We start from the raw sequence: 72,089 nt of genomic DNA on the forward strand, positions 1-72,089 counted from the left end.
TGAAAACAGACTTTGCAGCCAGAATAGTCATTTACCACCACATTAGTAATGTATAGAGTGTATTTATTATTCATTTAATGTTAGCTTTATTGAAAGAAAATGTGAATTTCTTTGAAAAATAAGGAACTTTCTAAGTGACCCCAAACTATTGAGTGGTAGTGTGTATATTTAGGAGTTTTTGATGCAGTATCGAATCATAACTGAAATATGTGAATATTATGTTGTATTTAAACCAAATGCAGTTGTTCTCTAAGGCATATACCAATTGCAAAGAATTTGTGAGGGTGAAAAAGAGGTCAGTAAAACCTGTAATAAATATCGGAATAGAGAATTTTAGCACTGAGTTTGAACTATGATCATTTTATGAGCTACTGCCAGTAGTTTGAAATCAAATATATTGATTTTTATTGTCCTTGTTTTAGTTGATTGATGCTCAAGAATGTCTGATTTTTTACCTTGTATTATTCATTTAATTTGAAACTATTGTATAATATATAGTATATATCATATACATAAATAGAATACACTGCTAAATGGAATACATAATGAAAGTGACAGGGACCCTCATATAGACCAAAGGTACTCCTTACACTAAATGAGAGAGAGTAGCAGGTAAACATGACTCTTAAAAAATAAGCCTATACAGTCATGGACAAAAGTTTTGAGAATGATACAAATGTAAGTTTTCACAAAGTCTACTGCATCAGGTTTCATAATGTCAATTTTCATATACTCCAGAATGTTATAACGAGTGATCAGCTTAACAGAAAGTAATTGTAAAGTCAATATTGCCTAGAAAATGAAAATTTTCCCCCAAAACTCATTTCAACATCATTGCAGGTCTGCCTTAAAAGGAGCAGCTAACATCATTTCAGTGATTGCTCCATTAACATGGGTGTGGGTGTTGATGAGGACATGGCTGGAGATCAATCTGTCATGATTAAGTAAGAATCACACCACAGGATACTTTGAAAGGAGGCTGGTGCTTGGCATCATTGTTTCTCTTCGGTTAACCAGCGTTATCTCTAAAGAAAAATGTGCAGTCATCATTGCACGGCACAAAACTGGCCTAACAGGGAAGAGTATCGCAGCTAGAAAGATTGTACCTCAGTCAACAATCTATCGCATCATCAAGGGATTCAAGGAAAGAGGATCCATTGTTGCCAAAAAGGCTCCAGGGCACCCAAGAAGGACCAGCAAGCGCCAGGACCATCTCTTAAAAGTGTTTCAGCTACGGGATCGGGCTACCAGCAGTGCAGAGCTTGCTCAGGAATGACAGCAGGCAGGTGTGAGTGCATCTGCACGCAATGTGAGGCGGAGACTCATGCAGTCATGAGTAAGAGCACTTGAATGTGCTAGAAATGCGTTGACAAGCTTGACCATTCCACCTGTATTTTACCTATTGGATGCCATGATGGATTAAATAAAGGCGGTTTTACCCTAAAAAAAAGCTGGATCCTAAAGTTTTCTTGTGGATATATTGCCCTGCAGCGGGGTGGATCCGTGCTAACTGGAGGGGACCTGCCACGATCTTGGTGAGCTGGAGACCTTTTTTCATATACTCTTTGGGCAAGGCCTGGTGTCAAGGAGGGCAGCAAAGAAGCCACTTCTCTCCAGAAAAAACATCAGGGACATACTGATATACTGCAACAGGTACAGGGAGTGGACTGCTGAGAACTGGGGTAAAGTCATTTTCTCTGATGAATCCACCTTTCTGATTGTTTGGAACATCTGGAAAACAGCTTGTTTAGAGAAGACAAGGCGAGCGATACCACCAGTCTTGTCTCAACTGATACCACTCAGCTGTGCCAACTGTAAAGCATCCTGCAACCATTCATGTGTGGGGTTGCTTCTCAGCCAAGGGATTCGGCTCTCTCACAGTCTTGCCTGAAATCACATCCATGAATAAAGAATGGTACCAGAATTTCCACCAAGAGCAACTTCTCCCAAACGTCCAAGAGGAGTTTGGTGATCAACAATGCCTTTTCCAGCATGATGGAGCACCTTGCCATAAAGCAAAGGTGATAACTAAATGGCTCAGGGAACAAAACATAGAGATTTTGGGTCCAAGTCCTGGAAACTCCCCAGATCTTAATCCCATTGAAAACTTGTGGTCAATCATCAAGAGACGGATGGAAAAACAAAAAACAACAAATTGTTACAAAATGCAAGCATTGATCATTGGTCCAGAAGTTGATTGAGAGCATGCCAGGGAGAATTGCAGAGGTCCTGAAGAAGAAGGGTCAACACTGCAAATATTGCCTTGGTGCATTAACTCATTCTAACTGTCAATAAAACTTTTGTTACTCATAATATGATTGCACTTGTATTTCTGTATGTGATAAAACATCTGACAAACCAGAGGGCAACAGATCATGTGAAAATATAATATTTGTGTCATTCTCAAAACTGTGAAAAACTATTTTATGAACAGTCACATTTAGTAAGATTGCTCCCTTTAGCCCTGCACAATAATAACACTTTAACACTGTAGATTTCAAAGAGTAGTATGGTAAAGCAATCTGTAATATGGGACTATTTAGGAATTTAATAGGAGCTGGACAGACGATAGGTAGATTAATTGTGGAAGATAAATATGAAAGATGGTATAGATTTATAGATTTATAGATAGGATGCATAAATATAAAGTAGATTATATATAGTAGATTATATATATATATAGACAGCTAGATGATAGATCTAGCTATCTATCTCTCTAACTAGATGGGAGCTAGATATGATAGATGATGGATTGATAGATAGACAAAAGATGGTATCTTTATGTAAAATTCTACTCATCTAGCAAATTGGCGCCTTTCTACATATATCACTCATTACAATTTAGAAACCCCAAAAACAGATAACCCAAGATTACTTCATAATAAAACCAGTAGTTTTATCCCTTTATGAACTTAAGTTCTTTTAAGGCTACAAGTAGAGACTTAATTCAAAGATTTAAATACATGGATTTTAAATATTTAATACATGGATGTGCAGTGCAGACATAAATTTTATTGGCAGATAAAAAATAGAAAATTGTTACAATGAAATATACAATACAAAATGCGAACAGTTATAAAATAAAAAGGATAAGAATAAATAAACCTTACTACTGAGACTTATGCGTCTGTGAGGTTCGGCAGAAATTAGCATAGCCTGTCCAAATGATATGGATCTCCCAAAGACCGACTATGAGCATATGCAAAGCCCAATAATTTATGCTCTGTGGGCTTTTTTGTTTTTTCGTCGTCTGGCTTGTGACATCACTGAGAGGGGGATGTTCACATGGTAATGTGGCCTGTCTTTCCCCTCAGTGGGGTACATTTTGTAAGTAAATTGTTATTATTATAATTATAAGTCTTCACAGAAAATTGTTACAATGGTACAGTTGTTTGTAATTCTCTATTACCGAATACTATGGGCGAAGTTGTGATTTAGTGAGGTTCCAAGATGGGATTTTCAAGAAAGGAACAGAAATCTACCCTCCTTCTAGCTGGTTCCATGCTATTTCTAAACCCAAGTTTTCCTTTTAGATACTAATGAACCTTCCTTCCTTCATGGGTGGAAAATGTGTTTGTTTTACCAGTGAGTGAAATGCTACACTATATAGCCAAATCATAGACTAATACCTTTAAATTCTAATTACCCCTGGAGTTTTGGCACAGGGAAGAGGTTTTACGACAGGTCTATTCATCTCTTGCTTGGCACTCAAGTGTAGTTAGAATTTGTACACTTGTGAATTGCAAACTACCACAATAACATATGGCCATATTTTTTTTAATATTACCACAGCCTTGCTTTCTCATTTGGTTTTATTTTTACTTACTCTCCTTCACCATGGTCAACTGGTAGGATTTGTAGTATGATTTGGTTATATCAATAGTCTTCTGGGTTTGCTACTTTATCTGAGGTCCCCGACCTGGTTGTCTGCCGCCAAGTTCACATGTGTTTCTTTACACATACTCCACTGGTGCAACTTGAGCGGACCCGAACTTCCTATTCAGGTTCTGGGTGCAGGTGCACACTGCACAACCTGGACATATTGATGTGAAACAGACAATCTGGCATATAAATGCACCTAGCAACTACCTATGGCTTTGATTGGCCAGGGGTGTCCCAAATGTGAAAAGAATTTGGTGCAGATTACTGGCAAAAACGAAACCAACCAACATATGGTGCAAAGTGCAATTTATCAGAACTTCCTATAGCACTGCATATAAATAGCTTGAAACATTACTTTGGTTAATCATCCTTGCCAGAGAAAACAAACTGAACATAGTTTTTCTGTTTAGTTGTCACAAAACATGAGTTACAGTTCTGAATAGATCTATGAGATGGTATATTTATCGATTTACATAAGGTATTGGCTCTATATGCAGAGATTAAACTAGATGGTAGCTTTTGAGGTAAAACCGTGACATGGCATAAATTAAATGCAATCTTAAAATAGTATTAATAATTATTTTTTTGTAGAAGCCAAATAATTTTAAGACTTTAAAGGGGTATTCCCATCTGGACATTTACATTTAATTTAATTAATTTGCCATATGTAAACATTTCTTCAATTGGATGTTATTAACCCCTTAACGCTCTGCGTCGTAGCTCTACGGCGCAGAGGTATAAGGGATGTATGAAGAGGGCTCTCGGGCTGAGTCCTCTTCATACAAAGGTGGGGGTTTTTGCAAAATGCATAAAACCCCCACCGCTAATAACCGCGGTCGGTGCTAGCACCGATTGCGGCTATTAACCCCCCCGTTGCCGCCGGCAAAGTCGCCGGCGGCATTTAAAAGACGGCGGAGCGCGGGCGCCACCATCTTTTTTTCGATCGCCGCGCCCCCCGAACGTCATCGGGGGGCGGCGATCGGTTGCCATGGTAGCCTCGTGTCTTCTTTTGACACGAGGCTATCTGGCAGCTGCAGATTCGTTACAATGAGCCAGTGGCTCATTGTAATGAATGTGCTGCAAAAATGCCATATATTGCAATACAGAAGTATTGCAGTATATGGTAGCAGCGATCTGACCATCTAGGGTTAATGTTCGCTAGATGGTCTAAAAGATAGTGAAAAAAAAAAAAAAAGGTTTAAAAAATAAAAAAAATGAATAAAATATTAAAAGTTCAAATCACCCCCCTTTCCCTAGAACGGATATAAAACATAATAAACAGTAAAAATCACAAACATATTAGGTATCGCCGCGTCCCAAAATGCCCGATCTATCAAAATATAAAAACGGTTACAGGCGGCGGTGACCTCAGAGGCGGGAAATGGCGCCCAAATGTCCGAAATGTGACTTTTACACCTTTTTACATAACATAAAAAATGAAATAAAAAATGATCAAAATGTCGCACAGACCTCAAAATGGTAGCAATGAAAACGGCGCCTCATTTTGCAAAAAATGACCCCTCACACATCTGCGTGCGCAAAAGTATGAAAAAGTCATTCGCGTCAGAAGATGGCAAAAAATTTTTTTCTTTTTTGTACACATTAGTTTAATTTTTGAAAATGTATTAAAACACAATAAAACCTATATAAATTTGGTATCACCGCGATCGCACCGAACCAAAGAATAAAGTAGGCATGTTATTTGGAGCGAAGAGTGAAAGTCGTAAAAACTGAGCCCACAAGAACGTGATGCACGTGCGGTAAAATTTGTTACGCACAAAATAAGCCCACACACAGGTCTGTACACGGAAAAATGAAAAAGTTATGGATTTTTGAAGTTGGAGAGCGAGAAATGAGCCGAAAAACCCTCCGTCCTTAAGGGGTTAAAAAAAAATGTTCCTGCGTGAAGATAATTTCTTATAAATGTTGCCATGTTGTCCCTTAGAAACGAGATGGCTTCCTCGGATCCGACCACCTCACATTTTGGCAGCAGTGGCCAGACACGCGCTATTGAGTTATGCCTGACCATCTTGCTTCACGAATCATTACCACAGGATGGCTGCGGGACATACAGAAACTCCCGGACATTTCATATACAAAATTGTTTTGTTTCTTTGTGCAATCCCTCCAGCAGAGGTGGCCGTATAGAGGGACACAGTCTGGTTTCTAAGGGACCATATGACTACATTTATGAGAAATTATCTTCACAATTTTTTAATGACATCTGATTGAAGAAAGGTTTAAAAATGACACTTTAATGAATCTGGATGTAAATGGCCAGACGAGAATACCCCTTTAAGGTTTAACAGTTATGGCATTTAATTGATTCTTATTAGTAAAAAAAGAAAAATAACATAATAATGATACCTTATTTGCATCTAATTATATACAATTTTAAGAGATTTAATTTAGTTGTTTATTTATGTAGTTAATGGTGCAAATTATATACATGATGAGAAAATCCTCCTTGAACAGAAAAGCGACTCACTGGAGCATCCTCACCAACAAAGAAAGTAGGTTTATTATCTAGGATTGCTATCTCTGTGATTGAGATCAAACAGTGTTCATCTGTATCATCTGTAATTCCTTCTGACAATATTGTACTATTACTTTAATATCTTTCTTCTGATTTTGAAGATGAAAAGCAATGTCCTTTGTAGACTCTCACATAAAACATTCTCATGGGCTACAGTAACAGGCTGCTATCTTATCCTCTATCACAAACATGCAATTTTAAATTTTTTTTGTGTCCTAAAAATATTATAAAAACATTATGAAGTTGCTAGGGAAATGTTTGTATACAAAGTAAAATCGGAATGTATCAATAAAATAGGAAAGCAACATGTAAAGCTTTATCCAAGTTGTTGTTGTTTTGGATATATAAGATAATAAATAATGCTCCTATTTTCCAGGGCACAGCTTTTATCTTACTGCTTATTTGGATTTTCTCGAGTTAACTAAAAATGATAAAAAAAAGTTCTAACACCCTATGGTCAAAATGTAATAAAACTGGTTCACTGTGCAGTATTTTTCTTTGCACTTGTTTTATACAAGTTGCAAGACATTACTTACCATATATACTTGAGTATAAGCCGACTCGAGTATATGCCAAGACCCCTAATTTTACCACCAAAAACTGGGAAAACCTATTGACTCGAGTATAAGCTGAGGGTTTGGTATACAGCCAGCAGGCACCATGTAGTTTATAGCCAGCTAACCCCCATGTAGTATACAGACAGCCCCCTGTAGTATACAGACAGATAGCCCCCAGGTAGTATAAAGCCAGCCCCATGCAGTATAAAGCCAGCCCCATGCAGTATACAGCCAGCTAGCCCCCTGTAGTATACGACCAGCCCCCTGTAGTATACAGCCAGCCCCATGAGAGCTGCTGGTGGGCACACACTATAATACGGCGCTGTCGCCACTGATGACATCAGCAGCAGCGAAACCGCCGCACCATAGTGTGCGTCGGCCAGGAGATCGCATGGATGCAACTCTGCCCGATAGAGAAGAAAGAAGAGAGAAGAGGAGCCACCAGGAACCGTGCAGAGAATCGGGAGCCACCTCAAGGATCCGGGTGCCGGAGGGTGAGTATGAAGTTTATTTTTTTTATTGACTCGTGTATAAGCTGAGGTGAGGTTTTTCAGCACATTTTTTGTGCTGAAAAACTCGGCATTTACACGAGTATATATGGTAATAGTGTTGCACGCTCTTAGTTATCTGTGTTCTTGATGTGCAAACAGTTGCTTCATTACTTATATAGTAGGTATGTAAGAACACCTTCTGGTTTTAGAACTATATGTTATTGTACAAAATATAATGCATAAAATACAAATTTCAGATCCAAATCCAATTCAGCAAGTTATCATCACTAAGGGATCATTGTTTGCTGTGGGAGTTCTCGCATCACAATGTAGCTGCACTTCCAGATGAGCAGGAACTTTGCACACCTAGACTTACAGTTATTTCGGGTGATGGCATGGAGGACGAAGTTGTGCCCAGCAAGACAAAGTAAATGTTTTCACTAATCTGTGGCATTAACCATTTAGACTAAAGAGAGAAGCTTGAACTAAACACAATAGGGCTCTGCTTATAATCCATGAGCTTTTCTCTTCAGTCTTCCTTCAAATCACATCCTGAACTGGCGGGCTGTCTCAGTAGGCTGTTTGTTGGATCTATAGTGCACCCCTGGAAATGTAGAAGTATTGATTCATTTACTCTCTCAATGACTTGATATTTTTCACCGTATTGTGCACCTTGATTGTTGAATGATTTAATTGAATGGTTCAACCTCACTCTGAGAGCCCCCACCTTCTTGAGGGAGTGGTATTGATATAGCAGAGCTAGGTAACAACAACTTTCAGTCATTCTCTCCCTTTCAACATTCCAGCAAGGGATTGTGTAGCATTTCATACAGTCCCTGCAGGGGAAAGTAGAGGAAGCTAGTTCCATACTGGTAGAGGAAACTTGTTCATACTGCTACCATGGTGGTAGCAGTGAAACCTGTTAATCACGAACAGGGGGTGGGATATTAGTGCAGGGACTCAATTACTTTGAAGTGACTTGCATATAAGTTTACATCAGGTTACTTGCATATAAGTTAACTATTGGCTATTAGCTAGGGGGCTCTGTTACTATTGGCAACTCGGGGTCCGGTGACTATTTGGTGCTGTGGAGGGCACTGTAACTATTGAATGCTCGGGGTACTGTGACTATTGGCTGCTGTTGGGGCACTGTGACTATGGGCTACTGTGGGGAGGGGCACTGTAACTATATTGGTTACTGTAGGGCACTGTGATTGTATTGGCTACTGTGGTACTGTGGTATTAAAAAGGGGCTAATATTCTTGTGTCACTAAATCTTCAGAGATGAGTCATGGCTAGAAGAAGTTGAAATGTCAGCCAGGTTGAAGAAGAAAAAGAAAAGTTCTCTAATCAAAAATGTTATCTGTCACATGATTTACAGTAATTGCTTTGAGCTCACAATTCTACCACATCTCCCCTGTGCTGTGACTTTCTGATATCTTCTCCTATGAGGGGGAGATACATGGAGACAGTTTTATACTACATCATATTCATCATCCAGTATCACTTTAAACATCTGGTAGGCACACAGACGCCCGCCACCCTTCCCCGCACCGCATGCTGACCTGGGATGGAGGCCGGAGGCTGTTGACCCCGCGTGCTGTCGCCTCCGTGACCGGGTGGAGGACTTGGGCTCGGCCGTGCCGGTGCCGCGGTGGTCCCGCGGTGCTGCGAGGTGCGTGGCTCTTCTGCGCCTGATGTCAGACGGAGGAGGCGATCCATCCGCAGATCCCTGGGGTGGAGAGACGTCCGGCCGCTTATGCGGCTCTGCAAGGAAGGAGTTCGGAGGTGCCCAGAGGACGAGTGGGGATCTCCCATCGCTTCGTGCCGGATGTGTGCTGACCCGGAGGAGGGCGTTCCGGGATAACTGCTGAGGCGGTGTGGCTGGAATGTCCGCGGTGTTGGCCTGACCGGTGGAGGGGCTGCCGAGGATCCCGTGTGCCTATTCTCTGTTTCCCCATGTTGGAGATGATTGCGGTCTGGACTCTCTCGACTGGATGGGTGAGAAGTATCTGGCCCTAATCCTTCTCCTTCGTATATTAAGCTGCCTTAAACGGTACTAACTTGGACAATTGTTCAACCATCCTAACATGTGCCTGCTATTTGCTTGCTATCTTGCCTGCCATTTGTCTGCTATCTGCCTGGCATCTGCCAGCTATTGACGTCGTTTATTTTAACCATCTTACCAACGCTGGCGACAAGCGATATTTTCCCAGCTCTTGCCACAGGGGCATTAAGTTGCTATGAACTAAGACTATAATATAACAAATAACGTGGCACTATACTAACTCAGTACTTAACCTCAGTACTTAATCTCTTTACTAACACTGTCACTCTGGTATAACCAACTTAATTTCCGCTTGTTATCTGCCACCTAACTGCCTTCCATTGGCCCGTTATCTGCCTGCTGTCTGCATCTATTAATCTAACTAACTTGATATTGTGGGTGGCAAGGCATCTCCCTGCGGGCTCTTGCTCTGGAGGCTTTGAGACGTTGAGAACCATGACTATAATATAACAGCCGTTTACCAACCCGCTATACTAACTTTTTGCTAACCCAATACTGTTCTAGGTTGAGTGGACTAATTAACTGGACTCGCTGGGTTCGATGTTATTTTCTGTTTTTCCTCTCTGTATGCAGGATATCTTGTGATTGTTGTTAATAGTGCAGTACATTTTCTTCCATTTTTGGGTAGTAATACCTGGGTCTGTGGTTAAAGGTCTGGAAGTATAGTATTTGCTGGTTAGGGGATACATATACTGGCCAGAGTTTGACGTCAGTTATGCCGCCCAAAAATACCTCAAGGAAGTCCCTGGGGGCAGCCTCCCCTAAGGAAAAAGAGAAAGGAGGGGCTAAAGGAGATAATGCTACAAAATTGGATAAATTATGGAAGTCCCCCCCAGTTAAAACACGTACTGGTTCGACGATGCAGAAAAATCTGGATAATGAGGGTCAAGATCCTAAAAACAAATCACAAGGTTCGAGATTTGCTATGCTAGAGGGGGAGGAACAGGACGGGGATGAAGCAAGGGTTGGGGGAGAAAACGGGATGCTAAGAGAGATCCTAGACTCCATAAAAACATGCAACTCAGCAATATTGGGCCTTACAGATCAGGTGGGGGCTCTGAGAGGAGATGTCTCACTCCTGAGAGAGGAGTTGAATAGGGTAAGAGATAAACAAAAAATCACAGAGGATAAATTTGCCAACATTGAGAAGGAGGTGGGTTCTCTCAAAAAAATCACTTCTTGGTTGGAGGTAGAGAATAAGGCCCTTAAAGGGAAAATAGCGGACATGGAGGATCGCTCAAGAAGAGCGAACTTAAGACTAATAGGGATACCAGAAAAAGCTGAGGGAGAGAATCCCGTAAGTTTTATTAAAGAGTGGCTTTTGAAGGAAATAGGGAAGGAGCATCTCTCCCCTAATTTTGACATCGAGCGAGCACATAGAATCCCGGCGGGCTCTTATATCCCGGGGAACACCCCTCGTACTTTCATCTGTAAAACGCTACTCTCGAGGGATCGTGATACAATATTGAGACGAGCACGTGAAATAAAAGAACTTTCAATTCAAGGTGTTAAAGTTGCAATATACCCGGATTTTTCTAAGGACACCCTCCAGAAAAGAAAAAGTTTTCTGGAGGTGAAAAGAAGGTTGCGAGATAAGGGTATTATTTACTCATTGATGTTTCCGGCCAAACTAAAAATTATTTTTCAAGGCCAGTCCCAGTTTTTTAGTACGCCAGAACAAGTGTCAGACTGGTTAGATCTTAAGGGACTATGAATGTAGATATTTATGCTATTACAATCTGGTACAGGTCAGCAATTGGGGTGATCGGGTGGGGTGGGGGCGGGTAAGTGGCTGAAGTAGGAAGAGTTCTACCATGGTAGGACAGGTCGGCGGGTTTTAGGGGGGTGGGTTGATCCGATGCTGGGGATGCTGCTTGGTCGTGGGGTGCTTGCTTTTTTTGTCTGTTGTTCTCCTTCTCCTTGTTCGTGTAGGTATAATAAATGGGTACTAGGTTTATCTCGTGGAACATAAGAGGGTTAAAAGATCGTTTGAAACGCTGCATTATTTTTGACTATATTGTTAAACAACTACCCGCAATCGTTATTTTATTGGAGACACATCTCGATAAAGACTCGTTGGCTTTAGTTAATAGGAGGTGGGCCAGCCATGCGTATAATTCTGTTTTCTCTTCATTTTCTAGAGGTGTCTCCATCCTGGTTCATAGATCAGTCGGCTTTCAAGTACTAGATGCAAGGTGTGATCCAGAAGGAAGATACGTATTCTTGTTAGGAGTATTAGAGGGCATCAAATGTGTAGTTGCAGGAGTTTATATACCTCCCCCCTTTAGATATGATGTTTTGATAAGTTTATTGCGGTTTCTGGAAAAGGCGGGCGACTGTCCCGTCCTAGTCCTTGGTGACTTCAATGCTGTAATGTCGGACAAGAAAGATCGCATAGGGAAAAGAAACCCGGAAGGGATAAAGGCAGCAGACACCCCCTTCGCTAGGTTCTGCCAGGAAGTGGGTTGGAGAGATGTCTGGAGATCCTTGAAGGGGGAACAGCAGATATTCTCATGTCATAATCGCTCCCACAATACCTTTTCTCGGATTGACTTAGCTTTGGCCAATGATTTGGCCATCGACTGGGTGGCAAAAATCCGATATGATAATCACTCCATATCTGATCATTCCCCATTGGTCCTTGAGTTATCCGGTACTAGGAAATCTGTTCTTAGGTACTGGAAGCTTAACGCGCAATGGTTGGTGTTACTGACGGATGAAGATAAAATTAAGGAAGAGATATGTAGATTTATTTCGGCAAATAGAACCTCGGGGAACCTTGGGCTAATGTGGGATGCAATGAAATCCTTTCTTAGAGGGATATTGAACTCAGAAATTATATACTTGCGGAAGCAATGGGCCAGACAGGAGAGGGCATTAAAAAAGGAGGTGAAAGAAAAGGAAAGGGCCTTTCTGGAGATCGGGTCGAAAGAGCGGTACGATAGCTTTATTAGGAAACAAGAGGAATACAATAGATTGATTGCAAACAAGGCGATGCAGAAACTATTTTTTCTGGATCAGAAGACACATTGTGAGAGTGGTGCCCCTTCAAAGGGGCTTCTGCAGAAAATCAAAAAACAACAGGAGGTAAATAGAATAACAGCCATTAAAAATGACTTTGGGGAGGTAACTGCCAATGCTCAGGAAATTAGAGAAATTTTTTTTAAATATTTTCAAGGTATTTACTCCTCAGACTTGGAGGCCTCATTGGGAGATATAAGGCAATTCTTAGATAACATCCATATTCCCTCTCTCTCGTTGGAGAGGGCAGATATGCTATCTCGCCCTATAACTAGGTCGGAGCTTGAGGAATCGCTTGCATCCTCCAGACGTAACTCCTCCCCGGGATTGGATGGGTTGCCTCTGGAAATATATAGTAGATTTGGTGCTATTCTTCTACCACTCATGGTGGAGATTTGGGAATTTGCTCAAAGGGAGGGTAGGCTCCCTGATTCGTGGTATGAGGCAAGTATAGTCCTCATACAAAAAAAAAATAAAGACCCATTGGAGGCGGAATCTTATCGACCGATTTCACTTATTAACGCGGATGCCAAATTAGTGGCTAAATTAATGTCAAACAGATTAAAGGAGTTGGCGCCAACACTTATACACGAAGATCAATGTGGATTTGTGGCTGGTCGCCAGAGTAAAACGAATATAAGAAGGTTGTTTGCGGGCCTACAGCTGGGCTGGGGGGGGTCCCGCTCCATCCTGTCATTGGATGCCTCTAAGGCCTTTGATAGGGTGGAGTGGGACTTCCTTTGGGAGGTGTTGCGAAGATTTGGGCTCGGCGGCCCTTTTGTGGACTGGGTCAGACTGTTCTATAGGGCCCCGAGGGTCTGCATTAGAATTAACGGCGACCACTCTTCCTTTTTTACATTATCTAGGGGCACTAGGCAGGGATGCCCTCTGTCCCCGTTGTTATTTGCGTTCTTTATTGAACCTCTGGCAATAAAGCTTAGGGCAGATAGGGAGATAGAGGGGGGAGGGTTTGCTGGGCCCATGGATAAGATTATGTTATATGCAGATGACGTCCTCCTATGTCTTAAAGACTCCGATATATCTGTGCCAAAGGCCTTAAAGGTCATTCAGGAATTTGGTAGAGTCTCAGGTTTTCAGATAAATACCCATAAGTCGATTTTGGTCCCTCTCGACAGCGACTTACACCTTAATTACCTCCAGTTTGATCTGAAGGTTTCTTCTTCATGTGATTACCTAGGCTTAAAGATCACGTCCAAGGTTGATGATTATATTACTTTGAATCTCGCCCCTCTGTTAACAAAACTAAAAAATAAGGTGAATACATGGAACACGCTTCCACTAAATCGGGCAGAGAGAGTTGTTCTCACAAAGAGTGTAGTGTTACCTCAATTATTGTATGTACTATGCAACTCTCCCTGTTGGATAGGTAAGAGATGGTTTGGGTTCATTCGGGCGATTATAAATAAACTACTTTGGGGGAGGAAAAAGGTGCGCATTAAACAAGAAACGTTAATGATAGATAGGGAAAGGGGCGGTCTTTCGCTCCCTTCCTTCTATCATTATTTTTTGGCGGCACAGATACAGTTTATTTTGGAAAACAGACAGACTAATATTTTCGATGCGATTACTTCTCGGTTGGGGCGAAGATTCGAATCATTGTTTGCATTGTTGGAGTCGGGCCAATTGAAGGGCCTTAATGTTAAAAAATTCCCCATGGCGCGGCTATTGGAGTATACTTGGAGAGATCTCAGGAGGTTATTTGGTATTAAGGGGGGATTTAAATTCACTCCCTTATGGGGTAATCTTAACTTCCCAGAATTATGTAAAATGGAGGATGTCGGGTTTTGGGAGAAAAAGGGGATCAAGTCTCTGGAGCAGTTGGGGGAACACGGTGCACTGCCTTCCTTTCAGGTTTGGTGTTCTAGGGGTATTTTGGAGGAAAGGGATTTTTTCAGGTATTGTCAAATTGCACACGCATTTAAGAATGAATCTCACCACGATAGGTTCACGATGCATGTAGGGGGCAATTTCACAGAATTATTGAATTTAGATTGTTCACGACTTAATTTATCTGATATTTATCGCCGGCTTAGGTCCAGTATTGACCAGAATTTTAGACATGTAAGTCAAGGGAAATGGACAAATCAGATCGGTCCTATTACTGCGGCACAATGGCGAGATATCTATAAGAGTGTGGTTAGATCATCGATTAACTTAAATCACAGATGTACACAACTTTATATATTATATAGAATTTATTTTTCACCAGATTTAATGTTTAAAATTGGTTTAAGTGAAAATTCTAACTGCAGGAGGTGTAAAAGTCCTCAAGCCGACATCCTACATGTTCTATGGGATTGCCCGAAGATCAACTCATATTGGGAGGAGATCTTCACGACATTAGAGAATCAGTTTCAAAGTTTGTTCCCGCGTGTGGCCACTTTTGGGATTTTGGGCTTGCTCCCGATTCCCTTAGATGATAGATCAAAAAGTGACCTGGCCTTGAAGACTATCTTCCTTGCAAGACTTGTATTAGTCAAACATTGGTCGGAGGATAAATCCCCAACAGTGAATGAATGGAGTAATCTAGTTAGCTGTATAAAATCGTATGAATGTGCGTATGAGAAACGCTACAGGAGGGGCAGCAGACTTAACGATATCTGGAGTCAGTGGAGACTATAGAGATTTGTTTATGTAGGTCACTCCACTGAATATCTATTGTGGCTGTTCAGTATCCCCAGCATCGGTATAGGGTTATGGGGAGGTGGGGGGGTTTGGGGGGATAAAGGGTTTAAGTATAAGGATAACATGACATTTTGGTAATATGTTGGAAGCTCTTAACTGTAGGGAGCTATGAATATGATATTAATAATGTATATACAAAGATGTCATGTATTGTATTAAGGATAATTGATGACAATAAAAAAAAAAAAAAAAAAACATGTGGTGCAGCATAAGCCTGCAGCGTAAGCCTTTTTCCTAGTAACATATCTATGTAGTTATCTTGATTCTGGTTCTTTATCTATATAGTAAGCTTGGTTCCTTTTCTGTTTCTATTTAGTAGGTTTGGTTCTGTGAACATATCTATTTAGGAAAATTTGTTATGACCGTGTATCTATTTAAGCTTTAATCTTGATTCTACATACTACATACCCATGTAGTAATCTTGTTTCTGGTATGATCTATATAGTGACCTTCATTATGGTTTTATGACTCTGTCTCCTGTTTGAAAATGGAGGGAAAATTAGCTCAAATCTTTGGAGATGATGTGGCTGGGGAAATGCCTTGAAGCCTGGCCCCCTGCCGAGCCAGAGTACCTCTGCAGTCTTAGTAGTGTTAGATAGCTCCATCAGGCTAATTAAGCTGAGGATAGGGGGAGGTGAGAGATATGGGTGGCTTGCTGAACAGGACAATATCTGGCCTGTGAATTTCCCTTGTATCGATGCCATGTACTAATCAAATAAAACATAAAACAGTGAAAATCACCAAAAAAAAATACAACATATTGGGTATCTCCACATCCATAACAACCCATACAATAAAATAAAATTGTCACTGAACCTATATGGTGAACACAAAAGAACGCACAAATGACTCACAAAAATTATGAAATTTTCACATCTGATCTCATAAATACAACTTTAAAAGTTATCAAAAAGTAACATTTACCCCAGAATGATACATAGAAAAAGTACAGCTTGTCCTGCAAAAAAAAAGCACTAAAGCAGCACTTTAAACAAAAAAAATATATAAATGGTATGTCCATTAATACATGGTGGAGTAAAGACAAGCAATTTTTTCACAAAATCAGTTCTATATTCTGCAAAATGGGAATTATTCTCACCGTTATTTCGGTTTCCATTAGTCCACCAAGACAGCCCCACCTGGAGGATGACCTCTTGACCTCTTCAGGGACAGGAAGCTGAGAGGTTAAATACCCCCTTCCACCCCGTGCACCCACGCTCCAAATAATTACACCGGCAGTGGATGCAGCCCTTTTATTGGATGTTAATCTCACATACACCATATTTTTTACTACAGTTAGTTATCATAGCAAATTTATAAAGGGTGGGAAAATACATGGGCCATCATGGTGTACTAATGAAAACCGAATTAACAGTGAGAATATTTCCCATTTTCCATATCATCCCCCATGGCGGCCCCACCTGAACATTTATCAAATAACGGTATGGAGGGACTACAGCCTGTAAGACTTTTCAACCAAAGGATACCTCTTTGGCATTTTGAATGTTCAGGCTGTAATGTTTTGTGAAGTTCAATTGATTAGACCACGTGGCTGCTCTGCATATTTCTTCAATGGAAGCGCCTCTTTTTTCTGACCATGAGGCGGCCATGGCTCCGGTTCAGAGATTTAACTGGCCCAGGAACAGTCAGTTCTTGTGATTGATATGCTCCCTTGATGACTAATTGGATCCATCTGGCGATGGACGCGTTTGAGGCCTTCTTTCCCTTGTTTCTTCTACCAAACTGCAGGAGAATGGTTGAATCTTTACGCCAGGATTCTGTGCTTTTTATGTAATGAAGCAGAGTCCTTTTCACATCCAGAAAATGCCAAGCTATTTCTTTTGGAGATTTTGGATCCTGGCAAAATGATGGGAGAATGATCTCCTGATTCCGATGTAAATCTGTAGAGACCTTGGGAACAAAAGTTTTATCAAGTGTCAACGTAACTCTATCTTCAGAAATTCGTAAGTATGGTTCCCTAACTGAGAGTGCTTGTGTCTCTCCTAGTCTTCTATCAAGAAGCTTGTCTTCAGAGTTAGATTTCTAATGTTAGCAGCCTCTAAAGGTTCAAAGGGAGGGCCGGTAAGATAATTAAATACTAAGGAGATACTTTGGTGTTTGCTCTGGTGGCAAATAGATGTATCATTGGATGACCCCAGATTTGGGTTAGTTCTTGAAATACCTCGTTGTTCAGACTCCATCTGTTCTGATCTAAAGGATTTCCGTTCAAGAAATCTGCCACCTTGTTTTCTTCTCCTTTTAAGTGGACTGCTGTCAATGAAAGTTTCTCTTCCCAAGAGAAAATCTTCTTTGATAGATGTAGAAGATTCTTGTTTGTACCCACTTAGTGTTTCAAATAGGCTACTGCTGTAGTATTGGACAGACAGACCTAGGCCATTGACCCTTGAGACGTTTCTCTCCCAAACTTGCACCTCAAATGGATAGGCTGGCATCTGTCTGGATTACTATGACTGGCCATGGATGCCATGGTAATCCCTTCTTTAAATGTGTTAAAAGCTCTGTCCATCAATTTAGAGAGGTTTTGACTGACGGAGGTAGATGGATCTTCTGGTCTAGATGGAGTCGATTCCTGTCCCAAACTTCTAGGATCCAGCGCTGGAATCATTGAGTATGGCTCTGACTTCATTGCACTGATTGGATACAGGCCGTCATCTGCCCCAGAAGTCTCATGGCTTCTCTTACTGTACAAGCCTGTAGTTGTTGGAAGTGACAGACTTGTTGAATGAGTTGTGACATTTTTCTGGTAGGAAGAAAAGACATGTAGAGTTGCATCCAGAAGTGTGCCTAGGAATATCGTCTTTGTACTGGGGGTAAGTTTGGATTTTTCCCAGTTTATGTACCAGCCCAGTTGTTGAAGCATGGTAATCGTCAAATTCCTGTTTTGGATTAGTTCCTGCTCTGTTTGACCAATTATCAGTAGGTCGTCCAGACATGAAATGATCAACACCTTCTTGGATCTTAAGAACTCAACTATCTCTATCATGATTTTTGAATATGTCCTTTGTACTGAAAGCAGGCTGTATCTCCTTCTGGAGTGAGAACTGCAAATCTGAGGAATTTTTGGGATGGTGGATGGATTGGCACATGATAACATGCATCCTTTAGATCGATGGTACACATGAACGCTTTTGGAGGAATTAAGAGGGTAGCTCAGCAAATAGTCTCCATCTTGAATCTTTAATTCCTTGGGAACTGGGATTATCACATCCATTTTCTGGAGTTTCAAGATTTCTTGCCACAACTGGGTAGTTAACATCTTGGATGGTTGTTTTGTCACAATGAAGTTTTTGGGAGAAAGGGAATTCAACTCCAACTTGTATCAGTCTGATAGGAGTTATTTGAGTCCAATGGTGACGGAAATGAAGTAATCTTCCTCTCACTATGGCAACATTGTTTCCTGAAGGTAGAAGCTGAGTTACTAGAACTGAGGAGAAAGCCTCTTCCTCTTCCACCTTTGGGGTAACTCACTCTGCCCTATTTACCTTTTGCCTTGTAAGGAAATTTCTTTCTTTGGGATCTCGAAAGGACTGCTTCTTTCGAAAACCCCTTTTTCCGATCTGCTGCTTTCTCAAGAATTGCATCTAGTTCTGCACCAAATACATATTCACCACGAAAGGGTAGACTACACAATTTAGATTTGTATCTACAATCTCCACTCCGCTGTCTTAGCCAAATAGCCCGCCTGACTGAATTGGATAGCGTGCCGTCCCTTGCGCTAAATCGAACTGTTTCAGCAGAAGCGTCTATAGTGAATGCTGTAGCGGATTTTAACATGGGTATGGTATCAAGCAACTTTTCTCTTGAAGTTCCAGATTTAATAAAGTTAAGAAAAGGGTACGGGATATAGATGTTGTAGGTAGGTTTGAGATTTAGCATGGTTGATGATTTCCATGCCTTTTTTAATATACTGTCAGCTTTTCTGTCCATAGGGTCTTCAGTTGTATAGCGTCTTCAAATGGGAGATCTGTTTTCTTTGCAATTTTGGTTATTTGGACATCTACTTTTGGAGTAGCATACCAATTTTTTACCTCTTTCTCATCAAAATTAGACATTTTTGAATTCTTTAGATATAGATATTCTATTTTCAGGTTCTCTCCACTCTTCAAGTATTAATTCCCTGAGTGTATTATTTATTGGAAAGACTCTTCTCTTTTTTGTCTTGAGTATGCCAAAAAAGCTCATCTTGGACAGATTTTGCTTCCTCTATATCCTCTATTTTCCTTTTATCCGGCTCTTTCGTTTTCTTCATATGTTTAGTCGCCTGACCAACAGAGAAGGAGAATAATGGCTATTTTTTATGATGCATTTTTTGTTCACATATATCTCATGAGGAAATTTTTAACCCCAACTGCCCCAGAACCCCAAAACCACTCACAGGAGCTATCGGCGGGGACATGTAATAATGATGTCCATGATGGAGGACTCAGAGTTGCCAATTGTTGTCTATATATATATATATATATATATATATATATATATACATACGTATATGTCGACCTTATCAGGTGAGTGGGCTTCAGAGATACCAGAATCTAAAAAATAATTACTGTCATTGAACCCTTCTGATGGCATAATTGCCTTGCTACACTGATGTCCCTGAGCGACGAAGCGTGAACGGCTGATGGAAATGGAGACCACAGATCAACGTGACAGCCCACTTGCATTTCAAAGATACTCAATCCGGCTTTCTCGTGTCGTGATAGGTCACTTCCAGTGCAATGTGTCTTACCCGGATGTTTTCAGAGCCAGTCGGAGGTCCCATGAAAGGCAGGGGAAGGATTCCAAGACATCGCCCGCGGCCCAAGACTGGTAGGTTCAAGGAGCGCATCCTCCGCCTGTACTCCCCCCTGACTATCCCCTCTAGAAGAGACTGGGAGAGATCTCTTTACTCCCAGGAAGGCATTGGAGTGTAGGTGCATGGGGGGAGGGGGTATGCTTCCTGTCCTCACAGAGGTCAAGGGTATATCCTCCAGGTGGGGCTGTCATGGGGGACTATATGGAAAACAATAAAAAATAATTTACAGGGTTTTACTGCTATTTAGGCCTCTCAAAGTCACTTAAAGCTGAGCAGGTGCTTCTAAATAAGGGTTTTAGTGATATTCATAAAAATGAGAAAAATTCTACACAACATTCTGAACAACCTAACCTCCTAACAACCTAAAAAAATGCATAAAGGGGAAGCATAAAAAGCCATGCTGATACAAAGAATACATTTGGGAAATGTTAGTTATAAAGTTATTTGGGTGCTATGACTATCAGCCTGAAAAGCAGAAAATTTATATTTTTAGGAATTTTTGCCAAATTAGGATTTTTTTCATAACTAACCACAAAAGATATCATCAAAATGTTTCTATTATTTTGAAGTACAATGTGTGATGAGAAAAAAAATCTCAAAATACCCTTGATATGTTAAAGTATTACAAATGTATAACTTCTTATAATGACACAGGGCAAATGTAAAAAATCATGCATTGTCCTAAAGCCCTAAAATGACTTAGACCTGAAGGGGTTTATAGAGTCACATGTTGTAGTGTTGACACTGTAATGTGAAATGTCAGTTCAACATTCAATTATACATACATATATATATATATATATATATATATATATATATATATATATATATTTATACACTCACCGGCCACTTTATTAGGTACACCATGCTAGTAACGGGTTGGACCCCCTTTTGCCTTCAGAACTGCCTCAATTCTTCGTGGCATAGATTCAACAAGGTGCTGGAAGCATTCCTCAGAGATTTTGGTCCATATTGACATGATGGCAACACACAGTTGCCGCAGATTTGTCGGCTGCACATCCATGATGCGAATCTCCCGTTCCACCACATCCCGAAGATGCTCTATTGGATTGAGGTCTGGTGACTGTGGAGGCCATTTGAGTACAGTGAACTCATTGTCATGTTCAAGAAACCAGTCTGAGATGATTCCAGCTTTATGACATGGCGCATTATCCTGCTGAAAGTAGCCATCAGATGTTGGGTACATTGTGGTCATAAAGGGATGGACATGGTCAGCAACAATACTCAGGTAGGCTGTGGCGCTGCAACGATGCTCAATTGGTACCAAGGGGCCCAAAGAGTGCCAAGAAAATATTCCACACACCATGACACCACCACCACCAACCTGAACCGTTGATACAAGGCAGAATGGATCCATGCTTTCATGTTGTTGACACCAAATTCTGACACTACCATCCGAATGTCGCAGCAGAAATCGAGACTCATCAGACCAGGCAACGTTTTTCCAATCTTCTACTGTCCAATTTCGATGAGCTTGTGCAAATTGTAGCCTCAGCTTCCTGTTCTTAGCTGAAAGGAGTGGCACCCGGTGTGGTCTTCTGCTGCTGTAGCCCATCTGCCTCAAAGTTCGACGTACTGTGCGTTCAGAGATGCTCTTCTGCCTACCTTGGTTGTAACGGGTGTTGATTTGAGTCACTGTTGCCTTTCTATCAGCTCGAACCAGTCTGCCCATTCTCCTCTGACCTCTGGCATCAACAAGGCATTTCTGACCACAGAACTGCCGCTGACTGGATGTTTTTTCTTTTTCGGACCATTCTCTGTAAACCCTAGAGATTGTTGTGCGTGAAAATCCCAGTAGATCAGCAGTTTCTGAAATACTCAGACCAGCCCTTCTGGCACCAACAACCATGGCACTCAAATCACCTTCTTCCCCATACTGATGCTCGGTTTGAACTGCAGGAGATTGTCTTGACCATGTCTACATGCCTAAATGCACTGAGTTGCTGCCATGTGATTGGCTGATTAGAAATTAAGTGTTAACGAGCAGTTGGACAGGTGTACCTAATAAAGTGGCCGGTGAGTGTAATATATATATATATATATATATATATATATATATATATATATATATATATATCATCATGCCTTCTGCCTAGAACTTTCATTTATGAAGTTTAGTGGTCCTTTTCCTTAAATATAGCAGGATAGTTAAGACCTTATCTAATCAACTTCAGGGTTCCTGGAACATCTGGTCATAAATGCATCAAATACAATTGGAGTATAGCTGTATAACATAAGGGATCATTAAGCTGAGAATGCAGGTGAGTACAAATATGCTGAATTGAACAAGTTACAAAAGTGCAGACATGCTTTCCAAAGTTTTTAAATGATCCCATTACCCTAGATTTACAAAGGTTTTATGTGGCAATTTTCAAGCATGGTGGGAAACATTTTTGAGAAAAGTGATGGAGCAGCCAATAGCAAGAATAAATGATCCACAGTATCATCTGGTTTCCAGATAAACAGGACATTATAGCATCCATATCAATCATACCATTATAATACCCTTATGAGTAATGTCATACCGTGCTCAAATTAATAGTGCACCCAGCAGGTATGGTGGAAGCGCTATCGTTAACCCCTTAAGGACGGAGGGTTTTTCGGCTAATTTCTCGCTCTCCAACTTCAAAAATCCATAACTTTTTCATTTTTACGTGTACAGACCTGTGTGAGGGCTTATTTTGTGCGTAACAAATTTTACTTTCCCGTAATGTTATTTATTTTAACATGCCGTGTACTGCGAAGCTGAAAAAAAATTCCAAATGTGGAAAAATTGAAAAAAAACCGCACGTGCGTCACGTTCTTGTGGGCTCAGTTTTTACGACTTTCACTCTTCGCTCCAAATAACACGCCTACTTTATTCTTTGGTTTGGTGCGATCGCGGTGATACCAAATGTATATAGGTTTTATTGTGTTTTAATACATTTTCAAAAATTAAACGAATGTGTACAAAAAAGAAAAAAAATTTTTTGCCATCTTCTGACGCTAATAACTTTTTCATACTTTGGCGCACGGAAATGTGTGAGGGGTCATTTTTTGCGAAATGAGGCGACGTTTTCATTGCTACCATGTTGAGGTCTGTGCGACATTTTGATCATTTTTTATTTCATTTTTTATGTTATGTAAAAAGGTGTAAAAGTCGCATTTCGGACATTTGGGCGCCATTTCCCGCCTCGGAGGTCACCGCCGGCCGTAACCGTTTTTATATTTTGATAGATCGGGCATTTTGGGACGCGGCGATACCTAATATGTCTGTGATTTTTACTGTTTGTTATGTTTTATATCCGTTCTAGGGAAAGGGGGGTGATTTGAACTTTTAATATTTTATTAATTTTTTTTATTTTTTTAACTTTTTTTTTTCTTTTTTTTTTCACTATTTTTTAGACCATCTAGGGTACATTAACCCTAGATGGTCAGATCGCTCCTACCATATACTGCAATACTACAGTATTGCAATATATGGCGTTTTTGCAGGTCTTACATTACAATGAGCCACTGGCTCATTGTAACGAACCTGCATAAACCATGTAGCCTCGTGTCAAAAGAAGACCCGAGGCTACCATGGTAACCGATCGCCGCCCACCGATGACGTTCGGGGGCGTGGCGATCGAAAAAAAGATGGCGGCGCCCGCGCGCCGCCGTCTTTTAAACGCCGCCCGCGACTTTGCGGGCGGCGTTTAGAGGGTTAATAGCCGCGATCGGTGCTAGCACCGACCGCGGTTATTAGCGGTGGGGGTTTTGTGCAAAATGCAAAAACCCCCACCTCTGTATGAAGAGGACTCAGCCCGTGAGCCCTCTTCATACATCCCTTATACCTCTGCGCCGTAGAGCTACGGCGCAGAGCGTTAAGGGGTTAAAAAGAGAAAAAAGTACTATACATTTTTATGTGTTTTTGTTTGTATTTGTGCTATTATCACTATCGAAAGAGGAAAATAAAGCGAATAGACTTTTTCTCAGCTGATGGACGTGGATACAGAGCAATTTAAGAAAGCTGCATAGCATGGAATAAAATATGAGATGGCAGACAGGAAAGTGACATACAGACAGCTCTGGCTATTCTGTTAGCAGAAAATCCAGCACAAGCTTTATTCATGTCAGAAGTTAAAACAACTTGCCTACCTCCAAGAGCAGTAATACCAATAGGGTCATATGGTGAAATTGCCAAGCTGCACATCAGTGACTGTTGAAAAATGTATGCTTCTCTTTCAATCTACTTTTCTATAAAATAAAAGTAGCTGTGAGAACATTCAACTGTACATTAAGCAGGTTAAAAGGAAATGTGTTCACGATCAGCATACTGAATATTATGACTGCACTACATCATACATGTGGAAAACAAAAAGATTTGCGTCTATAGAGACGCAAATACATTTCTCTTTGACAGTCAATTGACAGCATGACCTGTAAGATAGCAATGTCTTCTCTACTATTGACTTCAGTTGTGGAAAAGGAAATGTTTCCATACACCTCTAAAATTCAAATACTGCAATATTGAATATGATTTTTTTTTTATACAAAACGCTACTAGCATTGAATAAAGCATTGCTTGTACAAATCATTAAAATCATTGATTTAGAAACCGACTATTTTGAGATACGGGTAGACACTATTCTTGGATGAACAATGTCATATATATATATATATATATATATATATATATATATATATGTGTGTGTGTGTGTGTACATATATATATACGTATGAGCTTGGTCACAGATTCAAACCTTGTTTTTTGCCTACATCGTAAGGACACATTAGGCGGATACCTGACATGTCCATACAATGTAGATCACAAAAGTACCCATAGTTTACGCATATGTCACCCAGTGATTGGCTGTTGCCAGTGATTTGCTGCTGCTGATGGTTGTTGCTGATTGGCTGCTGCTGATGTTTGGGGTGTCTCCCAAGCGATGTCACTATGCAGTACTGTTGCATCCGCTGCCCATAGATTTGAATGGTCTCTGCTGAGCATATATAGCAGGGGTCAGGAACCTTTTTGGCTGAGAGAGCCATGAAGGCCACATATTTAAAAATGTTATTCTGTAAGAGCCGTACAATATGCACATGCCCCCCAGTAGATAGGTAGTCTCCGTGTCACAGGTGCCCCTGCGATCTAAGTCTTGGATCACAGGCAGACCCGTGCCCCTCTCCATGTTCCTGCTCCTGTCCCGCCTGGCCAGCGGGCACACCTGTACTTGCAGATTCAAAGGGTCAGCACACCGCTGATTGGCGCTACCCACTACCTGGGTTCCTATAAAGGCTGGCGGCTCCCTGCATTCCCCGCCGGATCTTAGTTCTTCATGCCTATGAGGAAGCTTTCCACAGTGTTTCCTTCCCAAGTGTTGACCTCCCATTGTGACCCCTGACCTGTTCCTGATTCTGCTCCTTCGCTGCCAGCCCTGATCTCTTGCTCCGCCCCTGACCTTGCATCTTTTCCGCCTTACTTGACAGTCTGCCTGTTCCTGACCACGAGACTGCCTAGTGATCCTGTACATTGACCCTGGCTGCCACCAAGGACAAGTCGCGCCTGTGGAATGACCTGGTGGTACCAAACTGCAGCAAGACCATCCCATGCGGGGGGCTCTGGTGAAGACTGGGTGCCACTTAGATTTCTTTCCCAGGTGTCTCCTTACATCATCATCTGCGGTGGGCCACTACTCCGAATCCTGACACCCACTACATGCCTCCCAGTGTATAGGTAGCCCCAGCACATGCCTCCCAGTAGATAGGTAGCTACAGCACATACTCCCAGTATATAGGTAACCACAGCAAATGCCCCCCCAGTAGATAGGTAGCCACAGCACATGCCCCCCAGCGCTCCATGCAGCCAGCTCCTCATCCCTCCCCTGGTCTTCTCTTTCACCAAGGCTTAGACAATGGCGGCGATGGCACCTGGGTCGTACAGAGGACGTAGGCAGCGGTAACATCTCTGCCTGTGTCCAGTGATCAGTCTAAGAGACACACAGCAGCCATCACTATTTATTAAAGATCTGTCTGAGAGCCAGATGCAGTAAACAAAAGAGCCATATCTGGCTCCCGAGCCATAGGTTCCCTACCCCTGATATATAGGTTGCTCAGGAAGAGGAAGCAGGATGGAAAAAGCACAATCTTATTAAAGGTGATTTTGTATGCACAGAAGTCTCACCATGTACAATCACCACATGAGCATAGCACTAGAATACCAGGCTCATAAATGAATGTCTATTAGGATGTGCCGTAAAAACAATAATAGAAAAAAAGGATGTGAAAAGGCTTATAATGCAATTGCATATCCAGTATTGAACCAATGAAAATAGCATAACGTGACATCCCCTAGTCAGACGAAAAAAATGGAATTTTACGTAAAATTAGCATAACAATTGAAAAATAATTACAAATTTTTATCTTAGAAAAATTTAAAAAATAAACATAATGTAAACGTAAAAAACAGACAAGTTTATTTATTTCCTAAACAATAATTTGAATATATGAGTTCCTTCAGGACTATTTTAGCCTCTAGGACAAATTTTTCAAATCTGCCCTGTGGTTATAGTTTTGGAACGCTTTAACATATCCAGGGGATTTTGAGATTGTTTTCTCGTCACACATTGAACTTCAAATTAGTTTAAAAATTTGGATGATACCTTTAGTGTTTAGATGATACCTTTTTTATCATAGTACCCAAATTAGTTAATAATTTATATTATCCAAATGGCTGATTTACTAGAATGTTATGATGCTTAGAATTTGGGTGCCATTTTTCATATTTTTTGGAAAATCTCCAAAACCTGTACCGTGTTTTTCAAACTATAAGGCGCACCGGATTATAAGGCGCATCATCAATAAATGCCGGCTAAAACGTTTAAGTTCATATATAAGGCACACCTGATTATAAGGATGAATGACCAGCAGGTGGCAGACCTGTGCACAGTTCAAGGCAGCTGTTCTCCGTAAGTATGGTTCATATATAAGGTCGAACTGGACTATAAGGCGCACCTTTGATTTCTGAGAAAATCAAATGATTTTTTCTGAGCCTTATAGTCCGAAAAATACCTGCTCATATCTCTATAGACAGTGAGAGGCCAAGACTAGTAAATTACCCCAGTATGGAAACTACACCCCTCAACTTATGAAAAAGCACTTTTAAGAAGTTTGTTATCCCTTTAGGATTTTTTTAAAACAAAATGGAGGTGTAGTCTACAAATTGTAATATTTGTGGGCAATACATTCATTTTGGCTGGAAAATTAAACAATCGGAATGATTAAATGAAAAAAGCCTCCACAAAGTTTGATACCCAATTTCTCCTGAGTACACCGATACCTCATATTTGTTGGTAACCTGCTGTATGGGCACATGGACAGGCATAGAATGGAAGGTGGTGCCATTCAGAGCAGAATTGCATGAGATGCACTTTTCTGGTATATAATATTGAGGCATGTATAGCCAACTAATAAGATTTTATTAACTCTTTGTTGGTGGAGAAAAAGAAATTCATCAATTTTCTAAAAGATTTGATTGTTTTTGCTTTTTGGCCATGCACCATACCATAAATATAATATATTATTTTTATTCTATGGGTTGCCACTATTATGAAAATACCTCATTTATATAGATTTTTTTTCGCCAATTTTACTGAATAAAAGCTAATCTGGAGAAAATGTTGTTAATTTTAGCATCACCATCTTTTCATATGTATAACTTTTATTATTTGCATGACAAATCTAGTTAAGGGCTTATTTTTTAAAGGGTATTAATAAAAATATTTTTTGGGAATGTTTTTTGTTTATTTTTTTTTTTACGGGGTTCATTGTGCAGGTCCAGTGATCATTCTGTTTTATTATACAGATTGTCACGGACGCAGCAATACCAAATATGTGGGGGGTTTTGTGAACTTTATTCAATTGTATTTTTAGCTGACAGATCTGGTTAAGGGCCTGTTCTTTTTAGTGCCTTTAGACCCTTACACACCCTCATGTTTGACTACGACATGTAATAAAACGTCCAGTGCGGCAAGGGATTAAAAGTAGAATAAATAAAAACTATCTGATCCTATTAAAAAAATAAGCTTCTGACAATCTGGCAGATGTTTAGATTATCAAAAAGAGCCTGCCAGAGGGAGCACAAACCAACATGTAAGTGTGTTTGGTTTGCAATCCCTGATCCTGGTGGCAGATTTTCTTTTAATCTTAAATTTACAAAATTAAGGAATTTAAAAAAAATACTGTGATTTGGGGGGGGGGGCAAAATGTAGCTTTTAATAGCACAATTTTGGGATTCATACGCACTACGGATGAAATTTTATTAACTCTTTGCAGTATATTTTTAAAAATAATGCATATCTGACTTTGTTTTTTCTAATAAAAATATTCTGCAAATATTGAGAAACATAAATAACTTTTATCTGGGTCAATATGCATACAGCGATATCAAATTTATAGGGTTTCTTTAAATGACCTTCCTTTGCAGAATTAAATACTTTTGCCTTTCATCTCCCCTAACAGGCCTCCTGCTTGGCCTAATAGATATATAACACAGTTACAGTGATAATATAGGAGGCAGATCCAAGCATCACGCAGCCCCATACAAGGCACAAGTGGAGGGGGTTAGAAAGTGCTAGAAGGGTACATGTTTAAGTTACTTAAACATGTCAGTGAGGGGGGTGGAGAGGCCAAGCGGAGCGTGTGATAAGATGCATGCAGCGGAGCTCCCATCTGTGATCCTGATATTATCCTGTCGCTGGCCCACAGCACGTGTAGAACGCACCCCAAACTGTGGTGGAACTAATCCGGTGACCCGCTGCAGCAATTTAGCCTGCTCAGATGTCATCCAAAGGACGGAATAACAGCAAAACCGGCCGCGTGCTGGACTTTCAGGATGGTGCCGGCCCCTCTGGCCACAAGGAAGCAGAGAGAGATAGCCGAACACCTGGAACAGTTTGCAAGGCAGGAGACCAATGCTAGTAGGAGAGAGGGCAGCAAAAGCTGGTTCCCGGCTGCAAGATCTAAAGAGGCCCTGGATCTCCAGTCTGAGGCTGACATGTCGGATGACCCTCATATGGAGGTACGACGTAAACCTAGGCCTAACAAAAAATCTCCACAGGCTGCTGCAAAACCTACTATAGGAGATGTGTTGAAGGGTGTCTCCAAGTGCAATTTCTAAGTATACTTCATAAGATCTGAGAGAACTACTGTGGTGAAACATCGCACTGCTGACCTAGAGGATGATATGGCCAAGTGTAAAAGAGCCTCAAAGAAGGAGATACTAGCGCTATGGGGAAAAAACGGACAATCTTGAAAACAGAGCCAGGCAAAATAATGTGAGGTTGGTGGGTTTCCAGAAAAAATGGAAGGGCAGAACATAACGGTGTTCAATCAAAGAATGGCTCCTACAAAAATTTAGAAAAGACGCCCTGTCTCTGTTATACGCTATTGAAAGAGCCCAAAGGGTGCCTACACGGCCATTGCCTCCGGGACGACCACCTAGTCCTATACTGGCTAAAGTGCTCCACTTTAAAGATAGAGACACTATCCTTTGTCTGGCAAGAGATCACCCGGACCTAAGTGTAAACTGCTCCAAGATATCCCTCTTTCCGGACTACTCCGTGGAAGTACAAAAACGTTGGGTCAAGTTCCTGGACATCAAGAAACGGAATCTCCAAGTGCCTTATTCTATGGTGTTCGCGGCCAAGCTGGGTGTGGTTGCGTTGAGGATGATGCACTTCTTCGAGGATCTGTCCTTGGCCTTGCAGTGGCTAGATCAATATGAGGGGCAGCTTCGTGCTCCTGCGGCAGCGGACTGAGCAAGTTTTGTGTGGACTGGGGTTTACATAGGTTTAATGTATGGTTTGAGTCCATATCTAGTAACTGTTATATTTATTGTGGGCTGTGGCGTTCCTCTTATCCTCCCTTTCCTGGCCGCTAGCTGGTATGGCGGCCGAGGAAGGGAAAACGGGTACTGCCGATGGATATTGATACTCAAAAGAGTCGGACACATTCATGGTTTTTTCGTATCATTATGTATGCATGTCAACAAGGTATTCTTTTGGAGTTTTGCCCTGCAAAGTGCCTCCGTAGCAGGTGCGGGTTAAGTTCTGGGGACAGGTGGGTTGGGGGAGGAGGGAGTTGGGAGTTGGTTAACACCAGATCTGTTTATATATTATGTCAATTCTTGTATGATTAGGGGTGAAAGGGACTCAACAGGAGTCACACAGATGTCTTATACTTACTATGGAATGGTGCGCTATGTCCTCCTGCATACCAGTTATTAGTTGGAATGTTCGGCGCCTAGCGGACACTACCAAGAGGCTTGGAATATTTCAATATCTTTTGAGACAAGCAATATACTGCTTGCAGGAGACTCATATAGCACGCAATAAAATATCCCAGATGCAAAAAGATGGATGGGTTTTGATTGTCATGCTGTGTTCTCCACATATGCCAGAGGGGTGAGCCTCTTAGTGCACAAAGATGTCCCATTTGAATGCCTTGATAAGACAATAGACAGCGAGGGAAGATTTATAGGTCTCTATTGTAAAATTGGGGTTAGAGTAGTGATCCTTATGTCAGTCTATGTTCCTCCCCCGTACTCTAATGAAGTCTTAAAGCTGTTATTGGGGTTCATGGCCAAACACCCGGGATTGCCTTGCCTAATTGTGGGAGATTTCACTAATGTTCCTCATAGTGACCTGGACAGGTGAAGGATGAATATAACACCCATGCAGCAAGGGTTGATGCCCTTTGGGCTCCTACTGGCTGAAATAGACCTGCTAGATATATGGCGGTTACAACATCCAGATGAGCAAAAGTACCCCTGTTGCTCTTCCACCTATTCTTCACAGGTCATACATTTTAGCGTCAGTGTATTGTTTTTTTTTTTTAATCAATACTTAAAAAAAAATCATATTTGCGTTATTCAATTAAAGAAGTATCCAATAAATCCTCAGCACAATATTATATAGTTATATTGTGGATTATTTGGCATGAACTATATGCCTAGCCTTTCCCATAGAAATTGTTTCCTTATGTGCCTTATAATCTCATTGTTGATCACTGCTTATCTCAACATTAGTTTGCTAGACAAGTCCTGCTGTAAATTGTAATAAGCACTGATAATTGACAAGCTTGATCCCAGCAGTATTCACTTAAAGCAAGAAACCATGTTTGCTATAGTAAATAATGGCTCTTTTCAGTCTATAATGTTACATTTATAAATGGTATTAAATTCATTGCTGGGCCACTTACATAATGATATTATGATGTTATATTTAAGTTGTTTAATAATAATATAAAATATGAGATTAAAAACAGACAAATACACTGATGATGTGTGATCTTTATTCTCAGACTTAACCCTTTAAAGACCTGACCCTTTTTTGTTTTTTCATTTCCATTTTTCAATCCTCACAATCAAAAATCTCTACCTTTTTTTTCACACATAAAGAGCTCAGTGAGGGCCAAATGCGGTGAAATTAGTGAAAAAACACATTTGAGCCGGTTTCTTGTGGGCTTGGATTTTACAGCTTTCACTGTGCGCCCCAAATGACATGTCTACTTTATTCTTTGGGTCGGTGCGATCATGAGGATACCAAATTTGTATAGGTTTTATGTTTTCATACATATACAAAAATTAAAACCTCCTGTAAAATTTTTTTAAAATTTTTGCCATCTTCTGACGCTAATAACTTTTTTATACTTTGGTGGAGGAGCTGTGGGTGGTGCAACTTTTGATGACATTTTCAATGCTATAATTTTTAGGACTGTATGACCTTTTGATCACTTTTTATTGAATTTTTTATATTTTTCAAAATGGCAAAAAAGTGCCATTTTCAAATTTGGGTGCTATGGGGTTAAACACAGGGAAAAAACTTTATTATATTTTGATAGATCGGGCATTTTCAGACGCGGTGATACCTAATGTGTTTGTGATTTTTATTGTTTATTTATATCAGTTCTAGGGAAAGGGGGTGATTTGAATTTTTATTTTTTTTTATTATAATTTTTTTAACTTTTTTTAATTTTTACTTTTACTATTTTTCAGACTCCCTAGGGTGCTTTAACCCTAAGTTGTATGATTGATCCTACCATGTACTGCCATACTACAGTATGACAGTATATGGGGGATTTTCCTCCTTATTCATTACAATGTGCAAATTGCACATTGTAATGAATGAGTTAAAACCAGACAGCCTTGGGGCTTCGGAAGACCCGAAGCTGTCATGTCGACCGATCTCCCCTCCCCGATAACATCACAGGGAACGATGATCTCCGATCTTTTTGAAGTTGCGGTAGGTTTGCCAGCTGCGATGTGCGGGTGTTATCAGTTAGTCTTTGCTGTGATATGCAGCAAAGACTTACTGGCTATGGAGAGGGCTCAGCCTGTGATCCATCTCCATGCACCTGCAGCCAACCTGTTTGGACCAGAGAAGGTTTGATGGGCACCTTCAACTTTGGGATGCATTGGAATCATAGCTTACACATAATTCACCATAAATATCTAAATATCCAGTCATAGGAATTTACAGAACCCAGGGTCCACGGGGCTGAATAATGCTTCTATACACACACCTGATTGTGCAAAGGGAAGAACATTGCCCACCACGCACCTTGAACAGATGGAAATAACTTGTGCAATCACTCTTGCAGGAATTTGACTCCAACAACCGCAGGACACAACTATATATTTTCAATCAAGTGTACCTCACTCCTGTGCGCATGCAGAAAATGGGTCAGATATTTTCCACTGCTTGTCCTAGATGTGGTTCCTTGGAAGCTGACTTTATGCATATGATATGGGAAAGTACCCGAATTGCATGATTTTGGAACCATGGCACAGATTTTCTTACTAGACTTATCACTCTGAAGGTTCCATGTGTACCGGAGGTGTGCCTCCTGGGAGTATTAACAGAGGAGAACTGGACTCAATACCATCACATTTTTCTACAGGAAACGTTATTCATCAAGCAAGGAAATTCAATTCAGCAAGGAAATGCATAGCCCTCAGGTGGTATGACCCCCAACATACCAACGCTACAAATATGGAAGCGGAAATCAATCAAATGCTTCCATATGAGGCAGTTTTATACAAACACAGGAATTGTCCAGACAGGTTTGGATGGATTTGGGGCACATGGCGTGATATGGGTGAGACACATTATTCACCACATAGACTCAGGGTGATCACAGCAGAAGCAAAATCCGTATGTTGATAGTTACCCTCTAAATGGCAAGTCACTTATGTATAGAGCAAATGATATGGGCCTCCCACGCCCTGGACCCTGTGGGACAGATCACGGGTACTCAATAGCTCAATAAAGGGGCATGCTACTTATCACACAGTGGGTCATATAATAAGGATATTACAATGACAATCACAGATCCAGATTTACCGTCATCATTTTGCGAGTTATGTTACGTTTCTTTGTGTTATCCGGTTGCTTTGCATTATGATATGGCGCACGCCAATCGTACATCAGTTATAATGTACAACAGCTATTGTGATGCATATATTGTAATGAGTGATTGCAGAAAGAAAACATTCCAAATGCTTCGAATTTATTGGTTCATATAAGATAATTGTGTTTAATGCCACTGTATCTTTATGTCATGATATTTCAATAAATCAGCTTTTTTTTTTTTTAAAAAAAAGCATTTTTTTGTAGAGATTTACCAAGCTATGGCAAACATTGTCAGTACAGTGTTTGTGGTAGCTCATAGAAATGTTGCTCTGAAATTTAAAAAAAAGTTAAAGTTGAGCAACTTAGGAGGGAACAATAAAATAAATAAGGATATTTTGTTTTTCAAAGGAAGAAGAAAAATGGAACACAATTAATAAACAAATCAAAGACTCATACAAATAATGTAGCAGAAAGCTGTTTCATGTAAAATACATCAAAGGGGGAGTTTCATCTACCTAGAGGTAAAGGGGCGTAACTAGGAGAGGCAAGGCTCCATAGCAGAGTTTTGAAAATGTAAATATTACACTCATATTTACACATAGATTTATATACCTATTAACATTAAAAACAGCTATTTACTCATACACATTTATGCACTCACACACACATATACGCACATATATAATGCATATACACATCACATACAGTATACACCATACACTTTACATAAAGCATATGCACATCAAAGATACACACATACACTCACCGGCCACTTTATTAGGTACACCATGCAAGTAACGGGTTGGACCCCCTTTTGCCTTCAGAACTGCCTCAATTCTTTGTGGCATAAATTCAACAAGGTGCTGGAAGCATTCCTCAGAGATTTTGGTCCATATTGACATGATGGCATCACACAGTTGCCGCAGATTTGTCAGCTGCACATCCATGATGCGAATCTCCCGTTCCACCACATCCCAAAGATGCTCTATTGGATTGAGGTCTGGTGACTGTGGAGGCCATTTGAGTACAGTGAACTCATTGTCATGTTCAAGAAACCAGTCTGAGATGATTCCAGCTTTATGAGATGGCGCATTATCCTGCTGAAAGTAGCCATCAGATGTTGGGTACATTGTGGTCATAAAGGGATGGACATGGTCAGCAACAATACTCAGGTAGGCTGTGGCGTTGCAACGATGCTCAATTGGTACCAAGGGGCCCAAAGAGTGCCAAGAAAATATTCCCCACACCATGACACCACCACCACCAGCCTGAACCGTTGATACAAGGCAGGATGGATCCATGCTTTCATGTTGTTGATGCCAAATTCTGACCCTACCATCCAAATGTCGCAGCAGAAATCGAGACTCATCAGACCAGGCAACGTTTTTCCAATCTTCTACTGCCCAATTTCGATGAGCTTGTGCAAATTGTAGCCTCAGTTTCCTGTTCTTAGCTGAAAGGAGTGGCACCCGGTGTGGTCTTCTGCTGCTGTAGCCCATCTGCCTCAAAGTTCGACGTACTGTGCGTTCAGAGATGCTCTTCTGCCTACCTTGGTTGTAACAAGTGGCGATTTGAGTCACTGTTGCCTTTCTATCAGCTCGAACCAGTCTGCCCATTCTCCTCTGACCTCTAGCATCAACAAGGCATTTCCGCCCACAGAACTGCCGCTCACTGGATGTTTTTTCTTTTTCGGACCATTCTCTGTAAAACCTAGAGATGGTTGTGCATGAAAATCCCAGTAGATCAGCAGTTTCTGAAATACTCAGACCAGCCCTTCTGGCACCAACAACCATGCCACGTTCAAAGGCACTCAAATAACCTTTCTTCCCCATACTGATGCTCGGTTTGTACTGCAGGAGATTGTCTTGACCATGTCTACATGCCTAAATGCACTGAGTTGCCGCCATGTGATTGGCTGATTAGAAATTAAGTGTTAACGAGCAGTTGGACAGGTGTACCTAATAAAGTGGCCGGTGAGTGTATACAGCATGTTTACATCAATATATAGATATAGATATGATATGATGTGATAGATACCTATATATATATAATGGTTCATATCCACAATTCTTTAGTGTAAGGTCGGATGCTGGAGCCCCCTGACACTGCCGCCTCATAGCCTTTGCTATGGCTCCTACCACTGTAGTTACGCCCCTGTAGAGGTAAAAAAAAAAGTGTCTATCTCCAGATGCTACCTGAGAAGCTGGTCACAGCAGTAATAGTTGACTTCTTTATAGAACAATATGTTGTTACATTGGTTATTGATGCTGTTGAAATTTCAGCAGAAACACAAGATGGAATACTTTCTTCTCAATTACAGAATAAATGTAATGAAAAGACTGCTGGTGTTGCCCTGAAATAGATATTTAATTTAAGAATATCCATTTTAGGTCATTGTGAGATACAAATATCAGTTTGGACAATTTCATTTCCCCCTCCCCCTTTACAACACCTCCATGCTAAGTGGGTGGGAAGGGTCAGCAGCGTGAGGCGGCACAGGTCAGTACTGCCTTGTGTTGGGCACAGTCTGTATCTGTTCCTGACAGGGCCTGTCATTCAATTATTTGGTCACATGGTCATGAGCAGTCAGTCGGACAGTGCTTGATAAATTTCGCCAAATGATGTTATCTTAAATAAACACAAAGATGGCATTTACCAGGTTGATGTGGATAAATGTGTGTTTTATCAGATGTATTATCATTAGAGATGAGCGAACATGCTCGTCCGAGCTTGATGCTCGTTCGAGCATTAGCGTACTCGAAACTGCTCGTTGCTCGGACGAATACTTCGCCCGCTCGAGAAAATGGCAGCTCCCGCCGTTTTGCTTTTTGGCGGCCAGAAACAGAGCCAATCACAAGCCAGGAGACTCTGCACTCCACCCAGCATGACGTGGTACCCTTACACGTCGATAGCAGTGGTTGGCTGGCCAGATCAGGTGACCCTGGGATAGACTAGCCGCTGCCCGCGCTGCTCGGATCATTCTGTGTCTGGATGCCGCTAGGGAGAGAGCTGCTGCTGGTCAGGGAAAGCGTTAGGGTGTTCTATTAGCTTACTGTTAGGCAGGAGTGATTCTCCAAGAACCCAACAGCCCTTCTTAGGGCTACAATAACGTTCTACTTTTTTTTTTTTTTATTTGCATCTAGTACCATTTTGTGAGGAATTAGCAGGGGGACTTGCTACCGTTGTGTTTAGCTCTTAGTGGCACACATATCCACCTCAAACACCAAAGTGGGAAAATTTAGTAGGGGTTGGATTTCAATTAGGCACAGTCTGCCATTTGTCCTTTTTTATTTTACGTTTATTTTGTTTAATAACTCAGCGTCATCTCATCTGGCATAGTAGTGTGCTTTCATACTTGGCTAGAAAATAGCCATAGGAGAATCCAAATGGCTTACGCCTACAGTAGCGTTATATATTTGATTTCTGGTTGATCTGCTGGTGGCTGTACTTGCTGCAGTGCATCTACTAGCCAATTGTCAGCAATTTGTAGTGAGACTTGCGACCGCTGTGTTTTGCGCTTAGTGACGCACATATCCATTGCAAAGACCGAAGTGGGAAAATTTAGTAGGGGTTGGATTTCAATTAGGCACAGTCTGCCATTTGTCCTTTTTTATTTTACGTTTATTTTGTTTAATAACTCAGCGTCATCTCATCTGGCATAGTAGTGTGCTTTCATACTTGGCTTGAAAATAGCCATAGGAGAATCCAAACGGCTTACGCCTACAGTAGCGTTATATATTTGATTTCTGGTTGATCTGCTGGTGGCTGTACTTGCTGCAGTGCATCTACTAGCCAATTGTCAGCAATTTGTAGTGAGACTTGCGACCGCTATGTTTTGCGCTTAGTGACGCACATATCCATTGCAAAGACCGAAGTGGGAAAATTTAGTAGGGGTTGGATTTCAATTAGGCACAGTCTGCCATTTGTCCTTTTTTATTTTACGTTTATTTTGTTTAATAACTCAGCGTCATCTCATCTGGCATAGTAGTGTGCTTTCATACTTGGCTAGAAAATAGCCATAGGAGAATCCAAACGGCTTACGCCTACAGTAGCGTTATATATTTGATTTCTGGTTGATCTGCTGGTGGCTGTACTTGCTGCAGTGCATCTACTAGCCAATTGTCAGCAATTTGTAGTGAGACTTGCGACCGCTGTGTTTTGCGCCTAGTGACGCACATATCCATTGCAAAGACCGAAGTGGGAAAATTTAGTAGGGGTTGGATTTCAATTAGGCACAGTCTGCCATTTGTCCTTTTTTATTTTACGTTTATTTTGTTTAATAACTCAGCGTCATCTCATCTGGCATAGTAGTGTGCTTTCATACTTGGCTAGAAAATAGCCATAGGAGAATCCAAACGGCTTACGCCTACAGTAGCGTTATATATTTGATTTCTGGTTGATCTGCTGGTGGCTGTACTTGCTGCAGTGCATCTACTAGCCAATTGTCAGCAATTTGTAGTGAGACTTGCGACCGCTGTGTTTTGCGCTTAGTGACGCACATATCCATTGCAAAGACCGAAGTGGGAAAATTTAGTAGGGGTTGGATTTCAATTAGGCACAGTCTGCCATTTGTCCTTTTTTATTTTACGTTTATTTTGTTTAATAACTCGGTGTCATCTCATCTGGCATAGTAGTGTGCTTTCATACTTGGCTAGAAAATAGCCATAGCAATAGGATAGCATTGTTTGGTTTTAAAAACTCAAAAACACAAAAAAAAAACACAAAAAAAAGTTAAAAAAAAATTAAAGCTATAACTCTCATTTTAAAAATGTTTAACCCGAGGGCTAGGGGTAGAGGACGAGGGCGGGGACGTGGGCGTCCAACTACTGCAGGGGTCAGAGGCCGTGGTCCTGGCCGGGGTGAGACACCACCTGCTTATGAGGGAGCAGGGGAACGCCGCAGAGCTACACTCCCTAGGTTCATGTCTGAAGTTACTGGGACTCGTGGTAGAGCACTGTTGAGGCCAGAACAGTGCGAACAGGTGATGTCGTGGATTGCTGACAATGCTTCGAGCAATTTGTCCACCATTCAGTCTTCCACGCAGTCCACCCATGTCACCGAAATCGCCACTCCTCCAGCTCCTGCACCTCAGCCTCCTCCCCCCCAGTCTGCCCCCTCCCAGGAAAATTTGGCATTTGAACCGGCATACTCTGAGGAACTGTTTTCTGGACCCTTCCCACAGTCACAAACCACTTGTCCGGTTGCTGCTGAGCAATTTTCCGATGCCCAGGTTTTCCACCAGTCACAGTCTGTGGGTGATGATGACCTTCTTGACGTAGTGGAAGTGTGTAAAGAGGTGTCCGACGATGAGGAGACACGGTTGTCAGACAGTGGGGAAGTTGTTGTCAGGGCAGGAAGTCCGAGGGGGGAGCAGACTGAGGGATCGGAGGATGATGAGGTGACAGACCCAAGCTGGGTTGAGAGGCCGGGTGAACACAGTGCTTCTGAGACGGAGGAGAGTCCTCGACCAGAACAGGTTGGAAGAGGCAGTGGTGGGGCCAGACGGAGAGGCAGGGCCAGAGCTGGTGCATCAGCGCCAAATGTGTCAACTAGTGAAGCTCCCGTGGCGAGGGCTCTTGCGGCGAGGGCTAGATCTTCAGAAGTCTGGAGGTTCTTTAAGGAAACACCGGATGACCGACGGACTGTGGTGTGCAACATTTGCCAAACCAGGCTCAGCAGGGGTTCCACCACTACTAGCTTAACTACCACCAGTATGCGCAGGCATATGAATGCTAAACACCCCACTCAGTGGCAACAAGCCCGTTCACCTCCGGCCGTGCACACCACTGCTCCTTCCCCTGTGTCAGCTGATAGTCAGCCCCCTGCCCAGGACCCTGCCACAAAAACCCCATCGTCGCCTCCACGATCCTCCACAGCATCCACCAGCGTTCAGCTCTCCATACCCCAGACGCTGGAGCGGAAACGCAAATATAGTGCAACCCACCCGCACGCCCAAGCCCTTAATGTGCACATCTCCAGATTGCTTAGCCTGGAGATGCTGCCCTATAGGCTAGTAGAGACCGAGGCCTTTCGCAACCTCATGGCGGCGGCCGCCCCTCGGTATTCGGTCCCCAGCCGCCACTACTTTTCCCGATGTGCCGTCCCAGCCCTGCACCAGCACGTGTCAGACAACATCACCCGTGCCCTGACCAACGCCGTTTCTGACAAGGTCCACCTGACCACGGACACGTGGACGAGTGCTGCCGGGCAGGGCCACTATATATCGCTGACGGCACATTGGGTTAACTTGGTGGAGGCTGGGACCGAGTCTGACCCTGGGGCTGGTCATATACTGCCGACGCCGAGGATTGCGGGGCCTACCTCGGTCCAGGTGTTTCAGGCCTACTATGCCTCCTCCTCCTCCCACCCCTCCTCCACCTCCTCCTCCGAACTACCATCCGTGGGCACGGCGCCATCAGTCGGTAGCTCTAGGCACAGCAGCAGTGCCGTTGCTAAGCGACAGCAGGCGGTGCTCAAACTGCTGAGCCTAGGCGATAAAAGGCACACCGCCCAAGAGCTATTACAGGGCATCACGGCGCAGACTGATCTGTGGCTGGCACCGCTGAACCTGAAGCCAGGCATGGTTGTGTGTGACAACGGCCGTAACCTGGTGGCGGCTCTGCAACTCGGCAGACTGACACATGTGCCATGCCTGGCCCATGTGTTAAATCTGATAGTTCAGCGTTTCCTCAAGACATACCCCAATCTGTCAGATTTGCTCACGAAGGTGCGCCGCATCTGTGCGCATTTCAGGAAGTCCAGCACAGATGCTGCCACTCTCAGGGCAGCGCAGCGCCGCCTCCAACTGCCCGCTCACCGACTGTTGTGCGACGTGCCCACGAGGTGGAATTCAACACTGACCATGTTATCCAGAGTTTACCAGCAGCGCCGAGCCATTGTAGACTGCCAGATGTCAACTTCCACCAGAACTGGTAGTCAGGTCAGTCAGCTTCCTCAAGTCTACAATGAGGAGTGGACGTGGATGTCTGATATCTGTCAGGTGCTGAGTAACTTTGAGGAGTCAACACAGATGGTCAGTGGCGATGCCGCCATCATCAGCCTCACCATCCCGCTGCTTGGCCTGTTGAAAAACTCTCTGATCAGCATGAAGTCGGAAGCTTTGCGCTCGTCACAAGAGACGGGGGAAGAAGATTCCCTTGTTGATAGCCAAAGCACCCTTAGGTCTGTTTCTCAGCGCATATCGGAGGAGGTGGAGGTGGAGGAGGATGAGGAGGAAGAGGAGGAGAATGTTGGCGAGACACAAGAGGGGACCATTGTTGAGTCCTTTACTGTTCAGCGTGTATGGGCAGAAGAAGAGGAGTTGGAGGAGTTGGAGGAGGAGGAAATGGACAGTCAGGCCAGTGAGGGGAGTGAATTCTTACGCGTTGGTACTCTGGCGCATATGGCAGATTTCATGCTAGGCTGCCTATCCCGTGACCCTCGCGTTCAAAGAATTTATTCCAGCACCGATTACTGGGTGTTCACTCTCCTGGACCCACGGTACAAGCAAAATCTTTCCACTCTCATCCCTGCAGAGGAAAGGAGTGTGAGAATGCATGAATACCAGCAGGCCCTGGTGCACAAGCTGAAACAGTATTTCCCTTCTGACAGCGCTAGCGGCAGAGTGCGTAGTTCTGCGGGACAAGTAGCGAGGGAGAGTAGGCGAGCAGGCAGCTTGTCCAGCACTGGCAAGGGTACGCTTTATAAGGCTTTTGCCAGCTTTATGTCACCCCAGCAAGACACTGTCACCTGTCCCCAGTCTCGGCAGAGTAGGGCTGATCTTTACAGAAAGATGGTGAGGGAGTACGTAGCTGACCATACCATCGTCCTAAATGATCACACAGCTCCCTACAACTACTGGGTTTCAAAGCTGGACATGTGGCACGAACTGGCGCTGTACGCCTTGGAGGTTCTTGCCTGCCCTGCCGCTAGCGTCTTGTCCGAGCGGGTTTTCAGTGCAGCTGGTGGCATCATCACCGATAAGCGTACACGCCTGTCGACTGACAGCGCTGACAGGCTGACGCTTATTAAGATGAATAAAGCCTGGATTTCTCATAATTTCCAATCTCCACCAGGTGAAGGAAGCTCAACCTGAATAATTGATCCACTCCTCCTCCTCCTCATTTTCCTCCTTCTCCTCCTCTTTGTACAGTAAAGCAGAGGAAACTGGCTATTTTTTGACAGGGCCCACTGGCTCTTGCTATAGTACTTTATGCATTTAATTTTTCTGGAGGGCCACCGACCCGGTCCTCTGTTTTAAACAATTTTTGGGAGTGCCACATACAGGCACTCAATCTATTCTATTTTTCTGGAGGGCCACCTACCTGCTCCTCTGGTTTGAAAACTTTTTGGGAGTGCCACATACAGGCACTCAATCTATTCTATTTTTCTGGAGGGCCACCTACCTGCTCCTCTGGTTTGAAAACTTTTTGGGACTGCCACATACAGGCACTCAATCGATTCCATTTTTCTGGAGGGCCACCTACCTGCTCCTCTGGTTTGAAAACTTTTTGGGACTGCCACATACAGGCACTCAATCTATTCAATTTTTCTGGAGGGCCACCTACCTGCTCCTCTGGTTTGAAAACTTTTTGGGACTGCCACATACAGGCACTATCCAAATTAAATTGTCTCCATAGCAGCCTCCACACGTTGTCTCCATTGCTACCTCCAAAAGTCGTCCATATAGCTGCCTCCATACATCGTCCCTTTATCAAACGAGGTGTGTCAGGCAGAAATTTGGGTTGTTTTCATGGATTCCACATCAAAGTTGTTAACTTTGTCGCCACCCAGCTGTGTTATCCACAAAATATACTAATAAACTTTTATCATTTACCAATATTATTTCAGCGCTTCTTGCGCATCTGTTTACATTCCCCTCACCCGCCATATCCTAAACTTATAAGAACGCTACTACACTTGATCTTATACAAAAGGTTCTTAGAAGTGCTGTTTGGGGAGTAGCCTAGAGACAGGGGCTTGGATTGGCGAAAGCTCGCCTGGCAGCGGAGCGCCAACTCCATGCCAAGATCCAACTAACATAGTTTTAACTGCAGCACCTTTAATCTACTACTAGTTCACTGCCTCCATACATGGTCCCCTTATCAAACGAGCTGTGTCAGGCAGAATTTTGGGTTGTTTTCATGGCTTCCATGTTAACTTTGTCGCCACCCTGCTGTGTAATCCACAAAATATACTGGCAAACTTTTATCATGTACCGATATTATTTGAGCGCTTCTTGCTCACCTCCTTTGGTTCCTCTCTGCCACCCATTGGTTTGAAGCCTGAGTCCATTTAGGGTATGTCGCCATGCCACTCTCTAGCCTGCTGCCGCTGCCTCTGCATGCCGTCCCCTATAGTGTCAGGGTCAATTATTGCATGTTTTAGATGCTATCTAGCTTCATTCTGTCACTCTGTCATGGCCATGCTGTTGCCCATAATTTTGGCATAATGGTGCGATTAAGCAGCCTCAGAGGCATCCATGCATGCTGCCCCTGCTGTTTCCTGTCCATTTCCGTGGTGTTTCCATCCTTTTCTGAGGTTCCCAGGTGTTTGGCCAAGCTTCCCTGTGCAGAGCCTTGGTCCCCTTGAAAAATGCTCGAGTCTCCCATTGACTTCAATGGGGTTCGTTATTCGAGACGAGCACTCGAGCATCGGGAAAAGTTCGTCTCGAATAACGAGTACCCGAGCATTTTAGTGCTCGCTCATCTCTAATTATCATGGATCAGAATTTATATGGTTTTTAATAAAGTTTGATTTTCAAGCTGCATTTTATGGTACTAAAAGGTTCTTCACAAGTTTCGTTATAGGCATAGCAATATCATGCAGATTGCACAATGAAAATCAGATCAAATCACATATATCTATGTAATAGTGTGTTTATTTGAGTTGTATGCTGGTTAAGCTACTATTAGTTTGCTGGGGCTTAAAGGGTCTTAAATAGAGATGAGCGAACATACTCGTCCGAGCTTGATGCTCGTTCGAGCATTAGCGTACTCGAAACTGCTCGTTGCTCGGACGAGTATTTCGCCAGCTTGAGAAAATGGCATCTCCCGCCGTTTTGCTTTTTGGCGGCCAAAAAAAGAGCCAATCACAAGCCAGGAGACTCTGCACTCCACCCAGCATGACGTGGTACCCTTACACGTCGATAGCAGTGGTTGGCTGGCCAGATCAGGTGACACTGGAATAGACTAGCCCCTGCCCGCGCTGCTCGGATCATTCTCTGTCTGGATGCCGCTAGGGAGAGAGCTGCTGCTGGTCAGGGAAAGCGTTAGGCTGTTCTATTAGAATAGTGTTAGGCAGGAGTGATTCAACAAGAGCCCAACAGCCCTTCTTAGGGCTACAATAACGTTTTATTTTACTTTTTTTTGGTTTGCCTGTGGCTGGGCTTGCTGCCATTAGTAGTGCAGCTAGTACCATATTGTGAGTAATTTGCATGGAGACTTGTGTTTAGCTCTTAGTGACACACATATCCACCTCAAACACCGAAGTGGGACAATTTATTAGGGGTTTGATTTGAATTACGCCGAGTCTGCTGATTTATTTTTTTTTTACGTTTATTTCTTTTTAGAACTCACAGTAATCTGCCAAAGCAGTGTGCTTTGAGTGTGGGCTAGAAAATAGCCATAGGAGAACCCCAACGGCTTATTTAGGCCTACAATAGCGTTATATTTTCCTTTTTTTTTGGTTTGCTTGTGGCTGGGCTTGCTGCTATTAGTAGTGCAGCTAGTACCATATTGTGAGTAATTTGCAGGGAGACTTGTGTTTAGCTCTTAGTGACACACATATCCACCTCAAACACCGAAGTGGGACAATTTATTAGGGTTTTGATTTGAATTACGCCAAGTCTGCTGATTTATTTTTTTTTACATTTATTTCTTTTTAGAACTCACAGTAATCTGCCAAAGCAGTGTGCTTTGAGTGTGGACTAGAAAATAGCCATAGGAGAACCCCAACGGCTTATTTAGGCCTACAATAATGTTATATTTTCCTTTTTTTTTGGTTTGCCTGTGGCTGGGCTTGCTGCCATTAGTAGTGCAGCTAGTACCATATTGTGAGTAATTTGCAGGGAGACTTGTGTTTAGCTCTTAGTGACACACATATCCACCTCAAACACCGAAGTGGGACAATTTATTAGGGGTTTTGATTTGAATTACGCCGAGTCTGCTGATTTATTTTTTTTTACGTTTATTTCTTTTTAGAACTCACAGTAATCTGCCAAAGCAGTGTGCTTTGAGTGTGGGCTAGAAAATAGCCATAGGAGAACCCCAACAGCTTATTTAGGCCTACAATAGCGTTATATTTTCCTTTTTTTTGGTTTGCTTGTGGCTGGGCTTGCTGCTATTAGTAGTGCAGCTAGTACCATATTGTGAGTAATTTGCAGGGAGACTTGTGTTTAGCTCTTAGTGACACACATATCCACCTCAAACACCGAAGTGGGACAATTTATTAGGGTTTTGATTTGAATTACGCCAAGTCTGCTGATTTATTTTTTTTTACATTTATTTCTTTTTAGAACTCACAGTAATCTGCCAAAGCAGTGTGCTTTGAGTGTGGGCTAGAAAATAGCCATAGGAGAACCCCAACGGCTTATTTAGGCCTACAATAGCGTTATATTTTCCTTTTTTTTTGGTTTGCTTGTGGCTGGGCTTGCTGCTATTAGTAGTGCAGCTAGTACCATATTGTGAGTAATTTGCAGGGAGACTTGTGTTTAGCTCTTAGTGACACACATATCCACCTCAAACACCGAAGTGGGACAATTTATTAGGGTTTTGATTTGAATTACGCCAAGTCTGCTGATTTATTTTTTTTTACATTTATTTCTTTTTAGAACTCACAGTAATCTGCCAAAGCAGTGTGCTTTGAGTGTGGACTAGAAAATAGCCATAGGAGAACCCCAACGGCTTATTTAGGCCTACAATAATGTTATATTTTCCTTTTTTTTGGTTTGCTTGTGGCTGGGCTTGCTGCTATTAGTAGTGCAGCTAGTACCATATTGTGAGTAATTTGCAGGGAGACTTGTGTTTAGCTCTTAGTGACACACATATCCACCTCAAACACCGAAGTGGGACAAGATAATAGGGGTTTGATTTGAATTAGGCAGTCTCTGCTGATTTATTTTTTTTTACGTTTATTTCTTTTTAGAACTCACAGTAATCTGCCAAAGCAGTGTGCTTTGAGTGTGGGCTAGAAAATAGCCATAGGAGAACCCCAACGGCTTATATAGGCCTACAATAGCGTTATATTTTCCTTTTTTTTTGGTTTGCTTGTGGCTGGGCTTGCTGGCATTAGTAGTGCAGCTAGTACGATATTGTGAGGAATTTGCTGGGAGACTTGCGACCGTTGTGTTTAGCTCTTAGTGACACACATATCCACCTCAAACACCGAAGTGGGACAATTTATTAGGGGTTTGATTTGAATTAGGCACAGTCTGCTGATTTATTTTTTACGTTTATTTCTCTTATAACTCAAAGTCATCTGGCACAGCACAAAATCCAGTTGTGTGCTGTCAGTGTAGGTTAGAAACTAGCCATAGCAATAGGATAGCATCGTTTTGTTTAAAAAAAAAACACATAAAAAAAAAAAAATTTAAGTTTACACTTTAATTTTGAAAATGTTTAACCCGAGGGCTAGGGGTAGAGGACGAGGGCGTGGACGTCAAACTACTGCAGGGGTCAGAGGCCGTGGTCCTGGGCGGGGTGAGACACCACCTGCTGATGAGGAAGCAGGGGAACGCCGCAGAGCTACACTCCCTAGGTTCATCATGTCTCAAGTTACTGGGACTTGTGGTAGAGCACTGTTGAGGCCAGAACAGTGCAAAGAGGTGATGTCGTGGATTGCGGACAATGCTTCTAGCCATTTGTCCACCAGTCAGTCTTCCACGCAGTCCACCCATGTCACCGAAATCAGCACTCCTCCAGCTCCTCCACCTCAGCCTCCTTCCCCCCGGTCTGCCCCCTCCCAGCAAAATTTGGCATTTGAACCGGCATACTCTGAGGAACTGTTTTCTGGACCCTTCCCACAGTCACAAACCACTTGTCCGGTTGCTGCTGAGCAATTTTCCGATGCCCAGGTTTTCCACCGGTCGCAGTCTGTGGGTGATGATGACATTATTGACGTAGTGGAAGAAGTGTGTATAGAGGTGTCGGACGATGAGGAGACATGGTTGTCAGACAGTGGTGAAGTTGTTGTCAGGGCAGGAAGTCCGAGGGGGGAGCAGACTGAGGGATCGGAGGATGATGAGGTGACAGACCCAAGCTGGGTTGATAGGCCGGGTGAACACAGTGCTTCTGAGACGGAGGCGAGTCCTATAGCAGAACAGGTTGGAAGAGGCAGTGGTGGGGCCAGACGGAGAGGCAGGGCCAGAGCTGGTGCATCAGCGCCAAATGTTGCCCGTAGTCAAGCTCCCGTGGCGAGGGCTAGATTTTCAGAAGTCTGGAAGTTCTTTAAAGAAACACCGGATGACCGACGGACTGTGGTGTGCAACCTTTGCCAAACCAGGATCAGCAGGGGTTCCACCACTTCTAGCTTAACTACCACCAGTATGCGCAGGCATATGAATGCTAAACACCCCCCTCAATGGCACCAAGCCCGTTCACCTCCGGCCGGGCACACCACTGCTCCTTCCCCTGTGTCATCTGCTAGTCAGCCCCCTGCCCATGACCACGGCCCAAACACCTCCCGTGCGAAAACCCCATCTTCGCCTCCACGATCCTCCACAGCATCCACCAGCGTTCAGCTCTCCAGTCCCCAGCCGCCACTACTTTTCCCGATGTGCCGTCCCAGCCCTGCACAAGCACGTGTCAGAGAACATCATCCGTGCACTGACCAACGCCGTTTTTGACAAGGTCCACCTGACCACGGACACGTGGACGAGTGCTGCCGGGCAGGGCCACTATATATCGCTGACGGCACATTGGGTTAACTTGGTGGAGGCTGGGACCGAGTCTGACCCTGGGGCTGGTCATATACTGCAAAAGCAGAGGATTGCGGGGCCTACCTCTGTCCAGGTCTCAAAGGCCTACTATGCCTCCTCCTCCTCCCACCCCTCCTCCACCTCCTCCTCCTCCGAATTACCATCCATGGGCATGGCGCCATCAGTCGGTAGCTCTAGGCACAGCAGCAGTGCCGTCGCTAAGCGACAGCAGGCGGTGCTCAAACTGCTGAGCCTAGGCGATAAAAGGCACACCGCCCAAGAGCTATTACAGGGCATCACGGCGCAGACTGATCTGTGGTTGGCACCGCTGAACCTGAAGCCAGGCATGGTTGTGTGTGACAACGGCCGTAACCTGGTGGCGGCTCTGCAACTCGGCAGACTGACACATGTGCCATGCCTGGCCCATGTGTTAAATCTCATAGTTCAGCGTTTCCTCAAGACATACCCCAATCTGTCTGATTTGCTCATGAAGGTGCGCCGCATCAGTGCGCATTTCAGGAAGTCCAGCACAGATGCTGCCACTCTCAGGGCAGCGCAGCGCCGCCTCCAACTGCCCGCTCACCGACTGTTGTGCGACGTGCCCACGAGGTGGAATTCAACATTAACCATGTTATCCAGTTTACCAGCAGCGCAGAGCGATTGTAGACTGCCAGATGTCAACTTCCACCAGAACTGGTAGTCAGGTCAGTCAGCTTCCTCAAGTCTACAATGAGGAGTGGACGTGGATGTCTGATATCTGTCAGGTGCTAAGTAACTTTGAGGAGTCAACACAGATGGTCAATGGCGATGCCGCCATCATCAGCCTCACCATCCCGCTGCTTGGCCTGTTGAAAAACTCTCTGGTCAGCATGAAGTCGGAAGCTTTGCGCTCATCACAAGAGACGGGGGAAGAAGATTCCCTTGTTGATAGCCAAAGCACCCTTAGGTCTGTTTCTCAGCGCATATCGGAGGAGGTGGAGGAGGAGAATGTTGGCGAGACAGAAGAGGGGACCATTGTTCAGCCCTTCACTGTTCAGTGTGTATGGGCAGAAGAAGAGGAGTTGGAGGAGGAGGAAATGGGCAGTCAGAACAGTGAGGGGAGTGAATTCTTGCGCGTTGGGACTCTGGCGCATATGGCAGATTTCATGCTAGGCTGCCTATCCCGTGACCCTCGTGTTCAAAGAATTTATTCCAGCACCGATTACTGGGTATTCACGGTACAAGCAAAATCTTTCCACTCTCATCCCTGGAGAGGAAAGGAGTGTGAGAATGCATGAATACCAGCAGGCCCTGGTGCACAAGCAGAAACAGTATTTCCCTTCTGACAGCGCTAGCGGCAGAGGGCGTACTTCTGCGGGACAAGTAGCGAGGGAGAGTAGGCGAGCAGGCAGCTTTTCCAGCACTGGCAGGGGTACGCTTTACAAGGCCTTTGCCAGTTTTATGTCACCCCAGCAAGACACTGTCACCTGTCCCCAGTCTCGGCAGAGTAGGGCTGATCTTTACAGAAAGATGGTGAGGGAGTACGTAGCTGACCATACCATCGTCCTAAATGACCACACAGCTCCCTACAACTACTGGGTTTCAAAGCTGGACATGTGGCACGAACTGGCGCTGTACGCCTTGGAGGTTCTTGCCTGCCCTGCCGCTAGCATGTTGTCCGAGCGGGTTTTCAGTGCAGCTGGTGGCATCATCACCGATAAGCGTACACGCCTGTTGACTGACAGCGCTGACAGGCTGACGCTTATCAAGATGAATAAAGCCTGTATTTCTCCGGATTTTCATTCTCCACCAGGTGAAAGAAGCTCAACCTGAATAATGTATGCACTCCTCCTCCTCATTGTCCTCCTTCTCCTCCTCTTTGTACACTAAAGCAGAGGAAACTGGCTATTTTTTGCCAGGGCCAACTGGCTCTAGCAATAGTACTCTATGTATTTAATTTTTCTGGAGGGCCACCTACCCGGTCCTCTGTTTTAAGCAATTTTTGGGAGTGCCACATACAGGCACTCAATCTATTTAATTTTTCTGGAGGACCACCTACCTGCTCCTCTGGTTTGAAAACTTTTTTGGACTGCCACATACAGGCACTCAATTTATTGAATTTTTCTGGAGGACCACCTACCTGCTCCTCTGGTTTGAAAACTTTTTTGGACTGCCACATACAGGCACTATCCAAATTAAATTGTCTCCATAGCAGCCTCCACATGTCGTCCATATAGCTGCCTCCATACATGGTCTCCTTATCAAACGAACTGTGTCAGGCAGAATTTTGGGTTGTTTTCATGGATTCCACATCAAACTTGTTAACTTTGTCGCCACCCTGCTGTGTAATCCACAAAATATACTGGCAAACTTTCATCATTTACCGATATTATTTCAGCGCTTCTTGCGCATCTGTTTACATTCCCCTCACCCGCCATATCCCAAACTTATAAGAACGCTACTACACTTGATCTTATACAAAAGGTTCTTAGAAGTGCTGTTTGGGGAGTAGCCAAGAGACAGGGGCTTGGATTGGCGAAAGCTCGCCTGGCAGCGGAGCGCCAGCTCCATCTCAAGATCCAACTAACATATTTTTAACTGCAGTACCTTTAATCTACTACTAGTTCACTGCCTCCATACATGGTCCCCTTATCAAACGAGCTGTGTCAGGCAGAATTTTGGGTTGTTTTCATGGATTCCACATGAAACTTGTTAACTTTGTCGCCACCCTGCTGTGTAATCCACAAAATATACTGGCAAACTTTTATCATTTACCAATATTATTTCAGCGCTTCTTGCGCATCTGTTTACATTCCCCTCACCCGCCATATCCCAAACTTATAAGAACGCTACTACACTTGATCTTATACAAAAGGTTCTTAGAAGTGCTGTTTGGGGAGTAGCCAAGAGACAGGGGCTTGGATAGGCGAAAGCTCGCCTGGCAGCGGAGCGCCAGCTCCATCCCAAGATCCAACTAACATAGTTTTAACTGCAGCACCTTTAATCTACTACTAGTTCACTGCCTCCATACATCATCCCCTTATCAAACGAGCTGTGTCAGGCAGAATTTTCAGGTGTTTCACCAGATACATGGTGGAACTCGGCCCATCTGTCGCCGCCATGCTGGAGACCTGAAGTTGCAATCATAGCAGCGCAATATGAATGCCCCATACTGTCGCTCTTAATCATGGAAGTCGTCTCCATGGCTGCCTCCACATGTCGTCCCCTTATCAAAAGAGCTGTGTCAGGCTCATTTTTCAGGTGTTTCACCAGATACGTTATGGAACTTGGTCACTATGTCGCCAGCATGCTGTGTTATTGACTAAATATACCGTCAACCTTTTGTTCACATAGGAAATCATTTCACCTCCTTTGGTGAAACCTGATTCCATTTAGGGTATGTCACCATGACACTCTCTAGCCTGCCACTGCTGCCGCTGCCTCTGCATGCCGTCCCCTATAGTGTCAGGGTCAATTATTGCATGTTTTAGATGCTATCTAGCCTCATTCGGTCACTCTGTCATGGCCATGCTGTTGCCCATAATTTTTGCATAATGGTGCGATTAAGCAGCCTCAGAGGCATCCATGCATGCTGCTTCTGCTGTTTCCTGTCCATTTCCGTGGTGTTTCCATCCTTTTCTGAGGTTCCCAGGTGTTTGGCCAAGCTTCCCTGTGCAGAGCCTTGGTCCCCTTGAAAAATGCTCGAGTCTCCCATTGACTTCAATGGGGCTCGTTATTCGAGACGAGCACTCGAGCATCGGGAAAAGTTTGTCTCGAATAACGAGTACCCAAGCAATTTATTGCTCGCTCATCTCTAGTCTTAAATCATTCAGGTTAACATCTTTATTACAGGCAATATTAGTCTATGAAAGTAAAAATATTCAGTTTTGGAGATACTTGTTCAAGGAAAGCCTGTACAGTGCATAGAATAAAAAAACCTTGGTCTGAGTTTGTCTTCACTGCTTCTATTTCGCCTGAACAATCCTCACTGAAACTGGCAGGAAATGGATGGTAAAGGTAGAATAATCTTGTAATGTCCAAACAATATTGATTCTGGAGAGTATTTTTGACTGTCCTACTGACAAGTCAATGGTTTCCCATTAGCCACAGGCAGCATCAATTAGATTGTAGACTCTAATAAACTAGGACTAATGTGAAAGAGTACATTACATAAAGGGAACATGTATCAATGTTTCTCAGCTCAAAATTGTAATTAAAGTATACAACTGTCACAGATTATTGGATTCATATTTTTAGATTTATATGTTGTTACCGTTACATCTTTCGTGGGAACGAAATTAAAATTTTTAATTTTTTTTGTCTTTATTAGCAAAATATCTGCGAGCACAACGTGTTACATGGGGCAGAGAACGCTAGGAAGAAGAAAGAAAAATGGTGGTACTGTCCCTCACTGTATGGCGGTAGTGTTCCTCACTGTATGGAGGTAGTGTTCCTCACTGTATGGAGGTAGTGTTTCTCACTGTATGGCGGTAGTGTTCCTCACTGTATGGAGGTAGTGTTCCTAACTGTATGGAGGTAGTGTTCCTCACTGTATGGCGGTAGTGTTCCTCACTGTATGGCAGTAGTGTTCCTCACTGTATGGCGGTAGTGCACCTCACTGTATGGTGGTAGTGTCCCTCATTGTATGGCGGGTAGTGTTCCTCACTGTATGGGGGTAGTGTTCCTCACTGTATGGCAGTAGTATTCCTCACTGTATGGCAGTAGTATTCCTCACTGTATGGCAGTAGTGTTCCTCACTGTATGGCGGGTAGTGTCCCTCACTGTATGGGGGTAGTGTTCCTCACTGTAAGGGGGTAGTGTTCCTCACTGTATGGTAGTAGTGTTCCTCACTCATGGCTCCTCCTCATGGCTCTAGGGATAACGAATTTGTATAGGTTTTATAATGTTTTCATACATTTACAAAAATTAAAACCTCCTGTACAAAAGAAAAATGTTTATTTTGCCATCTTCTGGCACTAATAACTTTTTTATACTTTGGAATATGGAGCTATTAGTGGTGCGACTTTTGATGACATTTTCATTGCTATTATTGTAAAGGCTGTACGACCTTTTGATCACTTTTTATAGAATTTTTTATATTTTTAGAAAATGGTAAAAAGTGGCATTTCCGACTTAGGTGATATTTTCCATTACTGGGTTAAATGCAGTGAAAAACCGTTATTAGATTTTGATAGATGGGGCAATTTTGGAAGCAGCGATAGCTAATGAGTTTATGATTTTTACAGTTTATTTTTATATCAGTTCTAGGAAAAGGGGGGTGATTTGAATTTTTTTTTTTTTTTAAATATATATTATAATTTTTTTTTACCTTTTTGCCTTTTACCAGTAAAGGCAGCCTCTTCTAACACGGGAGTCAGGACGGAGGATACCACAGGGCAAAAACATGATGGGTGAAAAAGGTGCTAGTGAAATAATAAAACCTCCCTGTAAAGATAATTATCAAGGTAATAGTTATTAAATAAATGTATCATCCATAGTGGAAAGGGGATGTTGATGTATTATGTAAAATGAGCATTGTATAAAATACCTGTTAAATTGGCTTAATAGTGCCACTGGGTGCCTCTGGGATGATAGCACCCCAAAGAGTGTTTCATCTTAAATTGTATTCATCCAGAGGTCACCATCACCAAGCCTGTCCACAAATAATGTAGAGAAAGAGGGCCATATCATTCAGGAACTCTAGATCTGAATAAGAGCATTTCCAAATTGCTGTCCTTTGAAATGCTCAAATTCTGGCTGGAGGAGATAAACAGCTTTCGAAAATGTAATGCCTGTGGCTGTCCCACAGTATGAAGTTCCTAGCTTCTACTTTTTTTCCCAAGAGGCCATCCCGTCCTGCACCAACAGGTTGCGAACAAAATCAGGTGTGCACTGTGCAATGCCATTAGTGCTGAGGTTCACCTCACAAATGACAAGTGAAGGAGTAAGAATGGACAGGTACTTTACATCTCCTTAAATGGGTTTTCCCATGAAAGAAAGTTCACAAATTTTGATCCACTAGTGATGTTTACACAATAAAGATAATTTTTAACCGCTTTCTTTACAATTTCACTCAATTTACTCAATTTTTACAGTTGTGTTCATGTTTCAGCTCTTATCACTCAATGATGGTCAGTGTTAAATGCCAAAGTGTGGGCGGGGACTCCTTGAGCAGACATTTCATGATTCCTCTAGTGCTATAAGATGCTATATAGTCACAAAGTGGTTAAATTATCAGCGTACAGGTGTATATACACTTTTATTTTACTTCTGAACATTCACTAGCGTCTGACACTCATCTGAAAATGAGATGAGATATATGAGATGTATATTATACACAATGATCCTCTTAGCTACATCTGAGCTATAACAAACAGTCATCTCTGCTATATGCCTCCCTCCCCTGCTATATAGATCTTATCTGTCTGTAACTTGTACATTTAGTCTCTTCCTGATGCTGCTTGACGGCAGGAATTTCTAATGTGAGCATCTCTGTGTGAGCTTGCAAGTGTGTGTGCCGCAGTAGGGAGAAGACAGGAGAAACTATTCATGAGAAGAATCTGCCATGCCCTACCCTAGTTATAAGAAGATTGAGGGTGGGTAAGGGGCAACCAAAATTGTATACAGAACTTATATAGAACTGATAGATATAGGTTTGATATTGGTGATATGCTGTATTTTTGTTTATAACAGTAAATTAGAGCGTTATTTTGTTATTTTGCTCATGGGCTGAGCCCTCTCCATACAAGATGGGCGTTTTCTGCATAGTTCTGGCACCAATCGTGGGTGCTAAGGCATTTGCCAGGTTCTTCCGGCAAAGCTGCCAAGGCATTTAAATTCCGGCATGGGTGCCGCCATCTTGGACTTGGTCGCTGCCACAGTTGCACATTTTCTTGTGGTCTTTGTTTTCACAGATTTTCATGTGTGGTCCAATTAACACATCCCCTTTATGCTTTGCTCATTACGGTCACGCCAATTCCAAATTTATATTGTTATGTTGCGTCTTAATATCTTTAAATAATAAATTCTATGCATATTCTAACACCGTACCTTTTTCAGACTTGGCAATATAGAGATATGTTAGGTGACTTTTTGTGTAAGATAAACTGATGTTTTCATTGATACACATTGATAAACATTGATGTTTTCATTGATATTGACTTGTATGACCTTTTGATTTAAATTTATTTGGGTGTCAAAATGGCAATAAAATATGGCAATTTGGACAATTTTTCGGTTATGGTAATCTGAAGGAGATAATTATTTTCAGATTTTATAGATCAGGCATTTTGGGACACAAATATACATGATAATGAACTATGTTTGTTAGAATATTTGTTTGTATATGTTTTGCAGGCATATATATTACTAAGGAATGACTGTTCAACCATCCTAGGTGTCTTAGATATATTGTAGTACAACCTAATTGCATTATTTTACAAATATAATGCTCATCTTTTACAGTCTGTCTCCAGCAGATGGTGGTGAATTGAAGGCCTGAAAGCCTCCTGTCTGTCAAAGCTACTGATTGGCATCCCCTGATGATGTCACTGGAGACAGTTGAGACATTAAAGCTTTTTTCCTTAATAAAGTATTTTGCACAGTTAACTTTTTTTTTAAAATTGTATTTTTATTAAATTTTCTGTAGAATAATACAGAACATCTAGAGAGCATGACCATAGTTAAACAATCAAACCCAAAGTAAGGTAATGTTAGCTATAATAGAGGAACGTCAAGCTTAGACATCTATGCCATACTAGATGAAAACAGGTGCACATTTTCCAAGTACAAAAATCACATATAATCATCTGCGTGGAAAGGGCCCCTTACCAAGAAGGGAAAATACAAAGAAGAGCCAGAAGAAAAGGAAAAAATTAAACCAGATGAAAAATAGGACTGACAAGACAGACAGAGACAAGACTGGTAGTACAAGTGGGGGCAGGGGTTTGAAAAACACAAGACAAGCTTAGGGGGTGTCCTGGGTAAGCCATTATGAGTCCCAAATAAGATGGAACTTATCTGCCTTATCTTGGAGGGTAGCTGATAAATGCTCCATGGATCTAACTTGGCAGCTGTGAGAATTTTTAAGACTAAAAAGAGTGTATGCTTCCTAAGAGATTGGGGGAATATATTTAATAAATAGATTTTTGTACATAGTTGGAAGTCTAGCAAAAGTACCTGGGAGAGGATACCTTGTACCTGTGTCCAAAAGGGTGTGAACAAGGGACATTCCCAAAAGACATGGAAGATATTAGCATGTGGCCCATTGCACCTCCAGCAAGTGTGAGAGAAGGCAAGGTTAAGGGTATGCAGAAGTTGGGGAGTGTGGTACCAGTGCATAAGTATTTTGTATTGATTTTCTTTATTAATTACACACGTCGCCTATTTCACTGCACGCCTCCAGACTAAAGACCAAAGTTCATTAGATAATGTTTCGCCAATATAACTATCCCACTTAGACATGTAATGGTGTCTAGGAAGATGGCCAGGAGGAGGGTCAGTTAAGTTAGCGTAGAGAGAGGAGATGAGACCCGAGGTTGAGGAATTAAGCTTACATAGACACTCAAAGGGAATTGCGATAGAGACCTGGACTGACTGAAACAGGGTATTTATAGAGTGTTTGATCTGTAGATATCGAAAGAGGGACAGGGGATAAGGTTGTGTTTAGCCTGGAGGTCCGGGAAGGGTATCAGTGTTCTCGTTATGGGATCCACCTGGTCGGCGATGTGGAAGAGGCCAGCACGGTGCCAGGCCACAGAACCAGCCGCGATCAGGCCAACCGGTAGTTTGGGGTGGAACAAAAAGGAGGCCATCGTCGAGTTTAGGGAGGCCAGAAAAAAGCATTTGTTACAGAGTCGCCAGATATCTCTTGTCAGCGCCATGGGGCCTTGGAGAGCAGAGAAGGGAGGGAAGTGGGGATCATTCCAGAGAAAAGAGTTAGCGTGCTCTGGGGCAAGCCATAGCTTCTCCACTTCTATTCATTTAAAATATGCCAAGAGCATGGACCAGGCTGGGATCTTACGGAGATGCGTAGCCCAAGGGGCTAGGAGGATACTTTTAGCAATTTGGTGCCGTTTATTCAAATAAATTTCAGGATAGAAGCCTGAAGGGAGTGAAGATCTTTAAGCGGAACTGGGACAGGGACGGTCTCAAAAAGATAAAGTAGTTTAGGTAGGATGGTCATTTTAATGGCCGAAATACGACCAAATAGTGAGAGTGGGGACGATTTGGAGAGCAATGAGCGTATGTGCGCATATAAGGGGGGAAAATTGTGCCGGTACAGGGAGGCATATGTGGAGGACAGCCGGTTTCCCAAATATCCAGTGGACTCTGTACACCACTGATAAGGGTAGTTGATCTTAAGTAGAGCAATCTGATCTGGCGGAAAATGTATAGGGAGGACTTCCGTTTTAGCATTGTTCATCTTATAATCCAAGAGACTACCAAATTCTGCCAAGAGAGAATGGAGAGCTGGAAGTCTGATGTGAGGCCGAGTTAGTGTCAGGAGGACATCAACCCCAAACACTGTGATTTTAAATTCTTTATCCTGAACTTGCTTAATATATATTATATGCTTAATAAAAAAGGAGAGGGGACAGAGGCCACCCCTGTCTAGTTCAATAAAGGGAAGAAAGCCGAGGAGGAATTGGGGAGTCTCACAGTAGCTGAGGGGGTATCATAAAGGCCTCTAATCGCCGTCAGGTAGGGTCCCCTCAGCCCGAATTGCTCTACTGAACATAAAAGGTCTTTTCCGCATCTAGACTTAGAAGTAGGAGAGAGTTGCCCAATCTCTCCTCTGCATCAACCAATTTTATGACCCTTTGGGTGTTATCCCCCCTGCTGGTCTTTATGGACCAGGGAGAAAAGCCAATAATTAAGCCAGGTCACAAGGACTTTGGCAAAAAGTTTAAGATCAGAACCTAATAGGGCTATTGGGCTATAGTTTTTGCAGTCTATGGGGTCTTTACCTGGCTTAGGGATGAGATTCAGGAAGGAGTGGGTCATAGTCAAGGGAATGGGCTGCCCCCCAAGGAAAGAGTTAAACAAGATGACCAGCCTGGGGATGAGGATAGGGGCAAAGGTCCGATAATAACAATAAGAAAATCCATCTGGACCTGGGGATTTACCCCCAGGGAGGTTCTTAATCAAGCCAGCCACTTCTTCTTCAGTTATTGGCTCATTAAAGGATGAAACCGCATGGGAGGGGAGGATTGGAAGGTTACAAAAGTCCGAAAAGGAGCACATGGGGGTCACCCGGGAGTTGCGAGGGTAGGGAGTAAAGTGTAGGGTAGCAGTCTTGAAAAATGCTAGAGATCTGTCAAGGGAGGCGCAGGGCATGAGGTGTGTTTAGGTGAGTGTCACCCCGCAGTAAGGTAGATAGTAGGGAGTGCAGTTTGTTTCCTCATGTATAGTACCTCTGATTAGTGTACAACATTGATTTGTCTGCCTTGCATAATTGTATATCCCTAATTTGGGCTCTAATGTCAATAAGTTTTTAAAGAATGCGTTTATTGGGTTTATGCTATGGCAGACTCTATATCACTCAATTGAACAATGGAATCCCTTTTGAGGCGGGAACCAAGAGAAGTACAGTGACCACGCATTACTGTCTTTTGTCCCTCAAATAAAAAAGCTTCAGAAGTGACAGAGCCATCATTCTGATTGTAGAAAAATTTGAGGTGTGAAAGAAGTTCATCTCTCAAGTTGGGAGTTTGAAGGTGTCTTTCATTTAGATGCCAGTGACACTGCCTAGTCGCCCGGCCGTCAGATCAAGTTCCACCATAACAGTGGCATGGTCATACCAGGTAATCATTCCCATCTGCTCAAGCTTGTGTCCAAACCAACATAATGTTGCCAAAGAAATGATACCTTCGTTTCCCACCCTCACCAGACCCACACTCCCATCTATTTGTTGTATGGTTAATACGCCACAGATCGTACAATGAGTGTCTGCGAATAAGAGCTCTAAAGTCTCTGGAGAGTCGCTTTAGGCTGGTGCCACACTTACCGCTTTGTCTGCGTTTGAAAACGCAAACGCAGACAAAGCTGCACTCACCGGTGTTTTGCGTTAATTTAATGCAAAACACCGGTGGCTGGTTCCAGATCGCAGGCGTTTCCATAGAAACGCAGATGCGTTCGGGCCGCGGCCCGCACCCGTGGGCGTGGCTTTGTCTGCGTTTTCAAACGCAGACAAAGTGGTATGTGTGGCACCAGCCTAAGGAGAGGGGAGATCGGCCTCTGGTTCAGAGACTGGCGATCAACCAGTTCAGAAAAGATAACATTAAAGTCTCCTCCCAGAAAAAGAATCAATGGGGGGAAAGTGGCAAGCGAGTGAGGAAGCGAATTTGAATATATTAGGAATATATAGACATTGCACAGAGTAATCAGTTTACCTCCAATTGTACCATGAACAATAACATACGGCCACCTGGGTCTATATAGAAGGACAATATTATGGCCACTCCCACTCTTTTGCTTTCTAATGTGGCAGAGTAGGTGAAAGGAAAGTATCTGCGTGCAAAGTTGAAAGACGAGGAGTTGTCAAAATGTGTCTCTTGGATAAAGGCTACTTCAGTACGCAGAGACCTAAGTTCATAAAGGGCGAGCCTCCTTTTACTGTTGAAGTTGAGAGCTTTAACATTTAATGTAATGCACTTTACCATGGGGTACCTCTAAAAGCTTCTGCAGCATACCTTGATTGAATGCCAGGGAGGGGATCTGTGACATAGAAAATGCTTGTCGCCATCAATGGCAGGGTCCAGGGGGTATCAGTGGTGACCTGTGAAAGGGAGAGACACAAAAGGGAAGGGGGACCATGTAGACACACCGAGAATATAGATGTAATTAAAAGAAAATTAAAAAATATCTCAGAGACCAGAACTGAAATGTCTTGGGAAGGGACAATGTGGTCGGAATAACCTACACAGTCATGGCCATAAGTTTTGAGAATGATACAAATGTTAATTTTTACAAAGTCTACTGCATCAGGTTTTATAATGGAAATTTGCATATACTCCAGAATGTTATAAAGAGTGATCAGCTTGAGGCCGATGCCACACGCACCGCTTTGTCTGCGTTTGAAACGCAGACAAAGCCGCGCCTAAAGCAGTGAGTGTGGCACCGGCCTAACAGCAATTAATTGCAAAGTCAATATTAGCCTAGAAAATGAACTTTTTCCCACAAAACACATTTAACCCCTTCCCGCCATTTGACGTACTATTACTGCATGGCGGGAGGTGCGTTCCCGCAAAATGCAGTAATAGTACGTCATGCTTCTGGCGCCAGCTCCAGAACGGAGCCCGCGCCAGAAGCTGCGGGTGTCGGCTATATATTATAGCCTACACCCGCCTCTAACACCTGCGATCGGAGATTTCTCCGATCGCGGGTGTTAACCCCTGACACGCCGCGGTCGCGCTGGCCGCGGCGTGCTAGGGGCATTTGAAAAGAATCGGAATCCCCCCCCCCCCCCCGTGCGGCGCTTACCGGGACTGCCGGTGCCCGGGGCTGCGCGATCCTCTTCTGTGAGCCGGGTCAGTGCCTTCTGGCAGGACCCGGCTGTAACACACTGAGCGTGCGCAGCATGCACAGTGTGTTACATTACACAGTGTAATACATCTGTACTACACTGTGTAATGTGAAGAAGAGCTTGAACAAGTGATCAGTGGATCACTTGTTCAAGCTAACCTGTAAAAGTTAATAAAAAATGTTAAAAACACTACATAAACTCATTTTTTAATAAAAAGAATTAATTAAATAAAGTTAAAGTCCCCTAAACACAAATATTCCCTATACACATGCAATAAAGTGAAAAAAACACAAAATCGCCAAAAAACCCCACATATTTGGTATCGCCGCGTCCGTAACAATCCGTACAATAACTCAGAAACATTTTTGGACCCGCTCGGTGAACGCCGTAAAAACAAAACCTGTAAAACACTCCAAAAATGTAAATTTTTCATAAAATCTCTACACAAAAATGTTCTAAAAGTGATCAAACAAAGTTATGTGCGCCAAAATGGTACCACTGAAAAGAACAACTCAACACGTAAAAAATAAGCCCTAAACTAGCTCTGTCAACCAAAAACTATTAAAGTTACGTCTCCGAAAAGATGGCGATGCAAAAACAAATGAGATTTCCTCTATATTAGTTTTTATCCAGTAAAATTGTAAAAATAAATGAAAAACTGTATAAATGAGGTATCACCATAATCGTAATCACCTATAGAATAAAGATAATATAGTATTTTTAGTGAACGGTGTACGACCCCCAAAAAATACGAAAAGAAAGTAAACCAAAATTGACAATTTTCTTTTCACCCATACATTCAAGAGTTAATAAAATCTCATCAATAAGCTCATGACCCACGAAAATGAATTATTTGTAAAGTGCATCTCATGTCGCAAAAAATAAGCCCCTAATATGTCCAAATTGCCAAAAAAATAAAGATTGTATAGCCAATAAAAAGTGACAATGCATAATCTGTTCTGAATGGCGCAGCTCCCTTCGATGCCCTAGCGTGTGCCCATACAGCGGGTTACCACCACATATGGGGTATTGTTATACACGGGAGGGATTGAGTATCAAATTTTGTGGAGCGTTTTGGTATTTTATCCACTGAGAATTTGTACATTTTTTGAAAAACACATTCATTTAGCCAAAAAAGTTTACTTTCAAAATTGTATCCGATTTTGTTTTAACCCCTGTAAAACAATTAAAGGTTTAACAAACTTCATAAAAGTTGTTTTACGTACGTTGAGTGGTGTAGTTTCTATAATGGGGTAATTTTACTTTTATTTAGGCCTCTCAAAGTGATTTGAAACCTGAGCAGGTCCCTCAATAGCAGGATTTTGCGTTTTTTATGAAAATGTGATAAATCGCACCTAACGTTCAAAGGCCCATAACATCCTACAAAAATAAGAGGATGCCTAAAAAACCATGTCCACATAAATTAGACATTTAGTGAATGTTAGTTATTACATTTTTTTGTGGTTATGACTATGTATGGAAAAAGTAGAACATTTTGAAGTTCGAAAATCAAGAATTTTTCCAAATTTTCACCAAATATCTGATTTTCTCATAAATAAATGCAAGACATAACACCAAAATTTTTCAACTAACATGAAGTACAAAGTGTCACAAGAAAACAATTTTAAAATCACTTGGATATGTTAAAGCGTTTCGAAGTTATAACCATTTACAGTGACACAGGGCAGATTTGAAAAAATGGGCCGTGTCAGGAAGGTGAAAAGTGGCTTCAGCGTTAAGGGGTTAAACTTCATTGTAGGCTGCCTAAAAGGAGCAGCTAACATTGATTCAGTGATTGCTCCATTAACACAGGTGTGGGTGTTGATGAGGACAGGGCTGGAGATCAATCTGTTATGATAAAGAATCACACAACTGGACACTTTAAAGGAGGCTGGTGCATGGTATAATTTTTTCTCCTCTGTTAACCATGGTTATCTCTAAAGAAACATGTGCAGTCATCATTGCACTGCACAAAGCTGGCATAACAGGGAAGAGTATCGCAGCTAGAAAGATTGCACCTCAGTCAACAATCTATCGCATCATCAAGGAATTCAAGGAGAGAGGTTCCATTTCTGCCAAAAAGGCTCCAGGGCGCCCAAGAAGGACCAGTAAGCGCCAGGACCGGGTTACCAGCAGTACAGAGCTTGCTCAGGAATGGCAGCAGGCAGGTATGAGTGCATCTGTACGCACTGTGAGGCGGATACTCTTGGAGCAAGGCCTGGTGTCAATGAGGGCAGCAAAGAAGCCACTTCTCTCCAGAAAAAACATCAGGGACATACTTATATTCTGGAAAAGGTACAGGGAGTGGACTGCTGAGGACTGTTATAAAGTAATTTTCTCTGACGAATTTCCGATTGGAACATCTGGAAAACAGCTTGTTTCGGAGAAGACAAGGTGAGCGATAACACCAGTCTTGTCTCATGCCAGCTGTAAAGCATCCTGCAACCATTCATGTGTGGGGTTGCTTCTGAGCCAAGGGAATCGTCTTTCTCACAGTCTTTCCCAAAAACACATCCATGAATAAAGAATGGCATCAGAATGTCCTCCAAGAGCAACTTCTCCCAACTGTCCAATAGCAGTTTGGTGATCCAGCATGATGGAGCACCATGCCATAAAGCAAAGGTGATAACTAAATGGCTCAGGGAACAAAACATAGAGATTTTGGGGCCATGGCCTGGAAACTCCCCAGATCTTAATCCCATTGAGAACTTGTGGTCAATCATCAAGAGACGGGTGGACAAACAAAAACCAACAAATTGTGACAAAATGCAAGCATTGATTGTGCAAGAATGGACTGCTATCAGTCAGGATTTGGTCCAGAAGGTGATTGAGAGCATGCCAGGGAGAATTGCAGAGGTCCTGAAGAAGAAGGGTCAACACTGCAAATATTGATTTGCTGCATTAAAGGGGTTATGCCATGAAACTATTTAATTTAAAACTCAAAATTATTTAAATATTCAGATAATAATATATAAGTAATGGTTAACTTGAGTAAAATTTCCCTTGTATATGCTTTCTTGATGTTTGCTCAAGCTCTATTCTGTGTCACACAGAAGTAAATGTGGGAGAGGCCTAAAAGGTGCATGCCAAGCACTGAGCTAGGCAGTTTGTAAGAGTGTCTCTCTCATTGGCCATTCCACCACACTACATCACTGTTCGCAGAGTCTCCTTCCACCTGCTGTTGTCAAATAGTCCCTTCACTTACTGATACGTAGTAAAAAAAGATTTTAGTAAATATAACGGAAATCGTATCTACAGAAGCCCTGAAACTCTATTCCCTGGCCCTTCTCATCCATCACCATATACTTGAATAAGAAGATAAACACAATAACACTTACCTCATAACACACATTTTATGCGTTATTTATACAATAGCCAATAGCAACCAATCATAACTCTGCTATTTTTCCCAATAAGTGTAAAAATGAAAGCAGAGCCAAGATTGGCTGCTAGGGCAATAAATACTGTTTTATAAAAACTCTTATGGTAAATTTGGCTATTTTTCTATTTTTATATGCTGTTTATCTAATCTCCTATCTATCTCAAAGCGTTTTCTTTTATATTTATACAGGATAGGTGTCCTGAAGACATGTACAGTATATAATGATAGCAGGGCTCCAGTTAGCAGGGAACACATAATATATGCACTGCTCTTCCTAGATACCGAACACCTATAACAGTGATCTGATGGGATCTCATTTCATAACTGACACCAGTGATCTTTATAAACTGAGAATGCACATCACATCTTAGACCGGGTTCACATTATGTTTGTGTTGTACATATCAGATTCCCAAAGTGTCCTTACAACATATGACACAGACGTATCTCACTGGTGACCCCTTTTCCCCCCCTGAATGTGTGGGGAGGAGTGTACGGGGTATTTCCCCAGTGAAGTCACTGTCTTTTCTGCTGAGTGACATGTCTGCTCAGCGAGCCAGGAGGAGGGATGTAATACGTTGCATCCCCTCCCCATAGCCTTCTATTGACTCCGCTGAGCGTCACTCACCAGGAGGGAGCAGGATTGGAAGACGTAGCTTGTTCCTATATTAAGTGGATGCGTCCAAAACTAGTCAGACGGAGGCAATAACTATGCCAGTATATTTTAATGGGTACGCTCAGCTTATACTTTGGGAGCTTTCTTGATGTGTACACTGAGCATATACATCATAAACCACAGGGATGAAAGCACTCATGTATGACATAATCATAGATACAATACATTAATTATATGAACACACTGATGTAACATACATACTCATGTATAAATACACAAACTTGCCATACTTCTGAAAGTAGCAGAATGTCTACTAGGATCCATGATATAAGGCTACATTCACACACATGTATGGGGGACGTATATACGGCCGATATACGTCCCCCATACACTTCTATGGACTCATGGCCCTGTACAGGAGTGCAGCACACGTGCGGCACCGTACCGCTCCGTAGCCTGGGAAAAGATAGGACATGTCCTATCTTTTCCCATGATACGTTGCTGTGCGCTGTATCTTCCTATGGAGAGGGGCGGGGTGAGCAGCGCTCATCCCCTGCTCCTCTCCACAGCGCCGATGTATGCCCGCCGTACACGGTACAGCGGGCATACATCGTGTGAATGTAGCCTAACTTTTATTCCCTCCCTTCTTCTACATGTGCCGACTGCTGAGTTGTCATATCATGCAACTCAGTGTAATGGCAGCGCCAAGGGATGATGGGGAAGGTATTAACAGATTAGATCCTGCAGTACTGCTGGATCTATCTAACACAGGGGCAGAGGGACCATTTTTGTTTTGTGGTGATTAGACTCTGCAGGGGACCTATACTGTATATTTACCATAATGACAGCCCCTGCAGCACTAGCCATACCTGCCATCATTGCCTCCTTGCAATGCAGCCCCTGCCATTTCTCCTGCTCCAGCTCAGCTGCTCTTGCTAGGCTGGGCCTGTGCTGGCAGCCTCTGCCTCCTCTCCCTGCTCCTGAGGTGGGTGATGGGGTGGGGAAAGGGCAGTGCTGGACACAGCAGTCTCGATGTCTGTGATAACAGGGTGACTGCTCCAGTGCCCTGGCTGACCTGTCCACACTGTAAAACAGGGCTGGCCCTGCTACATCAAAGACAGGACCCAGCATGCAGCGTGGCAGAGGAGAAGGGCAGTTTGATTGGCTATGACAGTGTGTGAAGATGGAGAGGAGTGATGCGGTCAGCAGGAGGAGGAATCCTCAGTGTACAAGTAGCTGCCCGAGATGAATCCTCTGCGCATGTTCGGCCAGCAGAGGAAAACAAGAGGGCGGTTAGAGCAACCAGCAGGGGGAGCCTTAAATAAGTTTAAAGACAATTGCAAAGTAAGGAAGTATAATTTTTAAATAATACTTATGGCAAAAGTAACTATTTAAATGCATTCAATTTTATTAAATAAATATAACTATGGTGACATAGCCCCTTTAACTGTCAATAAAAGCTTTTGTTACTCATAATATGATTGCACTTGTATTTCTGTATGTGATAAAAACATCTGACAAACACACACAAAAACCAGAGGGCAACAGATCATGTGAAAATATAATATTTGTGTCATTCTCAAAACTTATGGCCATGACTGAAGAGGAAAGTCAATTCAATGGTGGTAAGTGAGAACCAACTAAGCCCTTAAAACAGATGAAGATCACAAAATTAGCAAACATCAAAAACATCAGACCAGCAAGGGAACATAAATCTCAGTTTGTAACCATAATAGAAGAACACAGTGCTTGTAATGTCACGAGGAGAGGGTTCAAGAAGAACCGCTAGCAGGTGAGTGTGAGTGGGATCCCTCTGGTGCCAACGGGGTTTGATGTCTCTTCTGGGGGACCCACTGCCACACCCAAAATGGAGGAGGGGGAGGAATGGAAGCCTCCCAGTCCGTATGTAGGGTGGTGAGATGTCAATGCAGTCACAGAATCCCTGTAGGTCTTCTATGGAGCCAAGTGTTGCCGCCTTCCCATTTCTCCTAGCCGTGAGTGCAAAGGGGAAGCCCCACCGATATATGATGAGATTGTCTTGGAGAAGGGGGCGCAAGGCTCGCCTTTTTTGAAGGGTTATCCAAGAGAGGTCTGGATTCAGCTGTATGGGCGCACCATCAAAGTCAAAGTCTTTCAGAGTGCGGGACTTGGCCATGATGGCTTTCTTAAAGGAAACCTACCACTGCTCGCATGATAAAATCATGCGAACAGACCACCTGGTAGGCTATTTAATACTGATGCCGGCACATACTTTAGTTAGGCACGACGATCGTTAGCCCTCCGGTGCTACCTCTACGTCATCTTCGGAAGGGAGATGCCTTCCGATCTTTAATTATTCCTGCCTCCTTCATTGTAGCCGTCCTCCTTCAGGTGCCGAGAGCCGTGATGTCACCAAGCTCTTGGCACCTATTGCGCATGCGCAGATACTAACTCTCACACAGCCGGCCGGCGATAGGTGCCGAGAGCTTGGTGGCGTCACGGCTCTTGGCACCTGCAAAAGGACGGCTACAATGAAGGAGGCGGGAATAATTAAAGATCGGAAGGCATCTCCCTTCCGAAGATGACGTAGGGGTAGCACCGGAGGGCTATTTTCAAATGTAAGTAAAACATTTTTTTAGCTTAACTAACGATCGCCGTGCCTAACTAAAGTATGTGCCGGCATCAGTATTAAATAGCTTACCAGGTAGTCTGCTCGCATGATTTTATCATGCGAGCAGTGGTAGGTTTCCTTTAAGTTCATAATCATACAGGCAGCAGATTACGTCACGGGGCTTTGCAGTAGAGCCCTTGGGCTTTAGGGCTCTGTGATGATGGCTTCCAAAGTGAATTTAAGATCTTTGTCTCCAGTTGCCTCAGGAAGGCCCCGCACTCGAATGTTCTGCCAGCAACCTCGAATATCAAGGTCCTCCAGGTGTCTATTGTGTTCTCTCAAAGCAAAGGACTGTTACAGCACAGTTTCGTGCAGGAGGGCAATATAATGGTAAGTACTATCATATGCTCCTTCAGCAGCATCGACACGCTCCCCCAGTTGCTTGGATTGCAGCGATACTGGCCTTACAGGTCTGCTTTACCTCCAGTACCATATTATGAAAGTCCTGCTTGGTAGGAAATTGCATAAGTAAGGCTTACTACTGAACAATGTCAAGTACAGCAGGTTGGGATGATGGGTGCTGCAAAGAGGCTGAGCCTGGGAGATGGTAATTTAGAGATTCCGATGTCAAAGGCTGTTTGTGGGGGCGAGGTGGACCCCGGTACAGTTGTGAGGGTAGCCTTGCAAATGCCCTTGGTAAGAGAAGATGGGGGTCTATGAGGCTTTGGGCGCATCTCTGGGGAGTTCACTGAACAGGATGCAACAGTGGCTCAGGGAATGTGGTGGGGCACTTGAGAAGGGGAACGGGAGGCAGGTGTGTTTTCCTGATCCATGAGTAGGGCAAGAGTCTCAGAGAAGCCGATCTGCAGCTCTGGGGAGAAGACAAATGCTGCCAGATTTAAGCCTGACAAGAAGGGCTGCTGATCACCTTTCTTTTGGCCTTGCAGCACGCTGGTCTCCCTTGCCAGCAGGAGGGCCGGATGTGCAGTTATGGCTGGATCGGTGAAGGCTAATGGCATCTCCAGAGTGCCAGGCCTTTCCCACGTGGGTACTGGAGTGGGGGTTGTATGGGGCTGATGGCCAGAGGAGTTGCGGCAGTGTGGGTGACTTGCTCCACTGCCCGTGGCAGTGAGGCGGGAGCCGGGTCTTGATGGGCCCACGGCAGGCGCAATCCCCCAAGGGACTGAGAGTGGGTTAGTGCCGGGAGCCCTGATGAAGTCGAGGAGGGCAAGATGGCATCCAGCCGCGGAGTAGTCACGCCAGCCGTGGGAAACCTGGCGGACCGCCGGACCGAGGAGTCTAACGTTGGTAAGGGGGTTAATCGCTGGTGGGGTCATCGGGGAGGTCTCCCATTCAATTTTTCCCCATACAGGTCTGGGATGTAGCGGTGAAAACGGCCGGTAGACCGGGGAAGCTTGGAGCTCAATGCGTCTGCCATCTTGGTCGTCCGGACACGTCTCCTGCATAGTTAACTTTTACTTAAAATTAAAAGCAAATTTGCTTCAGAGATATAGATCTGCTTTAAGATATAATTGTCAGTACAAAACTGTTTCCTGCTCTAAAATCTTCAAATTAAAGCAAGATTGACATTTGTGCATATACTGAACTATACATGTAAGTATACATATGAAGTAAACCAGTGCTGCATATCACTCCCAATGCATACAGCTAATGACACAAGTCACAATTGTCATCCGGATGCTGATTGTTATCCATTAATAGAAGTACAGATAAAGCAGTAAGAGCCCAAGTGTATTGAATGTAGCCTCTCTAGCTCTCTAGTCAAACCTAAAAATGACAAGAAATACCAACCCATTTAATACTCTGAACATATCATTTCAATTGGTTTATTATGTTCTTTGGATGAATTGCATGCTGTCCACCATCCACTTAAATTTGGCAATTGCAGCATGAGCGCAACAGCAACATGTATTTATCTCAATTCTATCCGTCAAAGCACCTTTTAACTCTATTTTAAGACTGAATGCTTTGAAAGAAATCTTTTTAGCATAGTGGTCAAGTTTATTCATGTTTATCGACTAAAAGACTTCATCCATTTCAACTTCACAGTTACAGCAGCAAAACAACTCTTTTCACACATGAAAGGTAAATTCACACTGATAACATTTTATTCATACATAATTTAATCATTACGTGGATTTGTCTCAATATACAGGATTTAGCCAGCTCAGTGCGTTGGGTCTCATCTTGTTTTATCAGACCTCCGAGACACCGCGCAATATCAAGTCATTACTTAGCATTTACTGCCATAGCCAATTGTAGTTCTGTAATATACAGGATATTGTGATCAATATGCGTCATTTCTTGAAGCAAGTGAAGTATTTTATACATTTCTTCCCTAAAAACAAGGACTCTCTCTTAATCCTTAGGCTTCTTTCTTTTGGAAAATAATGTAAAACAGCGAGTAACCATTACATAAGGGAATAATAAAGCAGCATTAAAGACACTTAATTTGAAGTTACTTCTTAGCAATGCTCTGAGAGTTACCAAAAAGTGCCCCTTCTATTAACTGAATATGGCTACAGTTACTGGATATGCAGAGCTTTAGGCTCCATGCACACATTCGTGTGCTCACCTAAGCTATAGCCCAGGCTGAAGCACACAGCCGGGTAGAGAAGGGATGTGGGTCAGAATTCCTGCCCCCTCCTCCTTCATATGGAACCCAGTGACCACAGAATTCCAGGCAGGAATAGGACCTGTTCCATCTTTTGTGGTGCAGCCACATAGCTCATGTGCGGGCCCATGCATAATGAACCTCTATGGTGAACGTGACCTAGGCACAAAAACAGCAGCTAGTTCACAGCCGCCATAGAAGAAAATTATATACTGATGTGTGCATGGAGTCTTATCCAATTAAATCTACTCTGAATATAAACATAAGGCATATTTGAGGAGATGCATAGGATTTCTTAACAAACACTAAAATTACTTAGGGAGCAGGGTTCCCTTATGGGTGGCAGTTGGAAGTCTATCATTTATTGCCATTTCTCAGAATGGTTCATAGCGAGGTGTCCATCTGCCAAGTATTTTCCCTATGTGTACTCCTGCATTTTTGTTTTCTAACCCTTTATATGGCTCATGTTTGTCCCCATACTATAAAGTATTATGTAACCACAAAATCTCAATACAGTGCACAAGATCTATTTCAGGACCTTTGAAGGTCCTCCAAAGGTCCTGGAACTGCAGATTGATAGTAGACAGAAGCTGGCAGGTAGCAGACAGATCCTCCATTCCCCAAGAAGCTTGTTTCTAGTACCATATGGTAGAAGTGAATACTAGACTCTGGATTTTCCTTTAAAAATGTCAACCACAAGTGCCAAGAATCAGTCAGTTATTGAAGGCTATGTTTATATCTCAACACATGCATACATAAATATCCATGTCTAAAGTCAATGTCTGCATACTATACTATACAGTCAATGTCTGTATACTCCCGAGTGAAAAAGGAAAGGAATGTTTGTGTCACTGCCTTGTACTGGACTGAAAAGAGTCCAAATCAATGTAATAATGAATACTTAAAGTATGCCATTAGTACATTTTTTTACATAACCAAAAAAAGACTAAAAAAACAAACATACCGTATATACTCGAGTATAAGCCGACCCGAGTATAAACCGAGGCCCCTAATTTTACCACAAAATACTGAGAAAACCTATTGACTCGAGTATAAGCCGAGGGTGGGAAATGCATTGGTCACAGCCTTCCCAGTATATAGCCAGCCAGCCCCTGCTCCAGTGTATATAGCCAGCCAGACCCTGCCCCATTGTAAATAGCCAGCCAGACCCTGCCCCATTGTAAATAGCCAGCCAGACCCTGCCCCATTGTATATAGCCTGCCAGACCCTGCCCCATTGTATATAGCCTGCCAGACCCTGCCCCATTGTATATAGCCTGCCAGACCCTGCCCCATTGTATATAGCCTGCCAGACCCTGCCCCATTGTATATAGCCTGCCAGACCCTGCCCCAGTGTATATAGTCTGCCAGACCCTGCCCCAGTGTATATAGCCTGCCAGACCCTGCCCCAGTGTATATAGCCTGCCAGACCCTGCCCCAGTGTATATAGCCTGCCAGACCCTGCCCCTGTGTATATAGCCTGCCGCCGCTGCTGGACAGATCGCACAGAAGATATACAGGGGGTCGCCGGAAAGGTTTAGATATATTTATTTTTTTGACTCGAGTATAAGCCGAGTTTGGGTTTTTCAGCACATTTTTTGTGCTGAAAAACTAGGCTTATACTCGAGTATATAAGGTAGTTATGGTTGAACTGTTTGGCTTGAGTTGTAAAGAAAAAAGTTAATCTATTTCATATGACAAACACAATGACATGTGCAATGGACAGCTCAATTTTCCTGCCTTCGTGGGATCTTGATTGAAATGTGTCTGCTTGTAAAATGCAGATTGAACAAGAAGGGAAGAGTAGATAGTTTTCTGCCAGTCAGTTCAGGTTTAGTCAAGGTCAGGATGCATTTGACTGTCAGCCATTGTGACTGTGGCAGTCTATCACCCTTGTCCATATAGAGTGCATTAATCCATAAAGAGTGTATTAATCCAAGCAAAGCTTTGATGGAGTTTCATCTGATTTCTCCCACATCTATTTAAACAGGAAAAACATGCCCAAAGATAACAAGCCTACAGATTATTCATTCTGGAATGGTCAGTCTAGTGGGGCCAATGCAGGTCACATCACTTGGTGGCTTGCGTTAACTCTACGCATGAGAAACTCACAGGGTAAATATTTAGCCATGTAATCATTATCTCCAATAAACAAGCAGTAGGTAATAGTGAGAGAGGTAAAAGTTGCTGTCTGACTTGTTTACTGGGTGAACAAAACATAGGCACACTGAAATGCAATGTGTGCCAAAAATATTATATCCATATCCATAATGACCCCGCAGCTTAGAGTAACCAGCAGACCTCCTGTCCATTGTGTAGCATCATGTTATAGTTATTGTAAGCATGGCTCCCATCCCATTGACTTCAACTTACACAGCCATGACACAATTTAGACGTTGTCTACTTCAGGCACCATCCTATGTGTAGTGATGTCACACACACTGCTGGTATCAGTTGATCGGCAGAAGTACCATATGCTACACCCCCGTCAAACACATTTGAATGACCTATCCCATTGAAAGGTTGTGATATGTATAAATGTAGAATGATTGCCGAGTCTTTTTCATTTATTTTAATATTGCTGTAAATGGCAGGACACGTTAGCCTTCTGGGCTATAAATTCACCTTAAATGTGTACAGTATGCAATTTTATGTAATTAATTCTTCCCAATTATATTAGGCTAACGATTCCTCCGTTACATAGTGTTATATTTAGCATGTATCTACACACAATGTTTGTGCTTACTATATCTGTGACTACGATGCAATTATCAACTCTTTCCCAGTTTCAGGGCTATATGTTTAGATTAAAAATAACTACAGATAATATGAATTTCAATGGATCAAACTGGCTTTTCCTGTTTGAGCCATAAATCCACATATTATACAAATGAAATAGTTCTAATGATTTAACCAAACCCTACTACTTCTCATTGCATTTTAATGTGTTTAAATGAGTTAATGGGCAAAAGAATTA

The sequence above is a fragment of the Engystomops pustulosus genome, chromosome 5 (genome assembly GCF_040894005.1).
Source record: "Engystomops pustulosus chromosome 5, aEngPut4.maternal, whole genome shotgun sequence".
NCBI classification, from domain to species: Eukaryota; Metazoa; Chordata; class Amphibia; order Anura; family Leptodactylidae; genus Engystomops; species Engystomops pustulosus.